Source organism: Drosophila yakuba, chromosome 2R, assembly GCF_016746365.2.
Source record: "Drosophila yakuba strain Tai18E2 chromosome 2R, Prin_Dyak_Tai18E2_2.1, whole genome shotgun sequence".
NCBI classification, from domain to species: domain Eukaryota; kingdom Metazoa; phylum Arthropoda; class Insecta; order Diptera; family Drosophilidae; genus Drosophila; species Drosophila yakuba.
In genome coordinates this window covers 20,145,440-20,216,979 of record NC_052528.2, presented here as the reverse complement: position 1 = coordinate 20,216,979, position 71,540 = coordinate 20,145,440, and the positions used below count along the sequence as shown (strand labels likewise).

Sequence of the window (71,540 nt, the reverse complement as noted above, 5' to 3'; positions counted from 1 at the left end):
TATATCCTTGATTGAAATGCACCTGAGCAATAAGGATCTGCGTTTCTTCCTGGAAAGTACACAACAAACCCTTAGTACACTACGGTTTAAAATGAATAAAAGATCAAATTTCGAACTGCTTACTAGCTATAGTTTTCCAAATCTTAAGGATTTTCGCTTCTCAACGCATTCGTTTACGTTGAATGATGCGGATTTGTCAAAAATGTTCAAGACTTTTCCAAATCTGACAACTTTTAGCCCACATGGAAAGTTCACTGGCAAACACTTTGAAGAATTTCAATGTCTCGAGCACCTCACGGTCTCCTACTGCAGCAAATTTGAAGTCACTAACTTGATACAGATCCTGAAAACCAGAAAAATAAAATCCCTCAAGCTGGGAATCTTCGAAGCTGACCAGATATCGAATACACAACTGCCCTGGGAAGGGATTCGAAATCTAGAGTTTCTGCAGTGCTACCGCGAGGAAATGATGATGTGGTTTCTATCGAAACTGGAACATCTCACGCACTTGAAGAAGATATTTATTTGTGGTCTCCTAAGGTCCGGCGATCTGAGACAGATGCTGATATCTGCAAAGAGAAGCTCCATTAATATGATCGAGTTAAACAAGAGTATCTCCATTGCTGATGAGACTCGCGGCCTAAATGTGGCTATTAAGACCCTGAAGGTGGCAAAGTATGGCATGCATGCGTGTGAGCATCTTCGCATTAATACCAACGAATTGTATATACAAAATTCGGTTTGTGTAAGCGGACATGAGTTTGAGACCCTAATACAAAACCTTAAAACGCAACAGATCCTCGGTTTATCCCACTGCACTTTTGTGTTCGAGGACTTTAGATTTGATGCACAGAAATTGGGGGAAAACCGTACCACAACACTTAATGTTTATGTGGATCAAAACGTGTATCGCAGCCATCCTGCAGAGGATGCCATCCCCATGACGTGGATAGTGCACGGGGAACATAAGTTTTTCAAGCTGCACATGGAGCATCCAAAAATCACTTTCAACTCCGATCCACTTTCGATATACTTTGATTAAGTTTGAATGCCAATGAGCTGGTTTAATTCCGGCCGATCTCAATGAATTCGTAGTAGGAGATTGGTTTGTGATATTGAAAATAATCTTAACCTAATTGCGAATCCTTAGAGGCTTCCAGGAGTTCTCTAATGCAAGCCGACCAAGAAGCTGCAAAGGATTGGGTGCAGTTTAAGTTACAAAATAAAGGCTTAGTTTATTTGAGACCGTGAATTGTGTTTTTGTGAACCTCATTTCAGGAGTACAACTCAATTTCAGCGCGCTCCGCATCCGTCATCGGCTCGACGACCTGCAGACAGGCATTGGCGAACTCCACAAAGAGTGGCTCCTGCATGGCGGCCATCATGGCTGTCTGCGCATTGATGGCCACATCGATCTGCTGGAGCAGCGAACGCAGGTGTGGATTATGGAGCAAATTGCGTAGGTCCTGGCAGTTCTCTGTGGAAACCACTGGCTGAAAGAGCAGTTGAAAGCAAGAACTGGAGCACCTACCTAATTGCTGGAGCTTGTCCGCGGCCACTGTGTCGTCGGTGGGGAATGGCACATGGAGCGTAGGTTCCTCCTGGTAGCCAACTTCAGTCTTCTTTACCTCCGATTCCCTGGCCACGCATTGGGGCGAATCTTTGTGTGCCCTATAACAAGCCACAGAGCAGCTACATTTGGTGGTATATATTATATGCATGGTGAACTGTTTGAAAAGCTACTTACTAGGGAGCCGAGCATTTGCTGCACTTGTATTTTCGCAAGTTATCCACGCAATTAATGCAACTTTCCATCTCGTCAAATTCAAAGTCGCGTGCAAAATAAAACTCAGCTGTTCGGGTTTTACACCCGCCAGCCTTTGTCACTCGCCAGGGTTCCGAGCCGTTTCAAGTCCGCCGGAACGGCGTTTTCTTTTTGGCGGTAGAGAATCAAAAAGTTAATTGCAAAACGCAAACAGAATAGGAATAGAATATGTAAAAGAGCGCGTGGCTGCATGATAATTTTGTGAGAAAACAAAACTAGTGGAGTTGTACGGCGAGTGTGTTATACATACATTGAAATTAATCCCATAGCATAGGCAGTTCGTTCTGTAGCTGCCAGCTTTCGTCAACGAATGATTTCCATTTTTGGCGCCATTGCTTATTATTTGAATTTTTCAGCGTGCGAAAATCACTTTTAAAATATAACTCAACGCATATGATATTAAATATTTTCCTATGATCATTTAATGCTGGGATGCTTGGAGTAAGCTATAAAGTCTACAAGTTGTAGAGTTTGAAGAATTAGCTGATTAACTTATGTATGACTTATGTATATACGGACGGACAAACCAAAGAACATGACTAGATTAACTCCTGGATTATAAATGAACACATACTTTATAGAATCGGAACGCATCCATCTGTACTTGAACTCCGTGGGAATAATTGTTTGCTGACATGTACTTATTCAAAAGGATTAAGGGTTAAGGATATAAAACCTTACGATTAGTGGAGTGTTTGGGCAGATTAAGAAAGACATAGAGTCGTTCTGCCCTTTTCCGGTTGCGATTGCCTTTATTTGATTGTATGTATCCTGTGTATCCGGTCTTGTTTGCTTTGGCCAGTCTCATTTATGGGCCATCCCGGGCACGTCATCTTCCGTGAGGCTTCCGAGCAAACAAACTGGGTACGCTTATCATGGCCCTCCCCTTTTTTCGCCCCAAAAATGCCACCAACTCCACCAACATTTTGGCCCCTCCGGCGATGGCAATGCGCAGTCTGAAGCCACCTGGCGAATTAACCGAGAATTCGACAAGCGCGAGGGGAGCAATCAAATGACGGTCGGCGTGTCCGCAAATTGTAAACATATCCTGCACAAGGAACGTACTGAAACGGAACGCTCCTGCCCGGGAAGGAGTCGTCCAGATCCGCACCAGCTCCAAAGACAAGTACAGTTAACCAGAAGTAAAAATAAGTCAAATAGTACGGCTCGATTGGCTAGCCGAAGACTGCAATGCCCTTCAATATAGAGCTTTCTATCTAAAGTAAATATTATGCCCTGCAAAGTAAGCCTGATTGCAGAAGAAGCACTCCATTTAGATGGCAATTTCGAGCTATAAAATAAGGATAAGAATAGGATGCCTTCGCGGTATAACCCAGACTTGTCATATGTATTACAACTAATCCATTGAGATCCTTTGTGTCCTGCTCATTGCCTGAGCTATAATGACCGCTGCGAGGGTAGAGCAAACAGCGAAAAACTTTTGGTGGCAATAAATGACTTCAATGACTGACTGACTGACCGGAAGGGGTGGTCTAGGTGCATGGCTATATATGAATCGTTTCTTTTTTTTCCTTTTTTTTCTTTTTGCTGTTACCATATTTTTGGGGGACTTGTAGCCGGGAGTGGTTGTTGTTATTTTCAATCGTTTTTGCTTTGTTTTTTGAGCGCTACCAATTGGATTGCACAAAGAAAAACGAGTGGTACAAAAGAAAGCAAAGGATGCCGGCTAACAAAAAGGATGGGGTCGCGGGGTATGCGGGGTATGTGGGGCTGTGGGGGGAATCGGAGCGGGTAACATAATGTGGCGCCTCTGCCGCTTCCGCTGTTCGTGAGGCACAAGCGCGATAATTGCCAGCGTTATCCGCTCGGCCTGCCAGTCAAATAGGCGCAGCAGCAGAGCAGCGCTGGAAAAGCGGGGGGCTATCAGGGGGGAAAAGTGGTAGCAGGGGTAGCAGGGGCAGGAAGACCCTTCGTGTGACTCGCCTACTTTTGATTTACAACATTCGTGCAACATCAGCAGCAGTGTATCGCCAAAAGGAAAAGGGGCAACCAATGCAAACAGCAAGAAGAAAAGCGAGACACACGCCACCAAATGGGGCGAAAGTTTTGGGGCGGGTAGTTGCATTTTCCGAGGGCAGGTGTCGTTCGTTAGGAGTTTTCAGCGTTTTTCAGCATTCCCAGCTTTTCCCAGTTACCAACAACCAACGACCAGTTACCAGTTACCAGCTAGCCGCCAGCGAAAAAGCCAAAAGCGATATTAATAGATAGCGGCACTTTTCGCTTCGTTTTTATCGCCCGAAAAGCCAAACGAGGAAAACACTGAAATGTGGAAAAACAGTGGGGAGAGGGGGGATAGATAGTCCTGGCAATTGGGCAGATTGACAGATCATGCAATCGTAGTGGCACAGCGTTTATAGTGCATATAATGAATATTAAATTACATGCAACACATCTGCCTTTGGCAGTCGAACTTCCTTAACGCGAATGTCTGTTACTTGTGCAAAAAGGACTGCTTCTTGTGGAATGCACTTTTATGGCTTAGATCCCAATGCTTTAGTACTTAAGTACGCATTAAGTAAGCATAAATAATTGGCTGTTTCCGCTATAGCGAAGATCGTCTGTAGTCCTTGCAGGTAGTTGGTAGTAGTAGGTAGATTCATATTGGGTGCCGGCAGGCATGCGAACGCGACATCTGTCAGCCCATTCGATTGAAATTCGCCGGGGTATTGGATAGTGGACTAGTGGGTCATCAAATGGATTCGAAAATAATTCGAAATGCCGAACGGATGCCGGGGCACATTAACTATCAGCAGGAGACTACGATGCACGGCCTGCACGGGGAATTGAGGAATGGGGAAAGGGGAATGGGTGTGCGAGGAACTATATGAATCCCAATGGCTTGTAATTTATAACGCAATCACGTGCCACATTCGACGGCGTCGAGCAGAGGCGCCAAAAATATGAATATATATATGAAACGAGAGCGACTAAATAATTTGGAAATGATTTACAATATGACCAGGACCAGGACGAGAATGGCCGGGGGCACAGCGATTCCGGAGGTTCATAAATCTAACTGCATGACGAAAAGATGCAGTCCTCGAGTCCACTAGAATCCCCAATACTTGCTGTACTTTCTTTTGCGGCGCCCCGGCGAAATGTGCTGAAATTACAGGCTGCAGCCGGGAATGATGCATGACTGGCAGGCACAAAAAAGATGGCAAATGGTGTGGTGTGGGGTGCAGGAGGGGATAGCCGAAAATTGTCATATAAAAATGCGACCCCGTGGCGCTAATTCGGTTATGTATTGTCAGTGGGCCTAATCTAGCGGGAAATGGCCTTTGGCGGCCGAGCAGCTGGCATGGGCGCATTTTCCTTTAGTACAGTGGATCGCTGAGGCGATAATTGCAATGGCAGTAATTTCAATTTGCCCGCTCCGCAATCCGCTGTCCGTTGTCCGCTGTCCGTTGTCCCAGAATCCGCTCCCCGCGTGGCCGCTTTGATGGATGGCAGCGGCCTGCAGTCCGTTGCTGTTGTCAAACACTTTGCGCCTTGGCCATTTGTCTTTCCGCCGCTGTGGCTCTAGTTGCTCCTCCTCGATCCTCCAGCTCCTGCTGCCTCATCCCCTCGAGCTTATGCTGCAGATAGCGCTGCTCGCTGATAAGGGTAGCTCAACTGATTAGTGGAGTTTGACGGGAAAGACTGACAGTATCCGTAATGGTGGGGAGTATTTAGTATAAGGTTTCTTAGCTGAATCTTTAATTGATTTGATTTATATGTAGCATGTATATAATACTCAATCGCATACCTTTCAATCGATGTAAAACTTTGAGAAACCTGTTTTAAATATCACAACGTCAAGTGGCACATTGAGGTAAACCACGCCGTAACTTGGCCACAACTTTTCCAAGAGTGAATTGGATCCAGAAACTGTTAGGGCAACTAATCGCTGCCTTGGGCAACGAATACTTGTTACATTTGCCTGGTTTTTATTTCGACTTTGGCCACGTTTTTGTTTTTTTTCTTTTTTGTTTGCCGCTCGGTGCCTTAATTAAAAAGCTGCAGGCCGCTTTAGAAGTTGCAACGCAAAGTGCAAGAGGAGGAGGAGGAGATTGGAGATTGGAGGCAAGTAGCGGGTCCGTTGGGGTATTTATGACTTGGCACGCAACGGACGGAGCATGATTTACGGTTTCGACGACTTCGGTTTATTGAGAGGCGCCACAGGCAGCGGCGGATGCAATAGAGCAATAGAGGCGAAACAAAGCCAGCGCCAAGAATTGGCCGCATTGGCCCATCAATCATTAGGAGCTGTCCATACCTTGGCGTAATCCTTTTTCCACCGCCCCTTGGAGTCCATAGTCCAGAGTGCGGAGTGCTCAGCTCTGCGTCTAAATCCCGGCTATCTGTAATGCCCATCCCGCAATCAGGACTTTCGACTGGCTCGATTGGCTCGAATGGCTTTATGGCCGCATTATGCTTAATAAAGCACTCACTGCCACTGGTTCTTTATTTTTATTTCTATGCATCGCCAGTGTGGCATCCATGTCGGCGTTTTATCTGCGAGTCATAATGGCAAATGGGAGCTGGGAACTGGCGACGCTTTTACAGCCTCGCAGTGTTGCGTGATTTATGTGATTACTTCAATGCGGCGGCGTTGCGCCAAAAGTCGAAAAATATAAAAGCGATTTGAAGTACTGGCAAAAGCCTTTCCCCTCCCACTTCCACCAACTTCCCCCCCCCCCCCACACTGCACACAGTTTGCGGTGGAAGCGTGTCAGCGGCGAAAATAAATATGCATAAATATGCTGCAGTCCTGTTTCGCAATTAACACTTGCGCCGAAATGTAGGCAACACTCTTTGGCAGCGCCGACCGCTAATGAGGCGACCGTCCAGTTGATATTCAATTTATTTTTAAAACGGCCAACTGCCGCGTTATTAACTCTCCTCCTGACTCTTTATTTTTTTCGTTGCGCTCCTGCCGCAATGGCACAAAATAATTTTCCCAATTGGGCATAAGTCCTGCGGTTGAACAGCCTGCCCACCACGCCCTTCGCCCCCCGCCCCTTATACTGCCACGCCCCCTCGCCGTCAGTGCGCAAATTGAAACACTCGCAGATCCCTTTCGTCTGCGCCGGCCTTTATGCAACCCGGAGTCCACGAGAGTCCACTCACTCATGAATGCATTTACATGGCCCGGCTTCAACTTGCCCGCCGGCGAGGCTAAAAGCCTCGGCACTAATAAAAAAGGTTTTAATATGTGTTTTATGTAGCCATTTTTTAAATATAGTAATTCAGTTGTAAAGCACACGATATAAACAAATTTACTCGGTTAATTATTATTCAGTAGTATGCATAAGTCAACTTAGAAGAATTATACAAAGTGCTACTAGGTAGTAAATTAGTCATTAAAAATCCCTATATATCCAGCAGCAAAATGAATGTCTTATGGGGAAACATGTGCATGCAACACATATGTAGTCATGGAATATTTTCCCAATATAGACTCTTTCCACACCCCTTTTTTCTGAGTGTAGCAGGGGGAGCTGGCTCAAAGGGGTGGCAATTTAACAGCATTTACAGTAACACGTGTAATTATTTCATGAGATTTATCTGCAGCAGCCGCTCGCCTTCGCTGCACTTTGGTAAATGCGACAAAAATTCCAATTGCAAGGCGCAAACAATGGGGCGTGGCACGCGGGCCAGAGATTGGGTGGATGCCACAAGTGACCGCAGCATAAACCAGACCATCTTACGAGGTGCCGGGCGAAAAACTGGTCAAGGCGGGGCGGGGCGTGGCAGGGCAGGATGCCGTGATAAGCTGCCATGTGGCAGGCACAACCTGTGCTCATCTGTCACTTCCGGCCACGCCCCCCCCCGCTGCGCCCACTCGTGCATCAACTTACAAGGCACACGCAGCGCCATCTGTTGTGGTTTATTTGCGTTAAAATGATTGGATGCACGTCATATCTACAGGCCCCCAGTTACCACCATCCCCCGCCCAGTATCCAGCATCCAGGATCCAGTATCCAGCATTCGGTATCCAGCATTCGGTATCCAACATTCAGTATCCAACATTCAGTATCCTGCAACCAGCTCCAGTTTCATCTGCAGTCCCTGCAACCGTTGCCAGCTCGTAATTCTTTTACGAAGTGTGCGATAGGCGCAGTTTTAACTTCCTACAATTGCAAGTCGAAAGGGTATATACAGTGCACAACCACATGGCTATTCATATTGCTAAGAGAAATGAAAGCATGATATAGTGGCAATCTTTAATGTTGATAAAACGTTCTTTACCTGAGATCATTGCTGAATATAAACATGTGATTATTTCGAGTTAAGGCTAGCTAGTTTCATGAGCTTTTAAAGTAATGGGTATCTGATGGTCGTGCCACTTGCCACCATCAGTCTTCTGCTGTGGTTCCTGCAACTTTTGTTGCTGCAGCAACTGCGTGTGTCGCGATGTCCCGGCAGGCCTTTCCCAGGTACTTTATGGCCTTGTCGCGGTTGAGCTGAGCTCCGCGCGTGCCTCCGCTGCATATTTAATATGCAAAGCCACGCGGAGAGCGACTGAGCCGCAGATGGATGCACTGCCACATGGCGGAAGATGCACCAAAGTCCCCAGCCACCCCAACTGAAAATGAAACTGAGTTCGCGGGCGGCGGAAGGAGAAGTTGTGTTCGATGGCAGGAAATGCGATACATTGCTTTGTGGCGGGCAGCTTGTTATCAGTTTTCGTCCTTTTTTTTAGTATCCTGACCTGCGGGAATATTGGTGTGATAGAAGTTGCAGCCAGTCGGTGTAAGTTTGACTTTGGATTGTGTTATACTGCAAACCGTCTCAAGTCATTCGAAAACTAAGCCTCAAAGGGACTGCTACTCAAAAAGTGGATTAAAAGTATCTGTTAATGAATAAATTAAAAGCAAGCTGGTTATACAATTAAGCGCTACATCCTCTTACCTTTCAGGTACTTTAAAGTTTCGCATTTCTATTTTAAGAATGTTTTTTATGTTTTATTTAATGTTTGTGTAAATATTCCGAAAGAAAAAATTGGCAAAAATACATTTTCCCCCAAACGCCTTAAATAAGAAAGTAATCATTATTCCTTAGTACTGTATAAGTCATAAATAAAAGGTTACATTCAAAACCTGCTTCCTTAAGCTGTTTTTCACCGTGAAAAGTCAGATCCCGGTGGCCATCAAGCCAAGTTTCCGAGTCGCATGCGTTCTCATGCAAAAATCTCTAAGCCGGGCCAACAAGTTCGGGGCATCTGTGACTGTCACCTGCTGGCTGCTTGGTTACCTGGCTACCTGTCTACATCTCCCCCATTTCACCGTCGCCTGTGAGCAGCATGTCACCAAAAGGCAGAAGATACTATCGCCCATGCCCATGCCCATACCGCAACCAGAAATGCCCGGGAGGATTTTCAATTTTACTGCATCATAAATTAAATTACCTCTTTCGATGTGCGATGTGCGAGCAGGAGACGGAGTGCAGAACTGGGCCCATATTTTGCCAGGACCAGGCTGGCTCCATTTTATTACCGCAAAAGAAACGCAACAAGGAAGCGATGTGATGCTGATGGTGGTGGTGTTGGTCGTGGTGGTGGTGGTGCGACCTTTGACTTTGCCAAAATGCCAAAGGTATGCGCAAAAATGCACAAAACATTCAACCTGTCGGGGGGGTTTTGGGGGCTAAGGGGGTTAAGGTGGGTGAAGGAGGCTAAGGGGTTAAGGAGTGGGGCCAACCAATTCCCAAACTGCAGCAAAAATGTACAACAGCAGTCGCAGTCGCAGCCGCAGACAACGATGAGGCCAAACGACGATTGCGACTGCAACATTACGTATACGCAGTGGTGCACCGCTGGAAAAAAGACAGCGGGCTGGGAGCGCTAAAGGGAAAACCAGCAAGCCAAGCTCTGGCCATGGATCCTAATGAAATCAGTAATAGTAATATAGCAGCGGCCAAAAAGAATCCGAGTGGTGGAAAAGCTGCTATCTGTAGCTAGCACTGGACCATTTTCCATCGCCTTCCGAAAATAGAAAAGAAAAAAAAAAACATTCACATATTGCCCCCAGTTCACTGTTTGTTTTGGAGTGCGTCCCTTTGAAATCTTGCACACAGGAGTCCATTAAATTTCCCAGCTTTGATTTGGCGAGCGGAAAATCGGGCGGGAGGCGGCACACACAAAAAACACACACGGAACTCTCCGAAAAACTAGGCGGAAAAAATGGCTAACGTTCGCGGCTAATTTATGTAATTTGGCTAAGAGGCAAACACACAACACGGAATGTCGAATTGGCGCGCATCCATAACAACACCGAATCGGGGCTAAAAGCTGCTCTGGCATGCTGATGAACCCGGCAATGTCGTCTTGCCATCGACTGGCCATAATTAAAATTACCTCGTTTACCTGCCACGTTTGTGGAGCCAGGACCTGTCGTCCTGCCGTTCCATCCACCTCCACCCAATATGCTTGCTTTTGGCCTCTTTGTTGACGTATTTTTTGGTTTATTGCCTTGCATTGCGGATATGTGCGACGGCTGCCAAATTGTAATGTGCGGTGCGTCTAGGGAAGCGGATCTGGGATCATAACGTGGCTCTAATGGTCCTCAGTTTTGGGCTGCTCTGCTCTGGTCTGCTTTTGGCCAGGTCAATGGCGAGTGTTTTATCTTTTCCGGCCTCAGACACTGGCTCTCTCTTCTTGGCTCACTCTTTTATTTTATTGCCGTCCGTTTCGGCCTTTTGTTTGATGAAATATGATTGTGTTTGTTTTCGCAAAAGTGGTCAGCATGGCCTGCAGTCTTTAGGCCGGGATTTGGACTCAGGTGGGTGCAGTGCACGCTTTAGTATTTTTAATTGCCTCAAAACTAAGCTGAGTCCATTTCCGCACGTTAGTCGTATTTCATTTGGAAAATATTTTAATTAGAAATAGCACAGAACATAAATCCAAATAGTTACCCAATAAAATCATATTTAGCAGAGGCAAAGTGCTTTTTTTTCCAAAAGGCGGACCGTTGTGTGTGAGAGGTCACCGTGTGGGTTATCCTTGTGGGTTATCCTTATGGGTTATCCTTGTGGGTTACCGAGTTAAAGTGTCGTGCAAGTATTTCCCTAGCCTTGGCCATGTTTCTGCAGCTCTGTGGGCCAAATCACATGCTGCTTACTTATTGCTGGGATTAGGAGAAGATACCTTTCAGCAGGCGCCCCCACTTCCGCCCCTGCAACCCTTTGGCCTGCCATGCTACACGGTGGGAAAGTTGTCAACCAATCATCTTTCATTTCCTTTGTTTAACCACCAATTTCCAGTTTGCAGTAGCAACTACAGACTTTGAGTGCTAGCTTATATGGTTGAAGCTGTAATATACAGTATTTAACACTTATACAATTAACCAGAGTTTTAAGGAATATTTCCTTGATTATGCACTCATTTTGTTTTCAGTGTAGCTGCGAGTGGTTTTTGCCAGGCTCCGGCGGACATAACTCAAACCGAAATCGCCTGCCATGGCCTGCACGTGCAGCAGTCGCCGCCTGAGCCTGCCAGCAGCAGCTCCCCAGCTGCGGTTGCAGAGGCTGCCCCGCCCCCTTCTGCCTCCAATCTCTGCCTTCTGCCCCTGCCCGCGGCATTCCCCCCTCTTGCCCATGCAACCCAACTGCTGTTGGTGTTGCAGCCAGCAACTCGTATTTGCAACAGAATGGAATGGAATATGGGTCAAAGTGCAGTTGAATGTCCTGAAACATCCGCAATGCTGTAGTTTGACTTTTTCCACACACACACACACACACACACATGCGATGGTTCGCTTTTGGTTCGGTGTTGGTTTGCATGGGAATTGCATTCAGGAATATTTTACGTTTTACGTTACGTTCTTTGTGCACATGTGTGTGTGTGTGAGCCAGGACTTTTACGTTACTTATTCGCAGTTGGTTTTTTTTATAGGCGCATACACATGCCTGGGATTTTGCGATTTGGGGCTTGCAAAAGTTGTGTAGCCTGTCAGGCATCGAGTCTGAGCCGATCTGTCTGGATCGGCCGATGGTTTATGCATTCTAGACCCATCCCCATTCACATTCCCATACCCATTCACATTCTCATACCCATTCGCATTCTCATACCCATTGCCATTCTCCATCGCCAACAAACAATGTCCCCCTGCCAAGTCAGTCCTTTGCTGGCCTTCAATTAGCGTTCGAGCTTTAAGGACAAACAATTTGCGGACCAGACAGAATACAGAACTCGAAATTGCCGGGACATGTGCAACACACTTTTAGATTATTCTATATTACCCAGTGTCATATGGGGCGTGTGCAACTTGAAAAGTAACTAAATGAGCTGAGATGGCTAAAGGATTTATATTTTATATTACAGAAACATTACTTTTATAGCTTAGTTGTTTTTCTCTATTTCCAGAAATTTGTATATTTTATTGCACTTTTATTGTTTACCCATTGAATATCTTAGCTGAGCTATTTAGACATCTAAATTGAATTTATCAAGAAAGCTTACTTAAGTGGGCATCCTGCGGTCAGTCAATTTCCCTCAATATAACTTCATACCCATTACTTGTGACTGGTGGGCAATCAGAGGTCCTGCCTGCACTTGGCCTTTGATCAAAAATCAAACTACAAATTAGCCAGGACGCGACTCGGACCGCTGCCAGTCTGGTGCCCATCCATGGCCATTTGCTGCTGCTCCGGACTAATCTCAAAGTTTCACGGGTAATTTTAAAGATTTGTGTGCCGCAATCCATTAGCCAGGACGAAGGAAACAGGACTACTACTTGACATGCCGTTGGCCGCAATGAAATGCGCAATAAATAAAAAGCTAAATGAATTCGAGGCCATGTTGGCCGCACATTGAAGCAGCGAACAAACAAGCGCATAAATTTGGCAACTCCGCCTCCTTCCAGCCGTGTGTCGCCTGTAATTTTGCTCTTTATGGAGCTTGTTTGTCATTGAATCGCCGGATGTGGAAGTGGATATCCACGGGCAGCGTCTTTGATCACACATGCACGGGTTGATTGACAGGAAAGGCTTGGAGTGCTCTCGGATTCTCCACCTGTGTCCAACTGTGTCCGGTTGTGATTCACTACTTCGGGCGGTCAAACACACACTTCAGATCGGAAGTTCTGCAATCGCCTTTTCAGGCCAAAAAGTGGTTAGCTGAAGGAGGAATGCCAGAATTGCGTAGCTCAGCAGCTTTCCCTTTGCACGGAGAAAAATGTTTAGCTGCCGCAAAATACAAAAAATATCTTAAAATCATTATGGCATTTTGTACATTTATTTTGGCTAACAAATATTACTTGTACACTTGAAACTAATGACTAATTTTTAGCTACTTTAGCTTATGTACTCCAGTTCCAAGTCGAAGTTATAACTTTTCTCTGTGCTCTCCACTTGGCAGCTCCCTTCCCTGATGAACGTGCGGCATTTGTCACCCGAAGAATGTGGATGCCACCGTGGGTGTCTGTGGGCATTAGTGTCGGCCAGTTGGGTCTTGGCCATATGCAGCAGATTAAAACTCGATTTGACAAGCTGTTGACTGGCCGAAGGCAGGAGCCAAAAGGATAAGCGAGTAAGTGGAAGACAAGTGGCATGCGTGTCCTTTGACCATGCCCACATGACACCTCGCCTTCTTCTTTTGCATTCTTTTTTATTTTCAAAGATTTATGCGGACAGGGACCACTAGCTGGCAGGCAATTAAAAAGCAGTTAATGAAAAGCGCCAACTCAGCCTCAAAAGTCTTCGCAAAGTTTTTGCTGCACCAAAAATTACGCATACGCCGCATGTGACAACTGTCAACAATATAATTCCTCTCGCCAGCCATAAAAAATGATGCAGGTGTGGCGGCAACGGTGGAAGAGGGGAGGGGCGGACAAGGGCAGTCCTAAAGCAGCTTAAGGCAGTTACTTTTTGCACCTTTTAGACGGCTTACGCGAAAGGCAGGGAAGCCAAGTTAGTGCCAAAGCCGGGGCTCACTTGCCTGTCGTCTTGGCTGCCAGCAAAAAGGGGGGCGAACGCAAGGTTCTCGGCAGAAGGGAACTGGAATAGAAAGACAGCTTTGGCATCCGAAACATCAAATACCCTGTACCTGGTATAACTAAGAGATAGCTCTGCAGATCTAAGAATGATGCGTATCTTTATAAGAGAGCTCTCCATTGTAAAGTATATTCATTTTAAGTGTAGTTTATGAAGCAAGCTTTATCTACATATATAAATAAGAGATTTTCAGTTAGTAAGCATTAATTGTATTTTTATGCATAATAATGGGGATGCCAGTCTTTAATTAGCCCCTCTAATCATATGCATCATTATACCACTTTTATTGCCAGCGATTTATGAAAACGTACCAAACGAGTGCTACCCCGTGATAAATAATACCAAATGCGAGAGCAGGAGGGGCTGCAAATGCGAGAGAGACAGCAAAGCGTGGCTGCACTTTAAGCCTTCGCTGAGTAATTGCGCGCAAAAAATGCGCAAATTGAGCGCAAGACCCAGAAAGACCCCAAAAGCCCCACCACCCCCATTTCCCGCATTTCCACCATCTTCCCCACCAAACCCCCCTTCATCCCACCGCACATGGCGGCCCATGGAAGGGCAGCGAAAACTTAGTTTTCGACTGTGTTTACTTTACGAGTTGCGTTTTGCGTGCGAAAAGTTTTACTTACGACTTGCATAAATGCAGTCATTGCCAGCTCCCCAATGCCCCCCACTGCCCCGCAAAAATGCAGTCAGAGTCGCAGAAGAGATTGGCATGTAAAATATGCTAAAAGCATGCCACTTCCCAGGGGGCCGAGGGGAGAGTGCGGCGAGGGGGGAGAGGAAAGGGGGCAAGGCCTTTTCAAGGCGTCGCTTAGTCGCGTTGTCAGATTTGTCAAACGCTCCCAGAAATGCGGATGATGGTGGGGGGGTTGGGGGCCAAAACAGCTGGAAGGCATCGAATGCCACGATGAATACTTTCCAATTGCATAGTTACAGGCGCTGGCCAAATATTTCAAATATTTGTGACATTTAAATGGTGGAAAAGTTGCCGAAAGCGAGTGTGTTCACAAAACCATATCGAAAAAGTCTGAAACTAATATCTAAACGATTTTATATGGCTTATGTTAAGAGTTATCACAATTCATTGGGGAAAAATATTTAATTGTCAATGGTACAATAGAAACCGGCTATAAGTCAATTTAGACATTTTATTCTTTTATTTAAATTTATTGAAAAAGTGCCTTAGCATGTACTTTATTTCAAACTATCGAGCTAATTTCTATACAAAACCATTAACTGAAATGTACAAATGAAGTAGTTTGTAGTTTCTTTCCTTACTAAAAGTTTCCTACCAAAGTTGTTGTTTAAAGTTATAGGCGCCTGTAAAGTTTTGTATTATTATGTGATCATTATGAACCACCTTTATAGCGGTTAGAATTTTATTAAAATTATTTTGAAGAATTACAGGCACTACATCTTCGTTCATGTGTATGAAAAGTGTGCCTGATGAAGAGCAGGACTCAAACTTAAGCGCAGTAAACTTACAAAACTGAAGGAGCAAAAGGAGGCGGGGCACATAAATTACTCCGCTCATTGCGCACATTTCTGCGCCAAATCTAATTTGCCAATAAATTCCTTTGTTCATCTCGGCCAGAATGGGCGGCCAAACTCGTATCGAGCAAACTATCGCAACTTTAAAAGGATACTTTGCGGCAAGCAGCAGATAATGCCTAAGCACAAGGGGCACAAGGGGCAGCTGAAATGCAGGCGAAACTTTAAAACTAAACAAACTATTTATAAATTGCGCAGAACTTAAGACCAACCGAAAACTTGCCAAGGAAAAGAGGCTAGAATGGTGCACTGCAAAAAAATATAAGCTAACCTTAAACCCTAACACTAGTACTCGTAAAACGTTTTTAAGATTAGGACACAAGTTTGTTGCACCTAAGAAAACAGAAGTTTCGCTGCTCTGAAGTATAAATGCCTTGAATCAGTTAATTTTATAAGTTAACCTGATTTGTTTCAGTGTGCGAGAAAGGGAATCGAAAGTGGAGTGGGGCGCAAATGGACAGCGCGTAGGAAGATGCAGTTGCAACTGCTAGCCAAGCCAACTTCTTGCGGGCTGCGGCAATTCGTTTAAGCCGCTTTGCAGCCCCGGCAATTTATGTGCCACGGCTGCCTTGCCAGAAGTTCCTTAAAGTATGCAGTATGCAGCACTGCCCCTCAACACCCTTATGTCCTTGCCACCGCACCCTTGCGCCTTAACCCTCCGATGGGCTGACTGGCAAATGCGTTTGGCAGACGCCGCGGCATCGATGACGCCCCAAAAAACTTGGCGCTAAATTGCGGCCGAGGCGCGTGTTCCACAAAAACTTAAGTGGCTTATATGCTGGCCAGCTCCATGGCGAGGGGGCATGCGAACAACAAACACGCGGCAACAACACTTGCTCCTTGCATAAAGAATATCCAGGGGCCATAAGAAAGGACGAAAGCCGAAACGCAGGACACTCTTAATATGTAGTAATTTCTAACTTATAGTTATGAGTAAAAGTTCAATTGAATACTTTGATTATGATTAAGAAGTGATAGAAAGTACCATAAATTTTTTTACATATTTTCCATTGAGCTTAGTTTTAAAGGATAACAAGCATATCCTTAGCAAGTGTATGGCGCTGTCTGTTGATGGGCTGTGTGCATGAAAAATAATCATGGGCCGCACTCGAAGCGTCGCAAAGTCTGCGGCCAAGTCTTTGGCTTTCGATGGGACTCCTTCGTCAGATTTGGCGCTATTCCGCGATGGGGTTTTTTTTGGGGGGGGGGGGGGGGGTTCTGGATCAGGATGTGTTGGAGGGAATATATAAGTGGAACGGATGTGGTTTGTGGTGGGTTAAGGGGCAGACAGGACACACTTGGGCATGAAACTCACGGCAGGCGTCAATCAATCAAGTGAGAGTGAGAGATCGATGCCGCTTATCGATGAGTTCATAACATCAATTTCCATAAAAAGGCGCTCTGGCAAATTTATGCTAGCATGTAAGTAATGAATGGATGTGAGATGTGGGCCCTAAACCTGTGGATCTCACCTTAATTCACCTGCACACCCAAAGCGCTGTGACTCCGTCGTCGGTCGCTCAAGTGTGATAATTAGCTGCAAGCTGTGGCAAACTGCTGGCCGCGCTGCTGCTGGTTGCATGCACCATGTCCGGTTCTTGAGGGGGCTTCATTAGCCACATCAGCATCGGCATTGGCAGCGGCAGCAGCATCAACATCGGCATCAGCTAGCCCCCATGCCTGTGCATAGTTAATTGGCCAGGCATTGTAATTACTTAAGCATTAACCACGAAAGCAACACTTGAGCGGCGCCAGAGCGGCAACGTGGCAGCAGCAACATGGCCAACAACAATGGCCATTTCCGGCCGAGTCACTGGGCCGAGTCTCAGCTCCTGGCCCTGTCCTGTCCCTGTTATGGCCCGGTGTTGGCCCTGTCCTGTTCTGGCCTGGCTTAATTAGGTTTTTGGGCAGCGGGAATTTGTCGCCATGGCGAGTGTATGGCCAGTGTATCCTGGGCCCACCCATAATTTATGATCGAAAATGCGTTCCGGCCTCTGAGCCACTGAGTCTCGTGGAAGACGGCTTGGCATTAAAACCAATTGATTTATGCCGCTCGTTTGCGGTTTTCTATGTCTGCCGCCGTCTCGGGTTCTGTGATTTAATCGACAGCCCATCGATTGTTAACTGAGGTGATTTTATGGCTGCCTTGTTTATAACATGGCTAGCAAATTGTCGGTTAACTCACAGATTAGTTGCAAGACACATCAGACAGCCAGAAGGCAAGTCCTTGACTCGCTTTGATCCCACGTAGCGTATGAATATTGATATTCACATATGCACAAATGCATATATGCAGTGCATCCAGCTGGCAAGCCTTTGTGCAAGTTTTAATAAAGTCAATTCGGGATTCAAGAAATTTGCACAGCAATTTGCAATTGGGAAAGCTGATTGATTTCGACGACTCTGGATGGCCCCCAGGAAGGCGCAACAGTAGCAACAGTAGTGGCGCTGCCAAGCTGGCAAGTCAAGTGTGCTGCAGTTAACGAACACATGCAGCGAGGTCCTTCACACACACACACACACACAGACAGAGAGAGAGAAGGGAACAGACTTTCACAGATTTCCCCTACAATCGCACACTTAAAATGCCAGCAGCTATAATTGTTACTCAGGTGACAGATTGCTGAATGGCAGCCAGCGACGGCGAATGGTTAAAAGCGGGGATTTCAGGGGGATTCCGGTGGGAAGGGGAAGAGCGGTGGGTTCCGGGAGGCTGCAAGGATATAAGGACCAAGTGGAAAACCAAAACAAACCCGGAGCCGGCAATCTCGACCCGGAGAACGAGGCGGCATCAACGTAACGTCAGACAAATTATCACGTTACACTCGAGTGCGTGAGGCGGGCAACTATCTGTATCTGCCTCTCGCTTGCCTCATCCTGTTGCCGCCCCCCCCACCCTCCCACCGCCCCTCTGGCACGCCCCCTTTCCGGCCGCTGTCTTGCAAGTTGTCGCCATGTGTCGTGTTCGTGGCAATTGCAACGCCAGTTGAATCCGCATCTGAAGGGGGTTTCTGAGCGGAGGTTTCTACTGACGCTATAAATGCATCGGAGAATGGCAAAAGTCAATTTGAGGCTCTTCAGGCTTTCAGCTACACTGCAAGAATATATTTAAAATAAAAAAAAATATCAAATTAGTTATTCAGATAGTATAGATCATTGTCAATGCTGTGTTACTTCAATAAGAAGTTATCCCATGACACAGGAAACCATGCTTACTTAAAAATGAGCAACTTTACATAGTTAATAGAAGAACCGTTTTTCACCCTTTAATTGAAAGTTGCTGCATTTTTCCATAACTTTCTTTTTTCTAAAAAAGTCACCGGTACGTGGCTTAAATGCGAGTGTGTGCCTTTGGTTACCGCAGGAATGATAACCCTGCTGGTGGCACTCCTGGTCGTGCCTCGCCTCCTGAGCCCGCCCACTTGCCACCCAGCAGCCAGCTCCAATTTCCCATCCCGATTTCCACAATTTTCCTGCATCTCGTGGCGCTGCCTGCTGTCTGCCTGCTTTATTATCTTCTTAAGGATTGAGCCTGCCGACTGACGGTGTCCTGGCTTCATGGGCCGCTGATTGACACACCGTTGGCCCATCGTGGCTTAATTGCATTTGGCTCAATGATAGCACAATTTAAAGGCCAGGTGTGCGGATTGTCCGGCTTGATTAACGATCGCCTTGATTCTGGTTGTTCGCCCAATTTCTTTGGTGCAAAACCAGGCAGCAGATGTACATATTTTTTGATTTATATATGCAGCAGCATGGTTGGCATATAAATTCAATTAAATATTCAACACTACAAATATCAATTGATAAACCATTTCGGATAGCAGGGCATTGTTTAATGTTATCTCTCAATTGCAACGGCATTTTGAGCATTTAAATAATTGATGCATTCGCTGCCATGGCTTTTGTATTGGGCAGCTTTAATGGCGGCAACAACGAGCTAAAACTATGTACATATACATAGTACAATTGCTAAAACGATTTTCGCGCCAATTTCATTTGATAGCCTCCCCCCGCCTCCCGCCTCCTCCCGCTTTCTGCCCCACCACCCGATGGCACCAATCACGGCTTGCCACCATCAATTAAGTGTCAACGTTGTTGTTGTCGCCGGCAACACACAAAAAGTTATAATAAAAGTTGACAACATTTTTTGGTGCCATGCAGCAGTAGAAGCAGCAGCAGTGGCAGTAGAAGGGGCAACAAAAACTTTTTGCCGATTTTTATATTTGTGCACAAATTTTTAATTTGCCCAGGCCCTAGCCGTTGCAAGATACCATGCAGGCTGCAGCCCATAAATTGTTTTATTTCGAGCGGGCGGACTGAGGGGGGTTAGGTGGAGCTGAGTGGAAGAGATGGGCAAACTAAAACTGAAATTAAACAAAACTGCTGTCATCATCTCTGGCAAGTAAACAATTGACGAGGGCGGCGTTTCCCCCGCCACCGCCAAACTTCGTTGACTGACTGGCGGGGACTGTCAGCGAATTTGGTGACATCCAACTGCCACAACAGCGCCACGACAAGGATTCCCACTCCCCACTACCCAATACACATTCCCCATTCTCCAGCCATTCAGTTTGCTGGGGCTCTATGCAAATTTAATGTTCCCAACAATTTTCGTTTAGTTTTTCCATCGTGGCCGTGGAAAAGCCTCGGCTGTCATTACATAATGACAATCATTAACTGGTGCCTAATAGGTTACTAGTAAGGAAAAGGGACTTGGACTGTCTTTAGAGAGTAGCAATGCCCAAATACCCTTATAAACAAGCTAAGCCAACTATAAAATATTATTCTGTTGAATATGTTTCCCTGTTACTGCTGTCTTAATTTGATCAAAGAATTAATTTTAATAATATATATTGAAAATAGGTGAAGTGCCTAAATATACATTTTATGGTATTTTCGGCTGCAATTTTCCTATAAAGACCTCTGTTGATCTATAAATGCCAATCAAATTACACAAAATGCTGTAGTCCCCACATCGTTTCTTCTTTTCACTTTTCACAAACCCGCTGACAGTTTGGAAATATCCTTCGGGGACCCTATTGTAATTAGCATAATCAATTTGCTGGCTGCCTTCGTTTGCGTCTCGCTTGATAAATCGTTGCGGCAAGTCATCAGCAAGGGGAGGGTGGCAAAGGGGGGCGAAGGGCGTTGTGGGGCGCTTAAGGCCTGACAAGTTTTTTGGTAGCGGGCAACATCAGTCGGAAGTTGGTGTTAGTGTCACTATCTCGCCCTTTTGGCCATCCCCTCGCTGGGACTGCGTGCATCCTTAACGGCTGAATGGGCAGGGACACGAGTCAAGGATGAAGGACGAAAAGGCGAAGGGGGACGGGGATGAGAGCGGGGTGGGAAGTGTTGTCCTGCGACCCACTTAACGCTGCAGATACGCCGCCAATTTCGCATGCAGCAAGGAGTTGCAGTTGTTCCATTTGCGTGGCGCATGTTGCACGTAGTCGTGTTGCCGGCAAAAGGAGCTGCAACATTGGGGCACGGGGGTGTTGCCTGCTACAACCCCTTTTCTTGCCATTCCTTTGGCGTTCGTTTCGTTTCGTTTCGTGTTTACTTTGGCATTTTTTAGTGCATCTGCAGCACATAACTAAGGGCGCAAAAAACAAAGCAACAAGCAATGGCCCACGAGGAAAACAGGAGCAGCAACACGGCGAAAAATATCAAACAATTGGCCTAAAACTTTTGCACTTTCGGTTATCAAAGAGAAGTTATTGGATGGATTGAAAGGTATTTAATCGCGTGCATTTGGTTATCTATAAACGCTGAGGTACATGTTTCTTACTCAGCATAACTTGAATAGAAGTTGAATTACTTAGTTAAATTTATTAAGCAAGGGAAATTATATTTTTTAACCCAAAGTTTTCATATACTGATGCTTTGTAAGCCTAACTAAATGTAGCTGCTTAAAGCATTGTTTCAATGGCCCAAATGTTTCGAGAAAACGTTCTTCATCAAATCTATCATCTATCAAATAGAAATAAAGAAAATTATATGAGAATAATCGAGTCAGATAGAGCTAACGTTTTTAGCGGTGCACCAGAAGCAAGAGGACGAAAAAGGAGGAAAAACTTGCAAACTGTTTGCCTTTTCTTTGGCCAGGCCCATAAACTGGCCAGTTGTTATAGTTGTTGTAGTTGTTGCTGCAACACGAGGACTGTCGCCAGCGAATGCATTTTGTCACTTGGGCAATTTATTGCCCAGCGCCTTTTGATGTTTCGGTGTTTGACACAAAGGAAGTCTTTAAGCTCTACTACTTCCCCCTACTCACCCCCATCCTTAACTTCTCTTTCCCTTTTTTTTTGCATCCCAAAACCATTTAAAGCCCATTCCAGCGGCACTTGGGCAAACTTCATTTGCATAAATAACAAATATTACTCATACGCCGCATTGCACGGTGCTCAGCTGCCGCCTTTTCCGACTTTTCCAGCCTTCCTGCTGCCGCTGCTGCTGCTGCTGCTTCCGGATGCGTGGCAACATTAAAAGGCATAAAAAATTATGAAAAATCGTGCCGGGCTATCGATATTCACTTGAACTACCCCCCTCACCCCGCCGCCATACAGCACGAAAATTCCAATCAACATTTTTATAAATCACATGCGCGCCGGCAAATTTACAGCTGCGTTGCGGGAAAATGTTGAACGACCAACGGGGTGGTGGGGGGTGAATTTATGAACTTGCGGCATGTTTCCATTGAATGTGGCCTACGCCCAGCCAGCGAGCAGCGACAATTTCGCTTTATGCCAAGATAAATTGTCTTTGGCAGTGTAAACAGCAAATGAGTTGCAGGCCAAGTGCTTACTAATTGGAAAGAGAGGGTGAGACGGCGAACAGTTGCAATTGTCATGGCAAACACGTGAAAAATTGCCACTCATTACAAAAATGTTGGCCAAAAGCAAAGGAACAATGGCCAACACGCGTGACAAACTTTTTAATAAATGAAACTTTTTCCCAGCCACTCCATGCCACTCGCCACTCTTCTACTCCTTTTTGTTGGTTTTGTTCTATTTATTTTATTTTATTTTATTTTATTTCTATTTTTTTGTTGGTCTTTTCCACTTGTGGTTGACCACTGTGTTGTTAACCGCAACATTTTTGTGGACCAGCATTACAAAACAACAATAACAGTCGTAAACATCACAACAACAGGCCAAATGCCAAATGGCCAAAAAGCTTAAACAAGCTGCCAATATTTTGGTGTCTATTTCCGCGTGGTCTACGCCGCTCTTAGCCCTCTCAAAAAAAAAAAAAGAAAAGAAAAGAAAAAACAAAGTGCCTAACTCCTTGGTACGCTCTGCTTTTCCCATTGTCGTTACTTACACTTTATTGCGTTTTTGTCATGTTTCAATTTTTTGCCCTTTGAACTTCGTACAGTGCGTGACGGTGCCATAAAACAGGCGCTTTTCCCATTGCAGTGATGATAAGATTATGACTTTAACTGCTTTGGCTACCGTTTAAGTGCGTAAGTCTTACAAAGTAAATAAGTAATGCTGTAATAAGTGGTAATACAATATCATCTAGGATATACATATATATATTAATAGTTACTTTGAATGTATTGAAGCTTAATGTTTATATAAGTATGAATTAAGCACTTCAAGTAAGCAGTGTAAAGCACTATAACTACCATATTACATTTATTTCAAGCGAAGTCTGTGCGGTGTGTTCCAAATCGCTGTCGCTTTTCGCACCTAATTCATGGGAAGTAAACTTCTTTTATTGACTGAAACTCGTCTTACACTAATGAAAAGTAGTGTACGCATACAGATGTACAATTTGGCGATACACTCCCCAAGGAGATGCAATAATTTTGCGTACCAAACAAGTTTTTGCGAAGCTCCCCATATATTCCAATGAATTTACAATAAAATAAAACTATCGACGAACTCGGCCGTTTTTTTTGGCCAGTGAAATGGAATGGGGGGCATTATCAGGCGTATCAAAAGTGTATATCCCGGTCGACCTGCTGGGGGGCAAATATCTGGTTTTGGTTTGGTTTTTGGTGCTGCTGTTTCTGGTTTTATTTGATTTGAAGCCTTTTTCCGGGAATTGGCTGAAAAAGGAGCGAAAAGGCATTTATGGCTCTTTTCATGTTTATTGTCGCACATAAAGCTGGCGCAAGAAGGACACTCGAACCGCCGCTCGACTTCTCTCAGCTATTTTTACGGCCAGTTGGCAAATGTGTCGCTACTCGCCAGCTTTAAATTCTATTAAATCAAGCAGAAGAGGCCAGCGGGGTGGAGCGGGGAGGAGCGGGTTGGCTTTTCAGGAGAAAAAATTACGCTTACGACAACAAGAAATAAACTCAAAAACAAGAGAGAACGCTATAGTCGAGTTCCCCGACTATCTGATACCCGTTACTCAGCTAGTGTAAGTGCGAAGGACAGTTTTTGGCGGTTTGTGGGCGTTAGAGTGGGCGTGGCCAAAAGTGTTTTGGCGAATAGATAGAAATTTACAAGACTAATACAAAAATGAAAAAATATCAAAACATTTTTCAAAAGTGTGGGCGTGGCAGCTTTTGGCGGTTTGTGGGCGTTAGAGTGGGCGTGGCAAAAAGTTTTTTCTGCAAATCGATAGAAATTATCAAGACCAATACAAAAATGAAAAAATATTAAAACATTTTTCAAAAGTGTGGGCGTGGCAGTTTTGGGCGGTTTGTGGGCGTTAGAGTGGGCGTGGCAAAAATTTTTTTTGCAAATCGGTAGAAAATTACAAGACCAATACAAAAATGAAAAAATATTAAAACATTTTTCAAAAGTGTGGGCGTTGCAGTTTTGGGCGGTTTGTGGGCGTTAGAGTGGGCGTGGCAGCATGATTCGACAAACTTGCGCTGCGTCTATGTCCCTGGAGTCTGTATGCCTAATCTCAACTTTCTAGCTTTTGTAGTTTCTGAGATCTCGACGTTCATACGGACAGACAGACGGACAGACGGACAGACGGACAGACGGACAGACGGACGGACAGACGGACATGGCCAAATCGACTCGGCTATTGATCCTGATCAAGAATATATATACTTTATATGGTCGGAAACGCTTCCTTCTCCCTGTTACATACTTTTCAACGAATCTAGTATACCCTTTTACTCTACGAGTAACGGGTATAACAACTTTCTGCTCGGAGAAGTCTAAACATGCACACAACACAATGGCAGTACAAACAACTACAACTACATCTAAGGCAAACAATGATCTGCTGCCCAACTCCCCCTCCTCCAAACATCACTTCACCCTTCATTCCTCCCCTCACCCCCCTCTCCAGTTCGCTTGCAGGACCCCTTGCTCTTAACCATTTTTGTGCGCGCGTTGACAAAAAATCGTTTAAACGCAGGCCAAGGCACGTTTCCTAAACACAATTGCTGTGGGTAAACTTCATTAGAATGCGGCTGCTACAGCAACAACAAAGCCACTGAGTACAGTACAGCTTGCATAAATCAAACCTCTATGTGAAGTACAACTTATGGTTGACACGAGTCAAGCAAAGCGACATGATAAGATATTCGCTTGTTCAACTCAAGTTTATACTCTTACATATATAACAGAAGAAGAGTACTTATTATTCCATTAAGGCATAATATGTCCCTTACTTAGTTAGTTTAAAAATAGTTAGAGTTACACAATTGCCACTGTATACCAGCAAGAACAATCACACAAGAGTGACATGGAAGTCGCATAGTCGGAATGCCGAGGGGCGGGTGAAAAGGGAGGTCCAGCGGCCAAGTTTCCAAGTCCAAACAAAAGCTAAAAAAGTCAAATTAATAACAAGCCCAAAACAGAAGCCAGGGGCAGCGCCAAAAACAAAAAAAAAAAAAACAAAAAAAACGGGCCAAGAAGGAAAACACCCGAAAAGCGCTGTTGGGCATTTGTAGCGGCTACTACACTGCCACGCCCCCTGCCGCCCCTCCCCGCTGGCCAAAAAGATCCGAAAAAGAAACGCCATTTGGGCTAAAGTTGTTCTTGTTGCCGCTACGGCCTTTCGGTTGACCAACGCGAAATGCGCGCGAATTTTAATTAGTGCGGGCTTTGCCCCGCCCCCCAAGTCCTGACCCCTGACCCCTGACCACCGACCCTCGTCCTGGAGTAACCGCCATCTGTGACCCCTGAGTGTGTGTGCCTGAGTGTCTCGCAACAAGCAAACAATTAAAAGTTTTTAACCTTAATGCGGATATGTTTGTTAAATTGCCAACAACAGTGCGAAGAGCTGGCGATTGAAGCGACAAAAAGGGGCAACAGCTTGACTTAAATTTGTAGCATACTTTACAGGGCAGCGTATTTAGCAGTGGGGAAAAAAGGGTCCATTATTTTGCCAAAAGAAAGTCCAGATGCCTAGTGCATGCACTTTAATTTACATTTAATCAAGCTGCAAAAGCCGAAATTGCCGCAGGAGCCGCAACAGCCGACAGGCAAACCACAATTAACCATCGCACCACCCAACCGCAGTGGTGCATCACCATCACAATATCACAATCGTCATACTGGGTGCCTCGAAAGTTAATCACTTTTATTGGTCGCCATCGCCGTGTGGGAAGATGGCTGCTTGCAGCAAACCGCAAAAATGATGTGCAAAATAGTTTGGAAATTTTGCAAATTGCTGCAGTTGTTTGCAATCAGCTGAGTGGACAATTTAAAGCCAGGGAAAAGAGGATGGATAATTTGTTGACATTTCATATTGCCTCAAGGCTTGGCTCTCTAAAATGGCGGTAAGGTCATTAAAGGGGGTTTTGCAGTTGCTGCATTTGGTTGGCGGTTTCCTAATTTAATTTAAGCTGGTAAAAGTCAGGAAAGGAACAGTGGCTTGGGTATCGAATATCTAGAAGTAAAACTTTATTGATTTGAGATATCTTGTAGAGTTATTGTTATCTTAATATTAAGGGCTGATATTACCTATAATTATTACAGTAGTTAAGTGGTTTTAGAAATAATACATTTTTAAAGAAGTCATATAAGTATCTTATCAAACTAACATTCTAAGCCATAAAACATTTCTACAAGTCTTCTTAAGTTTTCAGATTGAAATACGGATATTAGCCCGTAGCAAGGACACAATTTTCCGATTCGTAGGAATTTGGCTCACTGTTTTCCAAGTTAACCAGGATGAATATATCCATTTCCATGTACCATCTCCTGCAGAATGATGCACATTCATGAAACTGAGGCGAGCTGTATGTCAAATAGCCCACTTTTGGTCTTCGACTGACAACAACACATTCCTCAATTTCATTTCCCATTTGAAAACTGAAGCGACGGCAGGGCTCAAAGCTAAATGCAATTATGCCAGCAAGGAGTGCAAACCTCTAATGTAATCTAACTGCAGTTGCCTCTTGGCCACACAATACCCTTCGTCCTGTTCGTCCTTTTGCCCAATCCCAAAAAGCAGACAAGCTGCAACGAATAAACATATCAAAATTGCATATTGTTTTAATTGTTTTGTTACCGAGTTTCGGGTTGCGCCCGATGCCTAAACTGCAGATTAACGCATTTACACTGCACTGGATCCTGCATCCTGGATCCTGGGTCCTGCCACTACTCCCCTCCCTCTCCGCTATCACACACACTCGCACATGGCGTCACATAGAAAGAGCTCCTGGTTTATGCATTTGCATGCACTAAACACGCATAAATTTTGTGTGCAACCGTAAAGATGTCTCTGTCCTCGGCTCGGTGCGTTTGCCTGGTTTATGGCCATGGGCGGAGGTGGGCGTGGTGCACTGGCCAAATAACTGCTCTATATATTCGATAAATTAAATCCTGATAAATGTGTTGATTATGCAGTGTCGAGCTGTAAGTAAACAAGCTATTTAACTCTTTAATCATTTCAATCTTAGAAAATGCTAGCTATTTTTTCAGCCAAACTCACTATTTTTTGCCAGTGTATTATAAGGGGGTGGGGGGAAAGCGATCGTTCAGATGGCTGCGAGGACTGCTGCGTTGGGTGTGCAGTGCTCTGGTTTATTCGGGATTCATATTTCGATAAACAATTATGCCAGTACCTGGGAGGACTGGTCGGCCATATAGCATGCGATGCCTGTAAGCCGCCTTTAAATATGGCAAGTCGTTAAGGTAAGCCCCTCTGCTTCACCTCCCTGTGCCCCTCTTTGGATTTCATCCCTTACTATTTTAGGGAGTAATGGCAGTGGGGCCGCAATTGAAAATTTATTTTGTGTGCTCATTTTGCACCTAATTTCGAAGGCGGCCCCAAGGAAATGAGTTGGCAAAAAGAGGAGTGCAAATGGGCAGTGCTGGGGGTAAAAGTCATTTTCCGTGCCTGAACCCTTTGGCTTTCTATTCCCGCCCCGCTCCGCCCCTTTTGTTCCTTCGTTTGTTGTATATTTATTTTAGATTTATTGTAATGTCCAGCAAAAAGATTGCCCAACTGGCCTTAGTCCTCTTTAGTTTCTTCTGGCCCCCGATCTGCCTTATCCTTGGCTCCCCTCTCTGCTCTCTGCTCTCTGCCCCTTTCTACATATATTTTTTGCGACACACGCATTTGGTATGCAGTTTGCGTTTTGCGGCCTGACAGGACATGCCGAAAAAGGACATGGCCGGACTTTTGGACACGGAACACAGGAGCTGGGCCCCAGCTTTCATACGCTCGTTGCACAGGACCTGCCAGCCAGCGCACACCCCGCCACACCGCCCCTCTCATCCACCCAACTGGCACTGTCCACTTTGGGCCCCAAATATTGAAAGTAATGTTTACGTTTCCGCTTCCGGTTTAAGTCCATGTCCAAGCCAATTCAGCCAGAACGTTTGTATTTCATTTTAAATTTTTGTCATATTCTCGGCCTTCCCGAGACTTCCCGAATTCCCCTCCTCTGCGTTGATTGCACAAAATGCAATTTGATTATTTGGGGAGGAACAGGCAAAACTTGAGTCTCCTTTGTCTAACTTTTTCCAGCCAGCTCTTTTCCGTCTTTGGCCGGCTCGTTCATTAGCCTAAAGACTTGCATCATCATCATCGGCATCTCGATAAAAACTTATAACAAGCGACCGTCTAGTTTGTCAGTTAGGCAGTCCGTCATTCGGGCGGGCTTTCAACTAATTAGAAAAATACTTGAAAACCTACCGGAAAGCATGCCTACAAAAATATTACACATACGCCGCATATGCCAAAGGGAAACAAAAATTCAGAAAAAAAGATAGAAAAAAAGATATGGAAGCATAGGTAACGCTGGGCGTGCATATATTGTCGAGGGGGCGGTCAGGTGGGCGTGGCCCGTTAGCCAGTGGCGCATAACAAAATTGCGCATTTAGCGAAAATGCAAAAGTGCAAATACGAACATCCGCTTCCGTTGCATCACCGAAAAACCGAAAAGCCAAGCCAAAACCAAAACCAAATGGAAGATGGGGGCTTTAGATCTATTTTGTCCATTTGTTTTGGGTAGTTATACCCCCCACTTCCCCCCAATTTGGCTGTCTCTAAGTGCCGTCGTTTTCCAACACTCACTAAGAATTTCGGAGGAAGTGGACCCCTTCCGTAACGCCGCTCGTTGATTTTTACGAGTCTGCCGCCCAGTTTTTTGTGCCCGCCCCTCCCCCCTCTTCACATTTCTCATACAGTTCGGATGGTATTTCTTCTGCGTTTTCCTTTTTTTTTTATGGTTTTGTGTACCCCCTTTGTGGGGTTGTTGGACATGTGCCAAAAATTTGACATATGAACTGCAGCCGCCAACGCTGCCACGCCCCACGCCCAACGATGGGCCAGCGCCCCCACTGTTTGCTTACATCATGAGCGGTAGCCGCAAAAGAAATCGCACTGCATTATTATCAACTTCAATTTTGTTGTCGGCGTTCGTTGTTCGCTGGGCCACAAAAAGGTTGGCCGGGCTAAAAAAAAAAATACAACTACAACAAAAAACGGAGAAACGGTAGCGAACCTGCGCTGCATACGTGATGTCCTGCAACAACAGCAAAAACATCAATAAAAACCAACAACAACAACAGCAGCAGCAACAACAACAGCAACAATCGGTGGAAGAACAAGAGCCACAAAATTGAAATTACATGTTTTACTTATAAGTTGGTTGGCCCGGCCACAAGGCGCAAAACGAAACAAAACCAAACCGAACCGAAGTTGCTAGCAGATTTTCCAAGGGTGAGTGGTGAAGGGGGTTGGGTGCTGCAAGGGGTAGCAGGAGGTGGGAGTAGTTGGCATCCGCAGGCCAGGGTGCCAACGGATTGGACGCCCAAACAGCCAGAAGAGAAGGTGGCTCATTAATTTGCCAAAAGCCAAAGCCAGATAAGCTCCACTTGCAGTTGCCCACATGCAAAGGAGGCGCCACCCCGCGGATGCAACAACCCGCGCACCCCTCTGCTACGCCACTGCTTCTGCCTCGCCACAGATAAAATCCAATATGGCGCCAATTTTCTCACGTATGACATTTAATTAACACAACAATGTGTCCCAACGACATGGGTGGGGGCATGATGGGGTTGCAAAAGTGGGGGGGGATGGTGGGCGTCCAGCAGCGCCGTGAAGTATTCTGCGGTGAATGTTGTCATTAAAAACTGTAAATTATGGCGGCCAGTTATTGTGCGAACGGCAGCCGTGGCAAGTGGCTCGCTGTTTTCATTTTGCCCATAATGCGTCGGTCGAAGTGGCTATTGGATATCGAGAGGATTAAGCACAGGCTTAAAGGGGATCATCTCCAGCTGCCCTTCATGTTCACTCGGTGACGTCAGGGATGAGCGATGGTCAGCAGTTAGTTCTAGACCAGCATGGCTGTCACTCAAACTAGATCAGCAACCAGCTTGGTTTTTTAGTGCACTAAAAAAAATGGCATCAGTTAATTGTTATATTTAAAAAGAATTTATCTTAGATTTTTAAAGAAAACATTCAGCTCTTTCCTTTTTAAATCAATATCATTTTTATAAAAATGCCCTGTAATAAATTTTTAAATATCTGTAAATTTAGTTTTTTTGTAGTATTTATTGGAAGAGTATATAAACTTCAAACTAAAAGCTTACTCTAATTTACATATCAGGATTTTTGAATTAACATCAGATAATGCCAATCTTTATATATACTTCTAGCCACTTACTTACTTTTCTTGCAGTGTGAGATCAGACGCTTAACGGAAGCGCATTAACTGTAATTCTCGACGGCAGGCAAGTGCAGTAATCACGTAGCTGACAGCGGCGAAGAGAGAGGCAAAGAGAGCTGCTGAGTACAAAAATTCAAGTGCAAACGGCAAATAAATCAAACGGCAAACAGAAAGCGCCGCTGCCGTCGTCGCCTTCGACTGCAGCGCAGACATTTCGCTTAACAGTTAATACGGAGATCGCAAGACCCCGCAACGCCCCAACCACCCCCATGCCCATCAAGGTAACAAAATCAGCGTCAGTGTGTCAAGTTCGTTTGTGGCACTCCAAAGAGCAAGGCAGTAAGAGAGTAAAACAGCGCTCTTAACTACGATCTCTTGAAATCATTCTCTCTCCCAGTACCTTTCTCCTCACTCGTGTGCAGTGTAAGGCATCTTGCGAAAGGTAAACGAACTTCCGGTTCGCTGGAAGCTCCGTAAATGCGATAAAGAAATCATTTTGTGGCATTACAACCGATAACTGATATTTTGTATGATTTTCTTTTCGCTATCTCTTTTTTTGCTAACTATGAGAAATCTATTTTCCGTGCAGTTTCATTGATTACGTTTTAAGCAGTGAAACACTTACTTTTATAATTACCGCTCAGTATGATGTACAATGTACTACGAATTTATCACTTTGACAAAATATCTTAGAAACCTCAGAATCGCAAAACAAAATCGTAACAATTTTATCCTGTACATCACCACATAAATTCATGTAGAGTTTTATTTGCAAATCGTTACCAAATTCGTTACTTTTCGACTTGGCCCGTGTCCGTGTTGTCCTTTTGGCCACGACCTTTTAACGCCCACAAACTGCAAAAGTCCACACATTTTAAAATTAATTTGCATTTAGTTTCAGTTAAATAGTTTTTTTGTCAAGCCAAAATAAGCTTAAAATTTAGGAACTAATAAAGTTTCAAAGCATTTCATTCGGATCTAGTACAAAACAGGCAAATAAAGTATTTCGTTTAATAAATCGCATGACATATACATATGTATATTTGATGAATATTCATTTACAGGATGCCTTGTAAGTGAATATCATAGCTTGCACGCTTCTTTAGAGCGTAGAGAACATTAGCTCCCTTGAGACCCACTGCAACTGCCTGGGTGAGCAGCTCGAAAACCCCTTTCCCCATTCTGTCTGACGGCCATTTAGGCTGCCGACTAATGGCCAAGATATTAGCTGCATGGCCGACTGCCTGCAACAATGTTGCGCTAATAACTCGAACGTGCAACAACCTTGCCGACCAGACCGCACCGCCCCTCCCCTCCCCCCGCGCCGATTGCCACTTCTCCCAGACAGATTGAGACCAATTAGTGTGGCTCAGAAATCCGCTTGCTGCAAACGGAACTGCAACGGGCGGCTAACTGTTAGTCCGCTGCTGCAGTTTTAGCAGCAACAGCAACAGCAGTTGCAGTAGCAGCAGCAACAACAGCAGTGGCATTGGCATCAGCTGCCGCATGGAATGCTGCATGCACGCGACTCTTGGCTCTCAGACGGTCTAAGCCCGGTTGTGCAGTTTCAGCCACGTTGAGCGCCACGGCAAGAGTCAGCGATCTCTGGCAGCGCTTAGACGATCGCGGCCTACTTTCTCCACATTCCACCGGCGACGAAGCCGGCAATGGCGGCTTTGTTGGCCAACTTGTGCAGCCAGCGCGGCAGCAGAAGAAGCGGCGGCAGAGGCCGCAGATTTAGCATTGGCTAGAACTAGACAAGCAGCAACGCTCCAAGCGAAGCAGTGAATGCAGGTAAGACTAAAAAAAGATGTTAAAAACGGGGAAAAAACAATGTTAGCATATGAATGTTACAATATTAGATAGATACTACATTTTCAATAAAGCTTTGTACCTACCATTTAACTTACTACCTCAATTCTAGCTGAGCTTTATTTCTTAATTCTTAAGAACCATCTATAAATACATTGCAATCTTCTCTATTTTTGCTATCAACTTCTATCTTTAAGATACATCCGCTTAGCGTGGAGATTCTTTGGTCTGGTGGAGTGCAGGTTAAGTGGGCTCCAGACTTCTGGACACGCTCCGCGGATCCGTTAACACCTCTGCCGCTCCTCTGCCGCTCCTCTGCCACTCCTCTGCCGCTCCTCTGCCGCTCCTCTGCCACTCCTCTGCCGCTCCTCTGCCTCGGCTGGCCAGTGGGCAGTGCGCTTTTACCGTTTAGAGTTTTAACGATTGCATAATCTGCGTCGCCGTTGGCGTCGCCGGTCGCACCGTCAGCTGTTTAACGCGTTTTTTTTTTTGGCTGGTTTTATTTACTTTTTATTGGTTTGTTTGCTCGCTCGCCGGTTTGAATGAATGAATGGATGTGTGTGTGTGCGGGCAGCGCTGTTCATTCAAATGCGTTGATTGCCGCCCCACACATCGCCCCATCTCTTTCGCTCGAACCGAAAGTGTGGCAATCTCATTTCGCTTGGCGATCGCTTACCGCTTTTCAGTTCAGTTCAGTTCGTTGTTGCTATTGTTGTCGCTCTACACGCGCCGCTTCGCACTTTTAGTTCATTTACCTGGATGGACTAGTCTAACTGTTCATATCCACCGCCGTACCGCCGTACCGCCATACCGCCATACCGCCATACCACCATACCGCCGCGGCTCCGTTGCTCCCCGGACTTCCAGATTTTATTCGCTTTTCGGGGGTCTTAAAATAGCCGCATGATTTATGTATTTGCGGTTGCTCCACGAGTCGAGCGTGTCTTGCATGATTACCACAACCGCAGCAACAAGACTCGACTCCACTGCCGCTAAAACCACTGCCACTACAGGCCCCCAACCCCCCTCCATCATTTTCCCCCCTTTTACGCCAAAAAGCCATTTCGACCTAGTCTCCAGCTCGGTTTCCCAAACTAAATTTCCTGTGTACCTCTAGCCAAGACTAGAAGCCCACTTAACGTAAATACATATGCGCTAGAGGTACGGAAATGTGTAATTAAAAAGCTAAAGCTAAGATTTATTTTGGCCTGGCTTACTGAGTTGCTAGTAAGTTGAGTTGAACCTGTTAGTTGTTTCTTAATGTAAATAATTCTGCATATTTATTTCTGGAAAGGAACAAGTTGATGAGCATTAAATATTGGAATCCAATTAGGATGCACGACACTAATTTAATCAAAACCATATAGATATTTTCGGTTCAATAGCCACCAGTAGTGGAATTCACTGACGTTGTTGATTTTTGGCTGCTTCAGTAGCAATGGCCAGCAGCCAGCAGCCGATAAGTGACAGTCAATAAATGCAAAATTAAATACGAGGAAACAAATTGATTTATTAATTGGCCGACTTGACAACTTGTCCTGTCCAATGCACTTCGTTTTGCCCGGACATCCTTGCACTGCTTTGGTCCTTGGAGACTGATGTCTGGCTCAAGATGCTGGCCGAAAATCTTTCCGGCAGCTTGGTAACTTGGTAGCTGGATAGCTGGATAGCTTGGCAGCCGGCAGTCGTAGTTTCAAATTAATTTCGATTTGTTGCAGCTTGTTGCAACTTGATCCTTGTGGAATTTTCCATTCCGGCCTGCAAGCCTTTCCTAATTGTTATTGCGTAGTCTTCTGACTTTCCTCGTTGAGCTGCCATCTCCCCGAGGCCAATTTGTTTATTGGCTTCCGAATTTGGACTATTGGTGTTAAAATTTAAAGCGGATTTGCATTTGTAAACAAGTGGCTGTCTTCCGATGCCGCCCGCTTTAATTGCCCTTAATAATCCCCGTTGGCCATAAATAAAGGCAGTAGCATCAGCAGCAGCAGCAGCCGATTTCACATGAGTTGCGAGTGCAAGTTGCACACATTTTTAATGCGTTTCGTCGTCGGGCGGGGCACTCTTGATAATTAGCGAGTAGTTGTGGCTCTGACCCCCGGCTCCGAAGTTCCAGATACCAGATCCCAGATCCCTGCACAATTTATGGCACTGGCCGGGGACATTGCTCAACCGACTTGTCACAAATTGAATCCGGATGGGGAATGCAAACGGGCGCCATTTGTCGTCCAAAGTCATCCATAATGCAGAGCGTGGCAGCACCTCCAAGCCTCCCAAGGCAGGTGGACGAATCGAATCCTTTGTCCCGGCTCAAGTGGCGTCCAATTGACAGGACCGTGTCTCCTGTCAGGCTGGCCCCACGCCTTTCCCAGTCCTACACGCTGGTTTCGCCAATCGTTTTGGCCATTCATCCTCTTACCTGGGTACGAAATTCATTGAATTTCAAATGCGATTCGCCCCGATTGCCGGTGCGCTGTTCTTGTTTTTTCCATTTTTTTTTTTTTTCGTTTTGGTTTTTTCTTTTCTCGAGCAATTGGCCAGTTCCGAAGTTGGCCACTTCAATTTGCATTCGTCCGTTCATGATTCATTCAAGGAAAACTTCTGCCCGGAAAGTATTAATTATTTTTGCTCCATTTTCGTTTGTTATTGCCACACTAGCTCACACCTGCTGCTGCTGTTGCTGTTGCTGCTACTGCTGGTGGGGATTTCCCTTAGCCACAACAGATCCCCTGGCATTTGTCACGCATACGCAGCGTTGACGAGTGTTAAGCATACGCAGCGTTGACCAGATGATGATGACTTACGAGCGGGAAGGGCCGTATGTTGCCCTGTGTTGCTGCCTCTTAATGTTTACCTAATCAGGATCGGGACATTTGTCACCATCATCGCTAAGGAGAATGAATGCACACCTTGGCGAAAATATGAAATATGATCTCATCATTTTTCATAGGTGTCCTCAATGATTTAAGCTCACAGCAGTCACTTGTTAACAATTAAAGTCAAGAGCTGTAACCTTTTGCTGGCGACACGAGCGAGCATGGGAAATTTCTGGGGGAAAAGGCAGGAAAAGCAGGAAAAGCAGGAAAAGCGAGCGATGGCAGCACAATAAATAAAAGATGCAAAGCAACGAACGAAATAAGAAACTATGGTGCAAGGTTGCTCCTTCGGTCTGCTCCTTCGCCGGCTCCTTCGGCGGCTCCTTCGGCGGCTCCTTGAATTATTATGAGCGATGATGATGTTGCTGCGCCGCCTTGCGTACCCCTCCAACCCCTTTCCACTCCTTTGCATTTCCAGCAACGTGGCTGCATTCTCCCGTTGACAGCGCAAAGTTGAATTGTTTATTTGACTTTTAGTTGTTTTCTTGCCGTTGAAATGCGAGCTGGCTTCTTGGGGAAAATCGGATGGGGGCAAATTGAAGGAGCCGAGGCAAGTTTCTGCCCTTTGGCTTCAAAGAGTTGTGAGTGGTGTGCGTGGTGAGGGGTAGCTGCAACTTTCTGTCCTTCATCGCTTGTTGCTGCCGCTGTTTTCTGCTAGTTTCCAAACCCTTCCGTAGCCCCCCCCCCTCCCCCTGAACCAGTACACCCCCTCAAGCAGTCAAACAAGTTAAGTACACAATATGCAAAGCATCCTGCCCCCGTTTCCTTCGCTTTTCCATCCATTTTGGCCACAGTCAAATGAGGCTGCATCTTTGCCATTTCCCACAGCAGTACAGAGGGAAATATTACCCGAATTATCTATCAATTGCATCGGCTTCCATCTAAACACAAATACGTTTTGGCGTACCAAACAAGGCTTGAACAAACCAGATTAGTATAGACTAGCTTAATAATAATAATAAAGCTAAGCTGTTTTTATAAGTTTGGGGTACCCAAAAAGGCTGGATTACCTCAAGAAAGTAAGTCATTTGTTATTATTATAAATTATTAATAACCTTTTTTAAAATGATTTTGTACCTGAAAAATGTTTAGATACTTAAATGAAGCTACAGAAAAAATAGTTAAGACCAAAGATCTTTTTGTTTTCCACTTACGACTTTCAGTTTAAAGTTTAATGACTTGCCGTTGTCAAATTTAATTTCATTTAAAGTTAAAGCTTAAGTTTAATTTTTCTCCGTGCAGCAACTGCCGATGTTCCGAGGATGATCAAAATTGTTGCGCAAATCAGTCTGGAGCTGGGCTCATATCAGCCAAGGATTCTAAGGATTGCATATATGCCTTTCAATTTCGAGCCTTTGTGGCCGTGCCACCAAATGTTGCCAGAGATGCAAATTAGGAGGGCAACAACAACAAAGCCCTATATTGCTTTCGAGGGCTTTCCCTTTATATATCCGCCAAACCCATCTCCATCTCTGGCTCACACTAATTGATTTGCATATAAGCAAAAATTTTTTTAATTACCAAAAACCTAAGCGAACTTCTCCGTGGCAGAAAGCATTCAGCCACTACCGCTGTTTACCCTGTCATGTGTGGGGGCGTCAGAGGCGCCACAGAAGGGGGGGTAAGGGTAGGTGTAGTTGGGGTAGCAGTAACGGTAACAGGACCTGAATGGCACTTGAAACTTTAGACAGTGGCATATTTCCATTGCATAAATCTGGGCAACAACGCGCAGCGATGGCAAACAGAATGGCGACCACTAAACGCGCGCTAAATGCGGTTTAGCTTTGGAAACTGTATGAAATGTGGTCGCCAGGGGCGCGACATGGGGGGGTGGCGGTGGAGGGGGAGGGCGTGCGGATGCGAAACTTGGTTGGACAGGTGCTGCCACGTGTTTAGTTTGCTGCGCAACTGGTCAATGTGGCGGTGGCAACAGGGCAGGAAGTGGTATTCGGGGTCGGGGGGTCTGGGAATACCGCTGAGGTGGCAGCAGATAGAACGTAGCGCTGGAGGGGGCGTGGTTCTCCATCTCCTCCTCCCCCTGGATGTTATATATCCGTTTTTGTTGGGCCAACTCTTTTCGGTTTTTACCTGGTCACGTACCGAAAATGGGTAAAGACACTTTGGGCTTAGGAATGCCACATGATGGGGCATAATATGAGAAATTGGACTGGCAACGAAAATATATATGAAAACTATAAGTCTTATTACCAATGGTAATAACTCATTAGAAATTAAACTAAATTGAAGATTTTTTTTGTTGCGAAGTAAAGAACATAGTGATATCATTTTTCTTTGAGAAATGCATTCTTCTACGGAACTTAAACTTATATCATCTTTGGCAATACGTTTAAAACCTTATGGTATGCAGATATATACTCTTCTGTATCTAATTTAGTGCAATGAAGTTGCTACAAAGTAGATCATTTACTGTTCGCATTGGATCCAAAGTGCCCCATTGGTTTCGCTTTTTGTTTTATGTTTTTTTAGACTTTTGTTTTTGTTTTGCGTGCGACGCAGCATATGAAAACACGTGTAGGACTGAAAGTGAGCCTGCTTGTGGAGGGGGTGTGGCAAGGACGAGGGGTAGGTGTAGGTGGTGGGTGGCAGCCACGTCTGCGGCAAACCGTGCAAACAACGGTTTAAGATGATTAAGTGCTTTCGCAGCCGCAGTTGTGTGGGCAGCGTCCTCAGTTCTCGGCTCAGTTCTGGGCTCTCAGGGCTTGTTTTTCGGGGTTTGCACCGTTTTTGGTTGGTTTGGAGGCTGGTCGGAGGAGGCTCTCGATGGCCGTGCAAAGTTTCATTTTCTAAAAACCCACAGCCCATCCATACACACTTACACACACCCACACCACACACACACACCCACATACGAACACACACACTCGAATACGAACACAAAGATACCTTTCGGCAGAGGCTGCGCCAAAAATGGTGCAACAAAATCTGGCATTTTCCGTTTGGTCTTGTTTCCTTTCGGGCGGAAGAAATTTAATTTCCATATGTTTCGTGTGCTGTGGCAGCTGCTGCAGGTTTCTGCTGATGTGCAAGTTTTAAAGTAACCCAATCGTCCGAACGAACCATGTACCATATACTATATACCATCCCATCTAGCATCCACCATTCATCGTCCATCCTTCGACTCGTGTGGTGTTTGCCATTTTTGCTGACTCTCCTCGTTGGCCGCTGATTTGTTTATATTTGCTTTGCATCTTGCCCAGCTAGTGGAGAGTGTGTCAAGTTCCGGGCTTGTCTGTTAACCCATTTGAGATGTCCTGACACCCCCTATGTACACAATGACTCCGGTTGGTTTGTGTGTCACAAAGATTAAGTATACGTCAAGTGGTACGCGGCATTGGCTTTTCCAATTAGTGCGAGCTGCTTGAAAATCCGCTAGAATTAGCCAAAAGTTGCTTTCGCCTTTGCCTCTGACTCTGCCCCGCCACACTTCATTTAATTTGGCAGCTTAAAAGTTTTCACTCAGCTGCCACCTTCTGGTAATTGAGTGCTTCAAGTTGCGAGCCAAAGAATCCGGGAATCAATTAGCCGGATTCACTTGGCTTTAAGCACCAAATTTATGGCCCTCTGGTCTGAAGGCTGAAGGCTAAAGGATAAGGTAAAGTTGGCAGTCCCAGATCTGTGAATTATATCGCTATGATATCTCGACTTCGACAGCCTGCTGGTGTGTGGCTGGTATTTTTGCATAATTCAAGTGGAGCCTCGATTGACTTGACCCGTCAATCAGGCCCCATATTGTCTGGTGTATAGGTTTAGGCAGTGGCATAGGGATAGGAATAGGCACTCGCCACTTGGCACTCGGCACTCACAGTTCGACAGATGGATTTTTGTTGGCTGTCAGTTTGACAGGACATTTCATCATCGGGACGAAGTGAGTCCATCGGGCCCAGTGAGACTGACAATGAGTGCGTCCATCCAACTGGGCTGCTGCTGTAGTGCACTTTATGCAAATGCGACTATTAATGTGCTCGACCCTAGACCCCTCACCCTCAACCCCTGACCCCTGACCCGCACCCCTCTAGCCACCTACTTGCAACCCCCGTGGGCTGAGTGTGTTTGCATATCTGGCGCGCAATTAGCTTAATTTGTGCCCCTGTTCGGTGGCAGCTCCTGCTCCCAGTGCCACTGCTGATCAAAGTTAATCCTTTTCAATATTACCGAAAGCGAAAGAGTGAGCAAGTGGGAATAGGGGAGCTCCCTACAATGATTTTTAGTCCTGCCTATCTGCATGTATAATATTATAAAATTTTCATATTTATTTAGATGCATTTGAATATTTTGCGCATATATATTCTCGTTTTTTTTTCCTACTTTTTTGACCCTGCTGTTTCGTCCACCTAATGGGTATTCTGCAAGCTAATCGTTTTTGCGCTTTAATGCAGGCTTTTAGTTTGAATTGGAATTGCCCTGGGATGCCTGATTAGCATCGTTTTAATGTTTAATTAAAGCTCTCGTGGTTACTGCCATAACTTGCCATCCTGCCGCCTATCTGTTTGTTTTGCCATTCAAAATCATTTAAATTTAAAAATTGTTGCCCCACTGCGTTGCTGCTGCTACTGCTGCTACTGCTGCTGCTGCATTATGGATTGTTTATGGCGAACGCAGAAAATTTCTAAATAATTTATTTGTGTCCATCGCTAATTGCTGCCAACTTCTTGTTACTGGCCAATGGTTACGGCTTGCAGCTATTTTTGGCAGCAAACAGTGGCATTTCTGGTTTAATTACAAGGCAATTCGCCGACGTCGAGCGGCGCAAAATTTTATGCGAATTTATTTAGCCGGCATAAAAATATTTGTAAAACAAACTGCGACGGCCATAAAATAAACACACACGCCAACCAAAATGAAAAAAAAAATGTGAAAAACATGCAGCAGACAAACACACAGTACTGCGCTGCTTATTGAAGGGCCAAAGGATCGCAGGGATTGCGAAGGGGGGCAAAGGGATGGGAGGTGGCTGGACCAAAACCCACACAAAAGCCATCTAAAACCGGAACTCAATTTAGCGACAAAATGCCTAAAATGCAGTTTGAAACTTTGCGGGGGACGGAGCGGGGGTGCAATGCAAAATCCCACACAGCTTTGGGAACAGTGCGCATTGCCAAAAATGGCTGCATAAAATTATACATTAAATTTGCTGATTTTGTATCTGCGCCTATAATGAAGGCAGTAGATTTGCTTCATTCTACTTAAGCTTGCAATTAATATGGTATATGAACATATTGCACTTCTGTTTATTTAATACATATAACCAGTTGTTTAAGGGTGTACTTATGTTTCTTAAATGAATGCATCAATTTTTGAGTTCTGGCATTAATCAAGCTATCATCAATTGGTATTTAGATAAAACATTTTATGCCAACTTTCAGCAGCTGTTCATTTTAGCCGCATACCGCCGTATCAGATATTCGCATGCATATTTTCTAGCCGTATCGAAAATTTTGCCAATTTTGCATATGAAAATTGTACGCGGTTAATAGGCGACATGTGTGCAGAATGTCCTCGGAGGGGGCGGGTAGGTGTCCCACACATGCAAATCTGGACATTTACATACATACATATATATTCATGCCAATAAGTATTTGGAGGTGTATGCGGGTGGCGGGTAGCGGGTGGCGGGGGATTGAACGCGTGCGATGCCGACACCAAATTTAATAATAATTCTGCAGTTGGGAAATTGTTTGATAATTTAATTGCTGTCGTCTAGCGTGCGGCCGGCAGTTGAATGGCATTAAACCGAACGGAAATGCATGGCATTAAAGCCAGCAGCCAGCGGCCAGCGGACAATGCAAATTGGCCAAGAACCCTCGGCCTAATCAGGCGTCAGCTTGAGGATCCGTATAATTAGATGCTGGAATCTAAAGGAAATCTCCACTTGTGTCCCTAGTGCACCACTCACAGTCGTCGTGGATCTGAAGATGTGCTAATAATCATTTTAATGAAACGATGCAGATGCCGGACATAAAAATCCAGCTGGCATAATGATGAAAAAAGTGGCAAGCGGGCGAGGCAGACGAGCCAGGCGAACCAGGCGAGCCGAGTTTACGGTCAGTTGGGGATTGTGCCCCCATCCGACTGCAGAGGCATGCTGCTCCAAGCTGCTTAAGCGCTAAACAAGATGAATCTAATAACGAGCTGGGACTGCGACGCATCCTTGTGCCTCGTTCTGGGCGCCGCTTCCGCGTTCGCTGTCCACTGTCCGTCAGCTGGCTTCGCCGCCCGACTTGACCTGCCCCAAAAAGCCAAAGCCAAAGCCAACGCCAGTGTCCCCGGCACTCTTAAGTCCTGCGCTCTTTGGCCCTTCTCTTCGTCCTTTTTCGTTTCGAGAGAGACCAATCCACCCTGTGCGGTGAAGTTTGCCGAGCGGATGCACTGCAAAACGCCGGCTAAATTCGAGGCTTCCGTGCAACCAGCCCCCCCTTTAACCCCCTTCTTCCCCTTCTACCCCCTTCCACCACCTTCCACCTGACCCCATCAGTTTCCTCTGGCTCAGCCAAGTTTTGCATTGTAATCTATACCCGAGCGGCTTACAACGGGCATAACTTTGGGGGGTTGCATTGCCTACTATCTGCGTTGCAAGCCCTACTTCTGCGTACGCTTACTGGTTTGCATTTACCGATCTCACATATATTACATAGTGTTTTAATGAAGGTAAGTTTCTTACAATACATATATCACTATATCACGAACCTATAATCAAACCGCTTTAACTACCTACCCATACTCGATACTAACCAGTTCTTTTCATTTAGAACATAAATTAACGTACATATGTATAAGGTTCTATACAGGTTCTTGTATTTTATAGGACTTTTATACAAAATATAAATTTACTTACATATTTCAAAAGTTCTATATTGAACAGTTTGTACGACATTTGGTCCGTTACTACAATGCATTTCCTTGTTTAATGTTATCCCCCTTAAACAGAACAAGTCTATTAAAGAATGTGTTGAATGGTTAATTGTTCCTAGTAATTAATTCCTAGATCGTACACATACTTAAGGTATTACTTTTCAAGCATATCTACACATGAAAGTTGGGACTCCCAATATTCGGCTAGTTAATCGTAGCCAAAAAATGCGAAAAAAAAAATGTGTAAAAACTTCGCTGGCGCCGTTGACGTTCGGCTTTTTTCGGCTTTCGTTCGGTTCGCTGGCGTTCGGCTTTGTTCGTTTGGGGTTCGGGAATCCCTTTTGCCACCGAAACGAAGGCGAGACAGACAGCGACGTCGCTGCTGCAGCCTCTGCCGCAGTCGACTGCTCTGCTGCCGACTTGTTGCGACGCCAGACGTCAAGTGCGCATCTAACGGCATCACAGCGAACGACAGAGAGGGAGAGAGAGAGCGCGAGAGCGAGCGAGCGAGAGGGAGGGAGACTGGCACTGGCGCCTCGTGCAAAAGTTTACTATGCCAATGCACTCGTTGTCTGGTCCGACGTCCGCCCCCATTTCCCGGCCCCTTTTTACTGCTGCAGCGTTGCAGCGCAGTAAGCGCGTCGGCCGCACAGCAGATCTCTCTGTCGCACCGCTGCCGCCGCAACGAAGTTGCAGAGCAGAGAGCTGTAGCTGGAGCTGAAGCTCACGGCAGTTCTCGTTGGGCCAGTCCCCGAGAAGTTAACATTCAGTCGCCACGCAACGTCCGCCAGTCGAGGTTGCCCGGCTCCACTTGGCGGCACTCGATCGAGTGGCCAAAAGCAAAAGACAAAAAAAAAAAACACAGTTAGCGAGGCAGCAAGGCAGCAGCCAAAGGAACCCTTTCCAAAGCCAAAGCCAAGTTCTGGCCTTTGGGCCACAAAAGTGCAGCGACAGTCAGTCGAGCCGAGAGCCTCCAGCGAAGCAGTCGCATGTGCTCTCTGTGCCATCGAGAACTTATCAAATTGCCAAGTTGCCAAATAGCCAAAACCGAAAGCAAAGCATAAATGAGAAACATAAATTCTAAGCAATCGAGTGATCAGCCAGCGGAATCTGAAACCGTTAAGTACACTTTGCTGTGTCTGTGTGTTGTACTCTCGTACTGGCCAAGTTCTGATACGGCTACAATGCTATCGTGTGTAATTTCATTCCGGCGCGGGCATAATCAATTCGCCGTAATCCATTTGCACTTAATGCGACGCGCCACCTCCCAAAAAACAAAAAATACGATACAAATAAATACAATGACCAACTCAATGGGAAGCCAGAAAATAAATATGACAGGTGTGAGCCGGAAAACTACAGGTGAGTGAGTTGTCATTAGGGGGCACTTATTATAAGCAAGTGACAAGTGGTAGAGGGTCGATTCATTCCTATGTAAAGGGATATTATATGTTAAATATCAGGTATCCGCCATGGGAACCTATGCTAACAAAATATTAAACAAAGAACATATCAAGTATACGCCTAGAACGACATTTAATTGTTGATTTTTGATAAGAAAGCTTGGAGCTTAAACCACAATCAAAACTCAGTAGAATTTTGTAGTTAAGTGGTAATTTTCAAGAGTTTTAAGACACACGATTGAAGAAACACGTTTAGTAAGTGCTAGGAATATACTATACAAAACCCCCTGCAACATTCCTTCCTTGTGGCAGCCACCATTTCTTTGCGTACTTTCTCAATGCAATAAACGAGTCATCAATCTAACCGAAGCGATTCATCAGCACATTTGCCACGCTTTTCCCGAGCAGCCGGCCATCGCCTTCCGTTCCCGTTGGCCATGCAAATTCCTGGCCCAAAAAATGGGTTGTTGGTCAATAACACTGCCAATCACTTTGTGCCTAATCATGCGTCTCACCCGCTCATCTGCCCAGCTCTGTTTGGGCCTTTTTTGAGGCTCACGATAAATGATGTTAAATAGTCCGTGGCCGGAATGAATTCGCAGTTTGTGCGGAGTCCACAAAACTAATTTCGCTTTACACGTGAGCGGTTATCTTATCGCCGGAGTTCAGCGCCCTTATCAGCTGGTCGAAAGTGACAATTTCATTTGGCGGGCTACCCCGCTGACTGCTGATAAGCAAATTGGCTCTAATTGAGCTAAGCTGGCCAAAAGCGTCGAGCAAATAACTTGGGATTGGGGGCGTTTACTTCGAACTTCTAAAGGCCTAAGCCGCTGCAGCCTCGGGCGGTTCTCACATTTGTTATGGCCAAACATGCTGAAAAACAGCTAAAAAAACAAAAAAAAAATAAAGCTAAAAAAATAGAATATCATAATAAGAAAAGTGGCCGCAAAGAGTGCTTAAAGAAGGCGAGTGGACGAGGGGAGGACAGGTGAAACTAGCCCAAAGAAAAGAATTTCTACTTATAACGAGTTTTTATTACAAACGCGCGAAAGCGGCTAGGCAGCCGAAAATGTACTAAAAAAAGAAGACCGAAATGGTAAAATAGAAAATAAATGAAAAAGGAGTAGCTGAAAAGGTAGTAAAAATGGGCAAAGCGAGCGAGGCTAACTGAATTCCTTCTGGGTGGCTGAAAGGGGACGGGCGGCGGAAGGGTTGCACATAAAAAGTAACAGCATTTTTGCCTACACTTGAAGGAAAAATTAAAGTACTTTTTGTTCAAAGGTATTACTATACTAATATTTGATCCCCAAACTGAAGATTTAACTGAGATAAAAGCGCTCATAATTACTAGAAAAATGTAAAATATCCGAATACTTCTTACTGGATTTAGACTATTACTTCGTTGCTTTTCTAAGCACACCGATTTCTTTTCGAGTGTACACGCTGACAGAGAGGGCGCTTAAGGTTGGCGGGGAAGAGAGTGGTGGAGAGAGCGGGAGAGGGAGCGGCAGACAGATGAAGACCAAGACTGCGAAAGCATGAAGCAACATTATTCAAAAGAAAGCCAAGTTAAGGCATGAACACACAAACACACACACACACAAACTCACGGGCGAAATAAAGAGACAGATACATGGCAGCATAATGCAGCAGCGAGAGAGTGAGCCATAGTGTGGGGGGTGGTGATGGTGAGTTGGGTGGCAGATCGGGCCAGGCATTAAACATCATTCAGCGACTGCGACGCCGGCTGCGATGCCAGCTGCGACGTCAACGGCGGCAGCGACGCCGGCAACAATCACATGCCGACATTCTTTCATTCGTACAACGACCTCGACTTTGATTTGCAGTTTTGGCCAACACAGAGAGCCGCTTCGGGCCAACGCTGAGAGACCCGGCTCGCAACGGCCTCTAGACGACCTACACGCCTGAGCAATGGCCGCGAAGAGAGCGAGCGAAAGCGCCGTCGGCTTTCTTCGGTTCTACGAGCGCTCGGCCATAGCTTTGCTCGCTCGCTGGCTGCGAAACTCCATTCATTCGTGCTGCGCGTCTCGTCTGTGCCGGTTGTCTGCTGGCTCTCTTCTGCCTCTCTCTCTTTCACTACCAGCCGCCCACCGCCCCCTCATATACACACAAACACAAACATACACTGACAGTGCAAATGTTAAACAAAGACAAAGGCAGTAACAAACACACACGCACACACCAGCAGTAACAAACACAGTGCTCCAGCTAAATAAGTGCAAAAATCATACAAAAATATTCCAGACAAAATACAATGCGAGTAAATAAAAAAAAAAATAAAAGTGAACAATCAGCCGAAAAACTGAAAACTGCGGGGCCCAGCCAATGCGTCATTCCCGCAGTCGCTCAATCCGGCAACAAGAGCTATCGCCACAGACACGAGTATTCGTATTCGCACTCACATTCGCACTCGCACAGTTGCAGCTACAAAGTGCGAACGACTGGGCCAGACATCGCACCCATACACCCATACACCCAGAATGGGCATTATAGAACCGAGATTTTGCTCAAGAGATCGCAACTTACTTTTCAGCTGGAGAAGTTAGCAGGGCAGTGCGGCTCTTCAACAAGCATCTAGAATTTCAACTACTTCAAAGGAAAGTATCTAAGACTTGGCCTTTTGATACTGAGTATCTTGCTTTATGAATTTAAACATCAAACACTCAACTTATTGGATGACATCTTAACGTTCTAGTTCTAAAGTTCAGTGTGGCTTCCATTTAAAGCTTATAAAAAGCGTCTGTGATAAACCTGAAAGCGGGTTAGACAGTTCCTTACACCAGTCAGCGATTTTCGCCCAGTGTAGATTGGCAGACAGCAGGCAGACTGAAAGCGCAGTGGGAGGGGCGCCGCACAGTTATCAGTCTCAGTTCCAGTCTCAGTTCCAGTCTCGTTTCCAGTACCAAGCCCAAACCCCAACCCAGACTAAGACTCAGACTCAGACTCAGTCTCAGAAACTGAAACAGACTTAAAATCAGACTGCGGCTGAAACTGAGACGCCGCTGCCGGCGTTGTCTGGAATTCATATTGCCCATATGTGAACTCACACACACACACACTACACACTCACACACACTTACTTACTGAGACACCGTGTGCCACACGCCCATTTGCACACATGGCCAACCGGATGTTGCAGCCATCTTTGTCATCTTTTTCAATCTCAGCCTTGGCTAAGGTCGCTCCTGCCATCCGATGTCCCATCGACCAGAAAGAGACGGGAGCAGCGAGCGAGCGAGCGAGAAAGAGCCGGGTGGCTGGCGATGCCGTGAAGTCGTGAATTTATAACAAAACGCTAGACTCGGCGACTCTGACCGACTGGTTTGGCGTGTTGGCCCGGCTGAAATGTTTTTTTTTTTATTTATTTCTTTTATGGCCATAACAAGCAAGCAGCAGAGCAGCAACAACTGTATCAAAAGCATACAAATGCCGCAACCCAAAAACCCACTACACAAATTCTGAATGGGCAAAACATCTGAATATTCGAGATGGTCGAAAGAGAGAGGGCGAGGGGTGGAGAGCCGTCGATAAGGAAGTGCGGGTAAGCAAATGCAAATAGATATATATGTATATAAACATGAACAATTGGATAGAAAGTCGTTTTAGTAAACACGTGATTATCAAAATTTAAGTTTTAAGATTTAAGATTCAATTAAATAGATTTTTAATAAACATTGAAACAGCAAATTGCTTAAAGATTTAGGCATCTAAATCCAATAAAATCACACAATTAGCACAATTAAAAGTCCAAGGGCTGAATTGCTAACTTGGCAGCCAATTGCCCCTATCAAAGCCCAAGTTATTATTTCTGCCACCTATTTTCGATTGCATGTTTGAGCCAGTTGGCAAGCACTGCGCCTGTGGGCGTGTACCTGCCACGCCCCTCCGCCGAGCGTGCTAATGAAACATTTAATTAAGGCATTAAACATCAGAAGCGCCATCAGGGGAGCATAATGAAACCGTATGCCAACACTATGCGTGTGTCTCTGTGTTTATATGTGTGTGTGTGTGGGTGAGCTGGTGTTTGTGCACCTGAATCGTTAACTTAAGTCAAGCCCTGCTGATCAGCCAAAGAGAAAAGAGAAGCGCCCTTCCACTTCTCAATCCACCCTCGCTAATGCCGTCGACAATTGCCGTAAAAGTTTATCGCCCGCATTAAAAAACCATGGATTAAAATTCAACTTCAAATAAAAGTCGTGCATACGCCAGCCAAGAAAAAAACAAAAAAATTCCCATCTCTATTTCACAATTTTTTTGGACTCTTTTTTTTCGACTGGCTGCCTCCTCTGCACATTTTTCACGTCGTTCTTTTCTTATACGAATTCTTTTGCTGGTCGCAATTTTTTTGTGCCCACATTTTCCTTCTTTTTGGCAGTTTTTCGTTTTTTGTAATAAAGATAAGAGCTCTAAAAGTAGAGCTACCTGCATTGCCTATTGCCCATTTCAGCCACCTCCCCATTCCCACCTTCCCCCTTCCAGCACTCTTTGCCAACGTTGGAAAAGTGTTTGGCTAACAAATGTTGTCCACTAATTGCAGGCGAAAAACATTTTCTCGGCTAACGAATTAAGCGATGTAAATTTTTGCGCTCCCGAAAATAGGGAAAATACCATGGGTCTGGGTTAGATTACAAGTTTTGGGTGGCGTGGGCGTGACACGATGGGCCAAAAGTCAGACAGACATGCAGACAATTTCATATAAAATGCATGAGCATGAAACCAATTCAATAGCCAAAAAATACTAACACTCCCACACACACACACACATGGGAGCGGAAAATGGTTTTGTTGGCTGGATGGAAATGGGGGGAAAGGCGGGCTAAAAGGGGGCGGAGGTGCTTCATGTTAACTGCCTGTCGAGCAAACTGCCATCGCACTGAACTCATAGTTGTCCTAGTTGTAGTTGTACTTGCCCAAAAAGTAAAAGACGAGCACGAAAATGGGGAGCAGGGTGGAGTGGAGGAAGCGGAGAAAGGGGAGAAAGGGGGCTAAGAGCAAATTACAGGGAGCCAGCGGCTGAACGGCACAGAAAGCGATGCTAACTTATAGATACAAGATACCGACGATGAAACGAATTTGAAACAGACGAAAATTTGCACAAAAAAATTACAAGAAAAATGCCAGAGTCGGGTGCTCGGTCGGTCGGTCCGCCCAGAATCAAATAGAAGCGACAAAGTTTTCAAATTAATTTATTGATACTGCGATAAAAGAGGCACAGTGGCAAGCGGCAAGCGGCAAAGAGATAGGAAGCGAAGTAGCAAAGTGTGGGAGATAAACGTTTTATGGTCCTGGCCATCAGGAACGATGATGAGATTGTGGGCGGGGTATTCAAGGGGTCAGCAGCCGGACCCGGTTTAATCAAATGTATTGAAAATGTTTCGATTCCCCAGCAAAGTTTCTACATTCACATGAAAGAGCTCAGGGACATCAAATGATTTTTGATCGTCGAGTGGAAGAAGGACAAAAATGAAAATGAATGAACCGGGGTGGAATGGGAAATAATCCAGTCATATAAAGTGCAATTAATTAAAAAGATTATAGAAGAAACTTAAATGCAAGGTGAACAAATTTTTATATAAGCTGTGTAGCTCCCACTTATTCTCTGCTGCGAAAGTTTCACATGCAGATGGTCAATTTCCGGTGCTGCTGTGATAACATTACTCTGCCGCCGTCTTGTCACTGACACGAAAAAGGAAATTTCCTCTCATTAAAAGCCAAATGTGTGCTATCACAATGGGAAGCGAAAGCTCAGCGAAAAATCGAACAAGAAATCAGCATACGACGCACCTACAGGCGACTCCAGAGCACAGAAATATGTACATAACGATGAGCCATGAGTCGCACACGTTTATTTATAAGGCCTAACAACAGTGAGCAGCGGAATATGGAATATGCACATACAAAGCATCTTCAATCCCCCTCTTTAGATCCCCCTCCATAGAGCCCCCTCCATAGAGCCCCCTCCATGTGGCCCCACCATCGAAACGATACTTGTTCAATAACCGATAACATTTCGCTTCTGCTGACTTTGACTTTGCACATCTCATCGTCTCGTTTTGGAATTTGTTGTGCTGCTTTATATTCGGTTCGTAGTTTTGCTGATACCGACCGAAGCTTTAAACGCGAAAAATGCAAATTTTATTTCGCTATTCCGAAGCTCATCCTCTTGCCCCTCCCCCCCTTTCAACGCCTATCTCATCCCGGCTTTAGTTGTGCATTTTGAATTGTTTTGTTTTTTATTCGGTGTACTGTGTGTGTACTCTCATTTCTTTCTATTTGTTTTAAAACGCCGCTTACCCCGATTTATTTATTGTGCCATTCATGTTTCTCTATCTTTATGTGTGTGTTTTTGTGTCGCCCCTTTGTCTCGCCCCCCCCTCTGCAGTTTGTGTTTTGTGTAATGGCTGCGATATTTATGGCCAGCGGGTCTTTCGTCCTGCCGACTCCTAGAACCAGCAACTGCTGCAATTTATGACCATGGCCATGGCGAGGAATCGGCATCGGCATTGGAATCGGATTCGCATTTCGATTCCGTATCCCTGGGCTAATAAAATATTGAAATATATAACAATTTGCATGATATTCGGTTCAAGTTCCCGGTTAGAGTTGAATAAATATCCCATTCCACAGCGAACCGGGGCAATTGTTTTCATACTGCATACTCTAAATCTCGCAGCCTTTGGAGTGCAATTTGTGTCGGGCGGACGGCTTTGATTGCAATTTCAGTTTGTAGCCCGAAAAGCCTTAATTGACATCGGAGGCCGGGGAGTTCAGAGTGCGGTCCTGGGGAATTGCGAATCCATTACTAGTCCGAGCACAGCATCTAGGTTCTAGCAATTGTCTTGTCAAGTTTATGGCTTGGCTAACCGGTCAGCATATCAATTGGCCGAGCCGAGAGATGCTCTTTCCAATTCCCGAATTCCCATGCCGAAAGTGAGCACATTAGCCAAGCCAAAGATGATGCCGGGCCCATAAACAAAGAGTTTGAAATGTTTAGCCCGAATAAACGGCAGCTATTTCCATTCGCATTACGTCAACATACGCAGATGTTCCGATTTTAGCGGCCGGCACATATTATACATATGTATGTTGGTGGAGATGGACCCACATGTTTGGCGTTTCGCAAAGCGGCCAATACATAAAACTTGCTATAAACAAACAAAGATTTCGCAACCAGCAAACGCAGAGAGAGATTTGCAAGAGCATCTAAACGATTTGTAAACAGAGATCGAGGCGGAACTGCAAATAAGTAGATGGAATAGGAGAACCGGGGTAAAATTTCCATAGAACCAGCAGCCAGTAGCTCTAAACTCACTAAAATCAGTACCTAAATCAACAAAGTATTGGAGTATTGTATTATTGCCAATTACTAATTACGTTCAACATCAAAATCGCTGCCACATAGCTAATGAAAGAGGAGTATACAAAAGCAAGAAGCAAACCTAAACATGCAGCGTCAAACTTGAGGCAGACAGCAACAATCAATCTAGAGCCAAAGGCAACTAGCAAGATCCTGACATCGGCAGCAAGAAGCCAACATCAATCTAGAGCTAGTGGCAACTAGCAACACTGCGACATGGCCAACAGAAGCAACAACCAGTGGCAGCAGCAAGTGCTGAAAGCCTGCATAACCTGCAACACATTCTACACAGGTTGGGGCAGCAACATCAGACCGGTGGCAGCCATCAGGAACACCAATCAACTCTGTCATCGGGGGCGTTGCTTTAATATGCAGCGGGTTGTCAAAAAGATTATGGCACATAACGACAACACCTGTCGCTGCCTGGCTGATGTTGATGTTGATGCTGGCGATGTTGCTGGTGTTGTTGTTGGTGTTGCTGGGCCTGATAACACACGGAGATAATGGCGCTCAACAATCTGTTGCTCGGCTGATGCCCTGGAGCGGCTGCTCCTGCTGGTGCTTCCTTTCGACTGTCTCGCATTTAATGTGGCCACATAAATTTCGGGGCAAATCAAAAACGCGTTTTATGGCTTGCCATCGTCGATGCTGCCACTGCCTCTGCCGCTGCCACTGCTGCTGTTGCTGCTGCTGCTGCTGTGTCCTGACTTGGTCCGAGGGCTAACAAAATTTATTGCATTTTACAAGCATATTACAAACGCTCAGCCCGCACGTACAGAGCTTTACCCACTTTCCCCCCCTCTGTTTTCCCTCTGTTCCCTTTGTTCGGGCTCTTCAATTCCCAGCAGCCACATAAAGCGCGTCATGTCCGCTGCTTGTCCGTGGCCTGTCTGTCCGTGTGTACGTATTGTCCGTACTGTCCGTAGTGTCCGTACGGTTCGCACTGTCCGCTCCGCTGCTGCTCGGCTGGCTGAGCCCCTCGATTCTTCGTGGCTGCCAAATTGATGCAGACTCAGTGGCGCCAGGAGCGGCAGCAGATTCAGCTTTTGACCATGGCTCCATGGAGCAGGAGGCAGGAGTAGTGGAAGTGGCAGTGTAAGGGTATGGGCGAGCAGTCAAGATTGATGGCCCGTTGAATTGCTCGCTCTGCGGCTATTCCCTCGACTTCTTTGGGGGCCCGTTCCTCGAGCTTCTGTCTCACCATATGAATTACTCATTGCTCATTTTTGCTGCAATTTATTGTCATTGTTGGTGGCGCGGCTGCCACGATTGCCACGACTGCCACGGTTGCTGCTGTTGCAGTTCTGATGCCGCTATCGCAATTGCAATTTTTCTTGCACATTCTTTATGGCAAGATGTTTTTCTCGCTAGATTTTTCATGTCGTCGCGGGTCTCTTTTTCTCGTCGTATGAGCGAGCGTGGCCGGGCATATTTCGTCGATATTTACTTAAATGCTCACAAAGGACACACTGGGCGCTGCTGAGTTATGGCTGCAGGTCCTTGAAGGCTGGATAAGGAATCGCGGCGATCATTGGCGAACATGGCGCGGCAATTACAACTAATGCGGCAACTGCGTGTTCCTGCTGCCGCTGACATCATTAGGCTCATGCACACACCCATGCATTGATGTGAAAACTGTACACTGGGAAAAAATAATGGCCTAACATTAAGGAGAGTACAACTATTGAGTGTGATAGCAATCCTTTATTGAATGTAGTTACAGCAGTTACGCCAGTTTAGCACCTTTGAATTAATTACCTAATTCGTTTGTTTAAGCCACCATTTGTGGAATATATGCGTTTTTTCTCTGTGTACTTACACATATTTTCAGGCTGGCACATCGTTTGACTTTGGCCACTTCCGCCTAGTCCACAGGCTTAATTTCCTGCTCTCGCCTCTCGCACAACATGCCGTATGTGTAATCAAGTGAATGGTGCCACATGCCACATGCCACACACATGCACACACACACTAGCACTAACACTAACACTAACACAAGAGTATCCACTTCCTTTTCGCTGCTTTCAGGCTTTGCTTAATCACAGAAACTGCCATTTTTCATCAAAGTAATTACGAGACTTCGCCTGCCTCCTTTTATTTTTTTTTCTTTGTTCCCCTTCCAACACACACACGCATGCCACACGGCCACGACCACGCCCACCGCCCTAACTGCCTGTTTAAACACTTTGCCAACCAGCCGCCCGTTTGTGTCCATTTTTATGTGGCGTCAAATTAAATCATTTGATATGCATTAAAATTGTATGCACCATTTTATTTTGTTAGCATAGCTGTATCCCTTTCAAACCCACATTTCGTTTTTTCCGTTTCCCTTACCTTTATTTTTTTGCCATTCCTTTTACGTTTTGAGTATCCATTTCCATTACTCGACACTTTTGTGCCGTGAAAATATTTCGTTTTTGGCGTTGCCTACTTTCGAGCGTTGGCGAATGAATTTTTTATATGTGCCACACATTTTGTTAACTGACAAAAGGGCCAAGTCACTGGCTGCATGGGAAATTAATATTGCAAATACCTTTCAGTGGGATTGGTACGCCGAAGTGCTTATGCAGATTTACAAAATTTGTTGCCATCGTTTGTCCCAAACTTTTTTGATTTCGTTCGTTTGATTGTTTTGTTGCTGTTGCTTTTGCTTTTGCTGTTGCTGTTGGACGAGAGGAATCCTTTTTACGCCCGCTGTGCACAAAAATATTAACGAGCCAAAGTTCCGTTTGGCAAACATGAAAGGCGAGAGCAAGAACAAGAAGTTCCACCACCCCACTTCAACCCAAAAACTAGAAGATGAAGCTGATTGCCAAACAAGAAAAAAAAAATGAAAAAGGGTTTGCCATTGCTGGTGGGGCCAAAAGTCCTTGGCAAAAACTGGGCCACGCCCATGCCAACAAGGTAAGGCAGAGGAATTTTTGGCAATGAGTGGCAGCCCCCCGCCTGCGGGCCATGTTTTGTTTTCTGCCAATTGGCGTGGGCTGCTGCTGCTGCCGCTGCTGTTTTTCCACCTCTGAATCTGGCGGGCCGGCTGCCAAGAGCCCATGAATTTCCCAGCAAACAAGAGCACATACCCACATGTCCTGCCATTCCTTACGGCCTGTACACTGAATGTGTGTGTGTGTGTGTTTTCTTGGCCAGGTTGTCATAATTTCCAAGTGACCCACACTGCATGTGGTCAGGTTTGTTATCCCATACAAGCACATATGTACATACACTCCTGCTTATGTATGATTTATGAAAACTGCTGCAAAATTTGCTTTGCCGTGAAACTCGAAATCCTTTTGAATGGCTGAAATGAAACGGTTTTCTTAGCAGCTTGCTTTTGAAACACCGCAGGTGACACCATTCAAGCAGAGTTCAAAGTTCAAAACATTAGGGAGGAAGCACGGCAAGCGAATTATCAAAACTTGTATTTTTCCGCTGGCTGGCTTATTAAAACAACCTGTGCAGCTGCTTAAACATAAATGGGGCAAATAATTTCGCATTCGAGTCAATAAAGTGTAAGTAACACTGCAGTCCAAAAACGCTGCCAACAGCTGTCAGTCGCCAGCAGCAGCAGCAGACTTTTCCATTACTTTTTTCCTCCTTTTTTTTTGGGTGGTGCAATGGTGCAGTGGTGCAAAAGGAGCAACAATGGCCATGAACACAGCAAAACTCCCACACACACACACAAAATTGTATGTTTTGTTCGCTGTCTTGTCTGTTGCTGTTGCAATCCTTTTTAAGCACAGAATGCAAGCGAAGTTTTTCGAGGGGGGGAGGGGCGAAACAAGAACCAGACAATGAGATGTGGTTCCTGTAGTTGCAGTTCTTAGTTTATTCTTTCAATTCCATGTCGAGCATGCGGTTTTCCAGCTCCAAAAGCTCCAACCGTTGTGCATTTGCAAGTTTTTAGTTTCTGTCCAACCGACCAACCAACCAACCGACCGACTCACCTCCCCTCATACTTACCACCCCCGCAGCTCGTTCGTTTTTATAGACTCCTGCACTTGTCGCAGCCCATTGTCTTGGACACAGACTCCACTCACAGGATCTGGCGCTCCAAGGACCCAACGGGTGGTCTGCCAGGTGAGTTTTGTTCCCTTTGCCAGATGCTTTTCGGGCTTTAGTTTCTGACAATACGCAAAAGAAAATATGGCTGGCGGTGGAGCGGAGGGGGGGAGCTGGAAAAGTTTTTGTGCGTTTTCATTTTAAGCATATTATGAAACTTAAATGCGATGTAATTTGTTCTTGGTTGTCTTGGTTATGGCTTAGCCCGCTTTAAGGATATGACAGTTTACAGTTCGCTCTTGAGTGCGGTTGACAGGTGTCTCTGTGGGTGCCTGTGTGTATGGGTGTGTATGTGTGTGTGTGCGAGTCTGTGTTTGTGAGAGTGTGTGTGTTTTGGCCGCGTTTTTCGGGCTCTGACAGGAAAACGTTTTCCCGTGGCCATGTCATTGTCCCGTTTTTAGTGCTGTCACATTTTGTCACCTTTGTGTGGCTCCTGTCTCTCCGCCTCTTTCTATCTCCATCTATCTCTCTCTTTCTCGCTCCCGCGCTATCTGCTCTTGTCGCTTTTTGTTAGCACTGATTATATCGCCATTATTAGAGGCTGAAACCCCTCGAATTCCCCACCATTCGCACTACCATATTCCGTTGACGTATATGACGTTGTATGCTTGCTGACAGCTCGCCTCCGGCAGGCTTTGCCACCCACACACCCACACACCCACCCCCAACTCCCCTAGACTTGCCACCCCCTTCATCTGAGGTGTTAGACACACTGCGGCAAAATGTTCTTAAATATGCTTCATCTTCCATCTTCTTGAAAGTAGAAGTGCGCAAGTTTGTTTGTGGTCACCCCCACTTAAAAGTTCTTTCATACTCAACACTTATTAGTTTGAAATTTGTTTAGGAGTGAAGAGCTGTCACTCTTTTTTTTTCTGTGCACTTCTCTCAGCCCGCTGTTTTGCCAAAGTTGCCACTTCCATTCTCGCCATAATTGTTTGCGGTTGGCAGTTATTAATGCGGGGAGGGGCGGGTGCGTGGCGAGGCTGGCAGCCAGGATGAACATCGACTTCCTGCCTCCGTTGGCCACGCCTCCCTAATGAGGTCATTGCTTGACAATCGCATTTGCCATGCAACATTTGCTGCGCCGTTGCTGTTGCTGCTGCAGCTGCTGCTGTTGCACTTCTGATTTGTTGCATTCCCAATGCAGCAGTCGCACTGCATCGCATCGCATCGCATCACATTGCATTGCATGGCATCTTCAGCGTTGTCCTTCGGCATCGCTGCTTTCATTTCCGCTTCCTATTCGCCGTTCGCTTTCTTTCCTTCACCTCCGCCCCCTCCCAACCCCCATCCCCCATTGTAGCTGTCATTAGGCGCCGCCCCCTTTCACCGCCCCCCTTTTCCCGCCGCCCCTGGTGGCCACATTTCATTTGATTTTAGTTCATTTTAACTGTCTTTTGTCTCGTGTTTTACGCTGCTTCGGCATCTTTTCGCCGCCGCAGCGTTGCTTTCATTAATTTCGCCAGACGCGGGGAAATTGCGAAAGGGGGGAGAGGGCGGGCAGCACTCTCTCTTCTTCGACATAATTTATGCGACAAGGCGTGCAGGAGATAAATTTCCGTCGTTTGCCATTTTTCGCTTGCGTTGTATTTGGTCTAAATAAATTAAAGCATCCTCTGTGGGCCAAAAACGAGCAGTACGGCAAAAGGGGGCATAAGCTGGCCAAAAACTGTAATAGTTCCCAACGCTTTTTGGGGGGCAAGACGCGCTTTGAGCCTGTTGATTAATGCCCGCTCTTAATTGCATCGAGGGGGTGTCACAACAATGCACTTGCCGCAAAGAAGTTGCGAAATGCAGCCTGCAGCGATGATTGCTCACAAAAATAGATAGATATGAGGCTTGCAGGTGAAATGCTACTACATATATGCTTTCGAACATCTAAAGTCTAGTTAAATTAATATTATTGGATTTTTGAATATTTTATTTCTTACTTATGATTACCGAAACTAAGTTCTACATTATTGTGGCACATGTATTTCCACTAAAACTTGTATTTATATTTTTGTTTCCTCATGTTTTGCTGCTTGACATCCTCGCTTTTTTTATAGCTGTTTAAGTAACCATTAACCCATTTTACTACACAGTTATTTAATCGAAGCCATTGTACTTCCTAACTCTGTTTATTTCCCCGTTTCCTTTCTATTACCTTCTAGTGTGCGCATTTGCATTAATGCTCACACATGCAATATCTGTTTGACTTCTACCCTAATAACGAGCTTTTAGCCCACACTTGTGGCACTCCCTGTGACAGCCCCAGTTGAGCACGCCTCATGTAAAATAGCATTTTCGTGCGTTTGTTAATTAAAAGTGTACATTTGGGGGGATGGGAATGGGTTTGCACGTTGCAGGTGGCATGTGGCAGGTGGCACGTTGCTGGATTGCCGGTTACAACTGCCATCTGCCCTTCGATGCAGCAGCACTGATGCGTTTTTGAGGTAAACCATAAATAATGAATGAAATTAACAGCAGCAAAAGGGGCAGAGGGAAAACGGCTGGGAAATTCCCCATTTCCCTGGCGTCTGTCACACGTATATGTCGCGTGTGTGTGTGTGTGTAAGTGGCTGCCGTTTTTCCAGGCAATGCCAATGCATTTTCATTTTCATCCTTTTGCGAGCAGGGCCACAGATTCCAAAGCAGATTGAAGAAGGAAATTTTGTGATTTATTGCCGTCGAGTTGCAGGAATTATGGTTGCAGTTGGAAGACATTTTTAACCATTCGCCGTCACAGCTCTGAGTTATGGCCAGCATGAATTATGCACAGTAGCGAGCGCCACGCAGAATCACAATCAGAATTGAGATAATGGCCAGGCTCTCAAGGAGTTGGCCAATATTGGCTATAATCGATTTGTTGCCACCTCTAGCGAGTGGGCTCATGAATGTTTATGCTGTCGCTTAGCCTTTTTATGCGGCCATCAGAAAAGTGCTTTGTGCTTCGTTAGTTACTGTTGCCCACTGGGAAAGCGCGCATTTCCGTTTCCGGTCATAAAACTTCATTGGGTTATCAAAAGTGGGGTGGCTTATTTATGCTCTGGCCATTACTTAGCCAAGTCTTGCGGGCACATGATTTGCCAACAAAAGATACAAGTTGCAGATACAAGTGCAGCGTAATTCAGCTAGCAGAAGATGCCAAACAATTTATTCTGCACTCATGTCTAAGCTAGCGCAAAAATATTCATTTATTTTTGTTGGCACGACGGCAAGGCAGCAGTCGGAAACCGCAGCAATTAACAAGGATATGCAGGAAGGGAAAATGGCTGGGAAAAGTTGGGAAAGCAAAGTTGGGGGCAAACGTGGTGGATGACTGGCTAGCTGTATGCTATATAGCTGGCCAGTTAAGTGGCCAACTTTGTTGTGGCTCGCAACTGGCACTTGCTTATCTCGCATCGCTGCATTTTCATAATAAACAAATTTTATTTTATAAATGCTCTCCGGCCCGGGGAAAAATGAAGTCATGTGGTCCGAGACCCTAAGCCCCCTTAAACTCAGAGACGTATATACACTATATATACATATATATATATATATATATTTATATGGGGGCTTGTCGACTGAGACGAGAACTAATGTGCGTTGCACTGCAAGACAATGCCAGGCATCCAGCCAACCAGTCAACCAGCCAGTATCCTCCATCCATATCCTGGCCACATTCTCTCACAGTTGAGCAAGCAAAGCAATTATTTATATTTTTGGCTGAGCATTTCTCTCCTGCGGTTTTTGGGGTTTTTCAAGGCAGGGTGGGGGTAACTCAGTCCACAGCTCGAAATTAAAGTCACACATCGCAAGGAGCTGCACAATAAAAATGTGCAGGCCACGCAAAACGTGCCAGGATATTCAAGTGGCCAGGACATCCATGCAGTTTATGGCCGAAAAACGAAGGCCCCTTCCTGACTTTGGCCTGAAAGTAGTTTTCATTGTTTTCCCTGCCCTCGGTTTTATGTGCCATTCCGGCGTTGTAATGCCCTACGTAGTGGTGTCCTGTAGACCACGTCTGTTTTGTTGTGGCCACAAGCAACAAGGACTTCTAATTAGCACACTGTCAGCGGCGGTTGGACGAAGAGGTGGTGGCGATGTTGGCGATGTTGGCGATGGTGGTGGTGGTGGTGGTACTGGTGGTTGGCAGGACAATGAGACGACAAATGTGCTTAAATGGCCGAGTTGTGGACGCCACTAAAAACTCAACTAAAACTAAAATTGCACGACGAAAGGACGCGAAACGGAAACCGCAAACTGGCAAATGGCTGCCACTGCTGAAGGACATTACCAGCTTTTCGGATCCTTCCCGCTTCTTCACACACATGCTACCTTTTTGTATGCATAGAAAGCGGTGGCTTTGAGTCGGCTGAAAAAACCTTTAAGAATAAAAATGGAAAAGCTACGTCCTCTAAGCGCCTGATGTCCTGCCGTTGTCCTGCACTCCTTCGGCACGACTATTATTATGGGAATTTTCATTCTGACCGTCTCGTTTGCCACTCGCGTTTATTTCCATTTTGATTGCAGCTGCTGTTTCGTTATTTTTTTTTTCTGTGTATTTTGGTTTTTTCCTCGAGCCGCCACCACTGCCCGCAAATGTATGCAACACATTTCGTATGCAATGGTCGCGGCAGCAAATCCGCAGGATCGTCAAGGGGCTGAGAGTTGGACGCGGGCAGAAGATGGGGCAGTGGCAGGGGCACGACTGCCACTTCCGTGCTGGTCGGCGGAAATGGCGGCGTCAGGTCGCCAGCAACGACACCCAGGGCCAAAAGTGAAATCCGAAGCGCCGCTGGAAAACACATGGAGCCAGTTGGCAAGGGCAGTCGGCAGGACAGGCTAGGAATGAAACCAGGACGAGGCTGAGCAGGGAAAGGGTTCCAGAGACGGCCAATTGAATGTGTGGCTCTGGTTTCAAGTGCCGCCACTCAACTAGCACTTATTGCATGCGACAAACGACAGCAGCAGGCTCACAGGACACGAATGCGAATGATGATGGGATGGTCTGTAGATTTTTTTTTTGGAACGGAAGGCAGGAAGCAGGCGGAGCAGGAAGATGAGGGACTCTGCTCCGGATGCGGCCGCAAACTTTTGTCGTTTTTTCAATTTCAATTTTTCACTGAAGTGCCCGGTCCTTCTCACTCGTTCCATTTGGTTTATCCTTCTCTGTCTGCACTTAAAGCAGTTAGCACGATGACCATCATTGGCATATCCATGTATGAATTCAAGCCCATTCTCCGACACTTGCCACAGAGCCATTTGCTGCATGTGGCGCTGCCTGGTTGCAGGGGGCAAGGCTTCATGTAATTGTTGAACGTTGCAGGCAAGGATCCGCAAGGAGCAGTTGGAGCATACACACATTATGGTTACGCAGCGTTGCGATGAGGATTTTCGGTGCCTAAGCGGCCGTGAAGTCGGAAAACAAACAGAACTGGAGAGAAAGCCAGGCTAGGCACAGATTTAATAAAGTAAATCGAGTTTTTGGGTAATCTAGTCTGGTTTGGGTACTTCAAACTGAGGATTAAAAGCACTGGTGTTGAATTACAAAATACCAAAGTGTGAAGTCAGCTAAATCTTCGGATTTTGTAGAACACTTTTTAAATAATTATTAAACAAAAACTTTAATTTAAATACCAAGTATCTAAGTGCGAGCCAAGTATCCTGGCAAAACCTTTCTCCACACTTACGCTTATTTCAATAATTTATATACTCTATCCAGTTAACGAAGCCCGCAAACTTCTTAGTACTTTGGTAATACCCCGAAAGTAACTCCCTTTTTCAGGCCAAAAGAAGTCGGTAGGATGGGCACTCACCTGGTGTCATAACTGCCAACTGCAGACGTTGGCCGGAGTCCCCGGATTCAGGAGTGCGGAGTGCGGTGCTCCGTACGGCAGACTGCAGTTATTACGGCCGTAAGCGTAACTGTTATCTGTTTTTGTGCCCGGACCCGTATTCGTGTTCGTGTTCGTGTTCCTGTTTCCATTTGGGAAATTTCAGAAGTTCGTTGATTCGTTTCTTCTTTTTTCTTCACTTTTTTTTCGCATTTTTTTTTTTTTGCTGCCGCTGCTGCTGTGCCCGTTGCTCGCTCATAATTTAATATTTACAAAGTGGAGCGAAGCTGGCAACAGAAAACTGCAAAATAATAAAACGAAATTACCAAAGGGCCCCAGAGAGGAAAATGGGGCGCAGGGCGGGGCAGCTGCAGGAAATCTGTGCTGTGCATTAAAAAACGCTTAGGGCAGCAACTTTGTCGCCTGCCAGGCGACTGTCCACTGTCCAGTGTCCGCAGTCCAGTGTCCTCTGTGTCCAGTGTCCTCTATGTGCAGTACGTCCAGTGCCCAGTGTCCAGAGCCCAGTGTCCTGCTGGCTGGCATTGTTCATTGACAGTTTGGCTTCCTCTGGAAGGCTTCGAAACTGCGGACTCGTTCTCTCTCTTGAGAGAGTGAGAGAGAAAGGGGGAGAGAGATGGGGTCCTGCACCCTTTTACCCGCTGAGCCTGTCGTGCATTTTCAAATTTGTTTGTTTTTAATTAATTGCACGCGCGCTGGCGATGACGATGTGGCCGACAACACAGCCAGCAGCAGCAGCAGCAGCTCATATGTGACCGAAAATGAAGTAGGAAAGTAGGAAAAGTGCGGGAAAATTCGGGGAAAAAGGCAGGGGGTGCTGACTGCGTGCTGGACAGTGATTAAGCGAGCCGAAACTCAGTCTGTAATGGCGTTGGCATGCCAGGAGATTTTAGATAAAGTCCCCGGCCTACTCGCTTTTCAGCCGATTTTCCCATTTTCCCCTAGGCGCGGCGTCGCCCTCAAGTATGCCATAAAAATGTTCGGACTTAATTTCGATTAATTTACCAGAGTTTTCCCATTGTGTTTTTCCCACTCTCCCCTTTCCAACCCTTCTTTCCCTTTTTTTTTTTTTTGGATTTTTCGCTGTTCCCATTTTGGCACAATTACCAACACCATCAAAAATGAAATCAAATTGAAGTTTCGCCGAAAAAAAAAATGTGGCAGCAGAACACCCTTTTGCCTTGACAGCGACGACTGAGCAAAATTTGCATAAATTTTAAATTTCAATTTGCAGTCGGCGAAAAAATGAAGACAAATTATGCAAGCCAAGAAAAAACAGAAAAACAGAAGAGTTCGAGACATCTGCAAACGGCAAAAAATGCCGAAAGCAAATTAGCAGACAACAAAGAGACTCTCTATCGTTCTTCCCCCGAATTTTTTCACTTTTTTATTTTTTCCTTTTTTTTTTTTTTCTTTGCCATCCTGACTAGTCAGGCGAACGAAGGACACCCTTTTTCACTCGGTAGCTAACGCACTTTGCCAGCCGAGATGATTGTGTCCTGCTGCCTTTTGCCTTCTGCCTTCTGCTTTTTTGGCTTTTATCGAAGAGCGAGTCCTTGGTGCGTTTTTCAAACAGGTCCTATATCCTATGTCCTGAGTCTTGTGTCCTCTGTCTCGCTTCTGGGTCGTTTTACAAATTCTTACACATCCGGCATGGAATCACATGTGTGCCTGGGTTGTGTGTTTTGGTCAGGGTTATAACGGAAAAGGAAACAACTGCCATTGGCAGCCATACGACGTTAAGGATAATCGTGATGACAGCATATTTTGTTACCCACGGTCCAGCTTCCGATTGCTTGTGTGATGTTCGTTTGGTTCAGTTTCAGGTTTAGTTGGGCTTGCCTGTCAGTTGGCTGTCTTTAAAATGACATTAACAACGGGCAAATAAGCTTAGCCAGACATTCGGCAGTCACTTTTGACTTTTCACCCGCCGGCAGAGAAAAATCGAGCAGAACTAAACGCAATTTAAAATAAATCACAACACAAAATGCCGAAAGAGCTACACCCATTTGGCTGTGTCTTACAAGTGGGCGTGGCAGATGGCAGGCAGTCGCCTTGTGTGACTGCAGATTGATATGGGAGTATCTGTGTGCTGCTTTAAAACTTGGTTGACAAATGTGAATTTTATGTTGATTTCTGCCAGGGAGCCAAGAAAAAGAGCTTACTCTAATATTTCTCTCCTTCATTTCTTTCAGATGTCTTTGGGGTCCCTGCTTGGCAAGATGGAAATCTTAATCCAAATGGATGTGAATCTGGATGGGAAGTCGAGGTAAGTGGCTGAGTTTCTTGCCGTATTAAGTTTCCGCTTAGTAAGCAAAAGTTCTACTTCACTTCTAGTGGAACGTTAACCCTCTGAAAAAAAGGGGTATGTGCTGGGTGCGTTGAGTATACGCAACGTGGACTGACCCTATTAATTGAACGCTTGTTTATTTATGGGCCTCGTTATTTGAGTGCATTCAAGTGTTTTGTACTGCGAGTGGCCACGCCCCCTTCTGAGCGATGGGGGGTCCGGCAGGCGGGCACTATAAATTGTTTAGTTTTATCAGCCGCAACAACAGGAGCAGCATGAATAATAAGGCAGAGCAACGCCCACTTTCGCATTGCGTGCTCTCGAACAGGAACCTGAAAGTCCTGAAATTCTGAAATACATGCACACTGCCACTCACATATGCAAAGCCACACACATAGGCACTCACACATACGCACTCGCACGCACAATTGAAGCGGAAGTGCGCATTGTTTCCGCTTTTAATAAGAGTCGTTGTTCGCTGCAGCGCTGCAACAAGGCACTGCATATGCTGGGGCATAATAATAAAGCATGCCGCTTGCCAATTCAGTGGATTGGGATTGGGATTGGGACTGGGAGTCGACCATAAATTGCATTAAATTGCATTTAAATGTGTCGGACAGGTTAACAATGCGAGGAGTATCCGCCATAATTGATTTCAAATTAAACCTAACTCCGGCCAAGGCCCTTAAAGGCAACATCAGCTTAACGGGCGAATCCTTAAATTGCACGTAATTATTCGGGCATTTTAACACTCTAAGTCTTCGTCTGTCCCTAGTTTAATTTCCACGCTTTTGAGCGTGAAATAGCTGGCGCTGACAGCGAAAAGAAAGCAAAGTTGGGCAAACTAGCAATTTGCTATGCTCTACAAGGCACTTTTTCCTCCTTTGTCCTCCTCGGGGAAAGCGAGAAAACTTGAATCTTATCCCAAGGAAATTTGCATGTCGTTTGGCTTTTTTTGTTGGGTTTTCCCAGCCAGAGCTCGTCCTTGCTCCTTTTGGTTATGGCATGCCTGTCGACAATTAAACATATTCACCATTCACATTAATTGTGGCGAAACTTTCGGCCAGAAACCACCAACCTGCTGTGCCACCTGCGGTGGCTGCCACAAGCACACACTCAGGACATTCTCGTTTCTCGTTTGTAGTGCCGCCGTTTGTAGTGCCTTATACTCAATTTCTTTTCCTTTTTCTTGTTTTATTTTTTTTTTGCCTTTTTGGTCCTCAGCTGAAACTGACTATGATCTATGGCACTTGGCATGTGTGAAAGTGGGTTTGGGGCGGGCGTAGGAAAGGGGTGGGCACTTGGAGAAAATTAGAGCTGCGATCAGAAGGCAAATGTATAATAAACTTAGGTAAGAACTGAAAAAGTTTGCACTCAAAACAACATTAGGCAGCTTTGAAAGTATTTAAAATAAAATTTTAGAATCTTCATACATAAGAGAACTGTTTGAAAGCTAGCCGACTTGCTCGTATCGGTGATTCCTGCCATCACACATTTTTTTTTCGAGTGCAGCTACCCAAGGTAGATGACTTTTCGTCTCCACTTGATTAGCATTCGCCTTAGCCATTTGAGTCGCTTTGTGCTGGAGTGCAGGAGCGTGCCTATTGATGCGTGCTAATTGCGAGGCGACTCCGCATTGAAGTCCGTGCCAAGAATATCCTGGTGCGCCAGGATGCCACATTGTTATTTGGACGTAGCTGGTGTGCATAACAAGGAAATCCGTTTCGAGTGCGAGTGGTGGCGAATGGAGGCGAGTGGAGGCTGCAGTTGGTCTTTGTCTTGGCGGAAGTTCTCGAGTGCTCCGACTGGCTTCGAGTGTGCTCTCTTCGAGTGTTCTGTCTGGCCCTGACTAGCTCCTCCAGCTTTGCCATTTTCCATTTCTCCAGTTCTCCAGTGCTGGCTGACCCACTGCAACGGGCTTATCGGCCCAAGTCCTTTGGCAAATCAACGACCAGGGAGTAAACCACTGACAGCACTTATCAAAACGTTCAATCAATCAATCAATTGTTGCCAACAAAAGGGCGCTCAGAGAAAAACACAGTAATATCACTCATACGCCTATTTGTAGCGACAAAAAAGCAGTGCCAAACCAAATCAGCTTAGGCTAAAAAACAAAAATAAGGAAAACAGGACCAGCAACTGGGGTAAAAAAAGGCAGCACCACGATTACAAAGGACATATGCCGGCTGACATGAAAGCAAAGCCCACTCCCACTCTAACATTCGGTGGCTGGCTTTTGTGTGGCGGCTTTTTATTTGTCCATGGCTTCTGACCCAAAGAGACCCCAGCCGAAAAGCCAAGCCAATGGACTGGCGGGCCAACAAATCAGGCGCAAATCGGCCAGACAAAAGGCGGCAGGCAGCGGGGGCGGTGAGGTGAAAGCCCAGGCAAGAAGCGGTGAAAAAAACGTGCAACATTGTCAACGGCATGCCGCATGTTACTGCAATCCACTGGATGTGTCAGCTTCGGAGCTTCGGAGCTTCAGAGCTACGGATTGCCAGGATTCCAGGATGCCCACCTGCAGTTCGTCTCGTTAAAGGGCTGCCGCCTAATAAGCCAATTCAAAGCTGGTTCACTTGGTGAATGAAAGAAAGAAAAGCGGGGTGTGTGCTGAGTGTGTGGCAAATGTTTATCCAATGTGGCACATGCATAAATTTATGCTTACACACATTTTGTCAACATCTGCAGCATATTCACAACTTGCCAGATACTTTTCTGGCTCATCCAGCTGCCATCCACTCACATCCCTGCCATCCTTGCGCTCTGCACACACACACACATCGTGAGATTGCGGCAGATATTTGCATATTATGTCTATATGCAAATGATGGCCCAGGAGCAAAGGAGCAGAGAAGCAGAGATGACGGCACACGCGGCGTATACGTGCTGCATTAACATATCAATCATACGTAGCGTAGCCGCTCCTTCCGCTTCCGAGCAAACATTTAGCTACATTTAGCTGCCGATAAAGATGAACGAGTGTAGGCCATGATTTTTCTGCGTGACAAAACTTGCGCCATAAATCCGCAGAGCTTGTCACATAGCCACATAGTCATGCAGTTTATTGAAAAGTTAATTGCCACGGCGGTTGAATACAATATACATTGTGTATATACAATAAATTAATGCCAACTAACAACATTGTCAGCGATAGCCATTTCCTACGCCAGCATCGTGTCGACAATTGTAATTGTTGTGCTGATTGTTTAATTGCGGCCATTTTGTGATCAGTTTCCGTTGGCCACACACACACACAAAAACCCATCTGCATACACACACACTCAATTGTGTACAAATATAAATATACAATTGTATTATTGGATGCATTTCAATACGCAATACTGTTTGGTTAAAAAATTAGCATCTGCGATTTCGTCAGCACGCATGTAAATCACTCTTCGTTTGCGGACAAATATTTTTGCCCACAATTTATATTTATGCTATATCCTGCGTGTGTTGTTGTTTGTGTTTCAATGGCATTAAATTGACTTTTTGCAATTGGTTATTGATATTTTTATAATATTTACGCTACTGGCAGGTCATAGTTTGTTATCGACTGGCGGGCTCCTTCCTTTTAAAGAGTAAACCCTAAGTGTGTGAAAAAAAAATATAATCGCTGGCAAAACATCTGTGACAACATGGCGTATGATTTATATATGCGGGTCCCGCACTCTGCATATTCGCGGTTATTGGCTGGCTTTAAGCCATATTTGCTCTTTATTTGATTTTATTATGTTGCTAAAAAACCGCGAAAGAACATTAATTGCATTTAATTAGAAATTATTGGCCATTAGCGGTGGGCCGCTGCAATTTATGCAGTTGCAACGCGGCAACATGAACTCGGCTTATTTTGTGAGCCAAATGACATCAGTGGAACATATTTTCGCAATGTGTTCAGAGTTCGCAGATGCCAGTTATCACACAGTCCAAATTGCGTCATTCGGCCGCTTCAGCTCAGTTCAGTTTTCTCGGCAGTGAAACGAGTTTTGAGCTTGTTTCAATTATTTGCCACGCAAATACAAAAACCATTTGCGGGCAGGGTCGAGGGTATTTGTCCCATTACCAATTAGATGAAATGGCTTCTCCCTGAGCTCAGCTCAGCTCAGCTCAACACTCTCTCTTTCTCGTTTCGCCGTCTTCTCTGGGTTTCAATTTAATGAATATGTAATGGCTGAACGAAAAAAGTTTCTGCTTATCATGCCCCATCCACGGAAAACTTGACTTGTTACAAAAAGCTTTATCAAGCTGCGTTCTATCTGCTGCGGGATTTTCTGCTGCTGGCAGCTGTTTCTTCCTTCTTCATCAGAGCCCACATTTTTGGCAACCAACCCCCGGAAAATGTACTCACTCTTTTCAATCTCAACTTGTAATTGACGCCGTACTTGGCGGCGGGCATAAAAAATAATTTGATTATTAACTCGAGCCTCGGCAAAGACGAGTGGGGAATTTAAATATTAATTGAAACAGCTCACAGGGTTCGTGAATCCTGAGGGACTTGTTGACTCATCCGCAGGCTAATCCCCGACTAATCTGGGCCGGCTTTTCGCAGCCAACTGGACCCTTTAAGTGCTAGTGGATTGGCCAATCAATTAGTGGCAGGCGAATTATGTTGCATTTAAATATGCCATGGCAGTGGCCAAGATTTATGCGGCTCATAAATGTCACAGGCAGCAGGATACACACCTCGATTCGCACAATTAATCTTGTGTATGTCAGCCTTATAAATATGTGAGTGTGGGTGTATGTGTGTGTGGGCGTGGCCGAACCACAAAGTCAATAATCGCCCATCACCTGCTGTGGGAACTTGAGCAGATGGATGAGGTCATGGCGAGGTAGATCTAATAAAATAATTCATTTCGAATTTACAACTCACAGAGCCAAAATGAAAAGAAGCCATATGTCAATTGCAGTTGCACACGGTCGCATAAACAAGATGGCAGACACAAGTCACAGCCAGAGTCCTTTTTCGCCAACCAGCCAGATCCTTGCCCTTATCCTCTACCCATTCCGGTGCCTTTCGCTTTGGCACACAATGACATGTCAAGTGCAAAATGCAAAACTGGACGCCACAGAACTTTTCGCCAATTGTTCGTCCTTCTTGTCGGCCTCGCCCCTCGTCCACCCTCGTCCTTGGACCCTCATCCTTGGACCCTCGTCCTGCGTCGTTGGCCCCTCGCCGACTGGCTGCACCTACAACTTCCGGCCTTTGTTGAAATAACCATAAAATCAAGATAAGTTATTGGATTTGCTGGCAGGAAGCAGGAATAAGCACTTTTTGCCTTTGCCCTTCTGGCCCAGCGACTAGGCCTCGTCCTTTGCTACTTCTTTTTTTTGGCCTTCATGTCCTTGCCTTGTGTCGTAGATTAATTGCTTTTTTTTGGGGTGAGGCACGGGGTGGAGCAGCAGCTACAACTCTCCTCCCGACTCCTGGGAAAAAACATTTTTGTGTAATATAAATACGAATTTTTTATTTCCTGCCTTTGTGCCCCGCCTGTGAACTTTGTGTCCCGACGATTGCCCTGGCCAGTGCTGCAGCTCCTGTTCCAAATCCAGATCCTGGTTACTGTAGCCGCCCATTTCCCTCTTTGTATAAATAGTGACGCTCACAATGCCGCTGCTCAGCCGGAATGGCATTGGTAGTGCGAGTGGTAGTGAGTCTCCGCCACAGCTGGAGGCGCCACACAATCAGTTTTCACAGCTCGCACTTGCCTAGGTCCCTTTGCTTTTCCAGTTGCCAGTTCCCAGTTGCCAGTTGCCCCAGCTAGCACTCCTTCTCCTGTTCCTGCCGCACTAATGCGATTAAGCCGCTTGTTGTGGCTGTCAACGCGTTGACTGGTCTACTCCTCCCCAGTAGCCACCCTCCCCCCTAACACCCTCCACCAACCCACTTCCAACCCACTTCCATCTGCCTTTGTAATTCACTTAAGTGTGGCACTTTGGCCTGCGGTAAACGCCGTCCATTGTTGCCCCACTGTTCTCAGGCACTGATCTCTTTAGCATATAACCAGAGGCCAGAGAGGTTTACCTTTGGCCAACTCTCAGATTTTCGGCTTGGCTCTGGTTTAATCATAAATTTCCAGCTGAATCTCTGCTGCCATTGTCCACTGAAACGGCCACGCCCACCCGAGGGGCGGTTAAGGCAAGCGAACTGCTGTCAAGTGGACTTAACCTCTTAACTACATTTTATTTGATGACATTGTGGCGTGTGGCCAGTTTAATCACGATATTACGCTATAAAGAGTGTGAGACGGCTAACCCAATTGGACACTGTTTGTTCACTTAAAGAAAATGGTTATTTAAGTCAAAAGAATAACATTTTTTAAGTAAACTTGTATTTAATACGAGTTCTTTGTTCGTATTTCAATACAACAATTTTAGATTGCTGTTTAAAGTAATATAAATGCCAGCAATTGACAGGATATTTGATTTGATTGCCTTTTTTGCGCTGTGTCTCCGCTTTTCAATAATCCCAACTCAGATTTAGCTTAGGACAGTGCAATTATGCACAAAGTGCTTTGGTTGGAAGGAGGCCGTAAAAAGTAACAGCTGAAAAGGCGGCGAGTGTCACAGTTTAGGAGATCCCAGGACTTATCGTCCTCATCTTGCCATTCGCCTCCTCCTCCTCCTCCTCCTCCTCCTCCACTTCCTTCGCTCCTTTTGGCCCTCTCACGCACAGAGGCCTGGCCCGGAGGCAGGAAGTCTTTACGGGCTCACACGCTCATCAGGAAGCCACGGCAATCAGGACATTCGGGGGAAGAGGCAAAGAGGGGCGGAATGGCACTGGAATGGCACCAATTGGACTTTATTAATTTGAGGCCGTGCGTGTCGAGTTGTCGACTCGACTCGAGGTATTTACAATTGTTGTAAATATTTCCTTTATTATTGTAATTATATTTATGGGAATGCGAATTTGAATAGACTGGAGAACAGACGCAGACGGCGGGGAAGGGGGGCTCTCATGACAATGTTGCGTGCTGTCCCCAGTTCTTAAAGGGAATTAGCAGCATATTAAACTGATTTTTATTGGGGCAGAGGCGGAGGCGGAGGCAGAGGCAGAGGCAGAGGCACTCGAGTTCCAGTTGCACATGGCTGGGGTCATTAATTTAACATTTGCAAATGGCCCGAAAGTATGCAACAATTGTGTAAATTCCGCTCATAAATATAAGCCAGCCTACAACTAATTTGTGGCCCCTTTCTACTCTCCTTTCAGCCACACACACACAGTCATAAACGAACTTCTTGGGAACCCAGGCACTTCCGGAATGGATGGCCCGACTCCTGACTTCGCCTGCTGCTGCCTGCTGAATCCTCCGGCTCTGGTACCAACTTGACTCCAGGATCTTGGCGCAACTCGAGTCGGACGCTTCAGGTAATTATGCATATTTAAGCAGTTTTGTCTACAGTTTTACGGGAAGGCGCCTAAAAGGATGCTTTAAATTAATTATTTATGCAAGGTGGGGCCGACATATGCAAACATTTGTGTTCGCCTTCCCCTCTCTCGAAAGTCAGGTGCGCCTGTCAAGTGGACTCCTCACGAGCAGGAAGCCATGCCATCCTGTACGTCTCCTTAATGGGCTTATACTCGCATGCATTTTAAAGGAATAGGAGTGGATGTAGAGTGGGCAAGGGCCTGCAAAATTAATAGAGGTTCCTGTTCCGGATAATTGCGATTCGGGCTCTTAAAGCTGCCATCCTGGCCGCAGAATTAATGTCGCTCTATTAATGCTAATGTCAAAGCATCTTCATCCATCAGCGTGTGCGAATGTTTCCCATCAAATCCTGTGCTGTACTGTTCTGGTCTGCCTGTCTCTCTGCATTTGTCAATAGTCGGGCTTTCTTGTATATATACACAGATATACAATATAGTATATATATATATATAGCTGTTTTTCGGACCACTTCCTTTCACAGCCACACTTCAATACACAGCTTTGCTTTCAGCTTAATTGTTTTGCAACTAAACATCAGTCGGACTGCCTTTCAGCCTGCTTTGCATTGTTGTCATCCTGCCAGGACCTCTTCCTCCCCATATTTCTGACTGAGTCTTTTTTCCAATGCCCAGGACCTGACTGAAAGTCGTGCCTAAGTAGCTTTTCTATAAATGACGGCACGGCAGAAAGCAAACGAAATGAAATGAAACGAAACGAACAAATCTGTAGCGCTCTTTGAGCCTGTTAACTGGAATCGGAGAACATGGCAACAGAGTGGCAAAAACCAGTGAGAAAAGGGCCCGAAAAGCCCTTCATCTGGTGAAAGCAGGTGGCTGTTAAGCTGTTGGCATGGCACGGACGTGATAGCTAATTAAAATGTGTTCAAGGCCAAAGTCCGCGAATTGAGTTTGCAATTTATGCCACACTTTACGAACTCAAAGGGCTGTAAGTAGTCGAGTTACCACAACAACATCAGCTGCTGCAGGATAATAAGCAGCAGTATATACTCGTTATTCCCTGTATAATAGACACGAACGTTGAAGCGTTATTTATAATAGAGATTTATTATTGTCGAGAGGCAATTAAATATCCAAAAGATGAAGATGAATTGTGGTTGGGTGAAAGTTCAAAGTTTTGTATTCCTATTATGTCGGGGGAACAGGAAAGTTGTGTGCACTGTATTG

General features: G+C 45.5%; 2 protein-coding genes and 1 long non-coding RNA gene across 6 annotated transcripts in view; 2 read left to right on the top strand and 1 right to left on the bottom strand.

Annotated features, from left to right (window-relative positions):
- Positions 1 to 1,252, top strand: part of LOC6531547 — a 3,751-nt gene extending 2,499 nt beyond the window's left edge. For both annotated transcript variants that reach the window (XM_015195915.2, XM_002092309.3), the window contains exon 2: positions 1 to 1,252. This exon is cut by the window's left edge and continues 155 nt beyond it. In XM_015195915.2, the coding sequence (XP_015051401.1) occupies positions 1 to 1,042 (1,042 nt within the window). In that variant the 3' untranslated portion in view covers positions 1,043 to 1,252.
- On the bottom strand, positions 1,210 to 2,076 carry LOC6531546 (zinc finger HIT domain-containing protein 3). The gene is made up of 3 exons (XM_002092308.4): positions 1,748 to 2,076; positions 1,532 to 1,692; positions 1,210 to 1,477 (listed from the first exon to the last, which is right to left on the bottom strand). Exons 1-3 carry the CDS (start codon positions 1,813 to 1,815, stop codon positions 1,275 to 1,277), a joined length of 432 nt encoding a protein of 143 aa, XP_002092344.1. The 5' UTR covers positions 1,816 to 2,076; the 3' UTR covers positions 1,210 to 1,274.
- Positions 2,077 to 42,723: 40,647 nt separating this feature from the next.
- On the top strand, positions 42,724 to 70,178 carry LOC120321156. Of its 3 annotated transcripts, none has more exons than XR_005560745.1 (3): positions 42,724 to 43,342; positions 62,832 to 62,905; positions 70,137 to 70,178. It is a non-coding gene; the product is annotated as an uncharacterized LOC120321156 (long non-coding RNA). The 3 variants fall into 3 exon arrangements; XR_005560744.1 differs by lacking the exon at positions 70,137 to 70,178 and adding an exon at positions 62,974 to 70,127; XR_005560746.1 differs by lacking the exons at positions 42,724 to 43,342; positions 70,137 to 70,178 and adding exons at positions 46,933 to 46,945; positions 62,974 to 70,127.
- Positions 70,179 to 71,540: the final 1,362 nt, after the last annotated feature.

What these genes read in the sequence shown, in the direction of transcription:
- LOC6531546 (XM_002092308.4), bottom strand. Translation starts at nt 1,815, where the DNA reads ATGGAAAGTTGCATTAATTGCGTGGATAACTTGCGAAAATACAAGTGC. An exon ending in AGCAAATGCTCGGCTCCCTA is followed by an intron (nt 1,693 to 1,747) that starts GTAAGTAGCTTT and finishes CACCAAATGTAG; the next exon opens with CTGCTCTGTGGCTTGTTATA. An exon ending in GGACAAGCTCCAGCAATTAG is followed by an intron (nt 1,478 to 1,531) that starts GTAGGTGCTCCA and finishes TGGTTTCCACAG; the next exon opens with AGAACTGCCAGGACCTACGC.